This window comes from Gossypium arboreum, chromosome 1 (genome assembly GCF_025698485.1).
Source record: "Gossypium arboreum isolate Shixiya-1 chromosome 1, ASM2569848v2, whole genome shotgun sequence".
In the NCBI taxonomy this organism is placed as follows: domain Eukaryota; kingdom Viridiplantae; phylum Streptophyta; class Magnoliopsida; order Malvales; family Malvaceae; genus Gossypium; species Gossypium arboreum.
The window spans coordinates 31,461,707-31,533,795 of record NC_069070.1 but is presented as its reverse complement, the minus strand read 5'-3'; the positions used below and the strand labels follow the sequence as shown (position 1 = coordinate 31,533,795).

The window sequence follows — 72,089 nt, the reverse complement described above, 5'->3', positions numbered from 1 at the left end:
AACTCAACGAGTTCGGACGCTCGCATCCATAAGTGAACTCGGACTCAACTCAACGAGTTCGGATGCCCAAATATCCCAGTGACATGTCACTTGTATCCTAATCCATTCCTAAGGTTCAACGGACCTTTTCCCAATCATGTGTCTCAACCATCTTCTACGGAATGCCGATACTGATACTCGGTAGTATTTCATATTTTCCAAGTATATCACATAATTTGACATATTATCAAACAATTATCACAAGTATAATATTTCATAATAATTATCATATCATTTAAAAACATTAAAACATTTAAAATAATAACTATGTTACCAACATTTACATATGAACTTACCTCGTATGCGAAAATGGCTATTTTTACCATTTCGTCCACAACTTGGTATTTTCCCATTTTAGCCCGAATTTCAGTTTTCCTTGCTCTATCATTTAAAATATAGTCTAATTAGGACTCACATTATTCAAATTGACCCAAAATCATATTTTGGAAAAATTACAATTTTGCCCCTAAACTTTTGCATATTTACACTTTTGCCCCAAAGCTCGTAAATTAAAATTCAGCCTATTTTCTTATGTTTTATGACATGCTGATCATTTTTCCCTTCTATGGCAACATCAAATTCTCGCTCTAACATGTACTTATGACTATTAGGTATTTTTACCGATTAAGCCCTTTTGCTCGTTTTCACTTAAAACCGAGTAGCACAAGTTGTCTAACATAATTTAAAACCTCATATTCTATCATAAAACACCAAAATACACAAATTTCACCTATGGGTATTTTTCCAAATATAAACCCTAGGTTAAATTATTGCTAGCATAAGCTAAATCGAGCTAGGGACTCCAAAACGTAAAAATCATTAAAAGCGAGGCTAGAACGGACTTACAATCGAGCTTGGAAGCTTGAAAACCCTATCCATGGTTTCTCCTTGCTATATTCGGCCATGGGGTTGAAGATGAGCAAAATTGGCTTTTAATTTTGTATTTTAATTCATTTTACCCTAAATGACCAAAATGCCCTTACTACTAAACTTTCCAAAATTCCATCCATGTCCAATTTTTGTCCATAGAATTAGAAATTGGTAAAATTACTCTTTAAGGACCTCTAATTAATAATCTAATTCAATTTTATGCAAAATACTTCTAGAACACAAGTTTTGCAATTTATTTAATTTAGTCCCAAATTTCAAATTAAGCACTTTATGCATAAAATTTCTTCACGAAATTTTCACACAATCATGCAATCATATCATAGACCTTAAAATAATCATAAAATAATTATTTATATCTCGGATTTTGTGGTCACGAAACCACTATTCCGACTAGGCCCAAAATCAGGATATTACATAGGCGACATCATTGAAACAATTTTGGGGTCCTATTTAATGGTCCTGGTGAAGAATAGAATTAGGGTTAGAAAACATAGCAAAAGAGAAGAAAGAAGAGAGGGAGAAGAAAGAAAGAAAGCAAGAAAAGAGAAGAAAAAATAAGATAAGGTATTTTTATTTTTATTTTAAATAGAATGGATTATGATGGGGATAAATTCTTTTGTTAGCATTGTGTAGTTTGTTTATTGTTATTTTATGTTGTTTTTAATTTATTCTAAAGTTATTTTGTTAGTTACTATTATAAATTATTTGTTTAGTTTGATGTTTATTGCGATTTGTTAGGTTATGAATGTAAATTTTATTAATTTTAATTTATTTTAAAGTTATTTTGTTAGTAAGTTTTGTGATTAGGTTAATTGTTTGTTTAGGGTTTATTGTGATTTGTTAGGTTATGAATGTAATCTTTTAATATTTTTAATTTATTTGAAAGTTATTTTGTTAGTAAGTATTATAAATTAATTATTGGTTAGTGATGACACCAGAGGAAAATAGATAAAAACTAAAAATCGAGAAAAAAATTTATTTTTTGTAATAGATTTTGGTAGAAATGGCAATAAATCTGATATTGCCTAATTAGATAACAGCTTCAGCACAAAGGGAGAAAGTTGACAAGATGATGAGAGAATTGCAAGATTACAAAATGAAACCAGAAAAAAAAAAAACATCGTTCAAAACCTTATTACCGTAAATCAAAAGATGCAAGAAGTGTTATGGAAGGTTATGAACTGATTAGAAAGAATAAAGTGCAATACTTGACCCTTAGAGAGACATTAATAGAATGGGAGCATCAAATTATTTTAGGCCAACTTTGAAAGACATTGGTACCACAAACGTATGAAATATAGTTATATACTTCGTGAAGTTTATAATCTCTTATGGAGCAAGGAAAGTAGTGAGACAAAGTGTAGGTTCGTGAAAGTTGACTAGGAAGCAAAATATTTTTGACATGCCATGGATGGATAAATTAGTAGTTAGAGAATTTATAAATTCAATACTCGTTATAAAGATTGAAGAGAAAAAAGATCCTGAGGAATTGCTAAATTGAATTGTAGAAGATGAATTTGAAGAGAATTCAGAATTTAATATAGAGAATTTCCCAGAGGAAGATACAGAATTAGTTTTTCATATGCGATTATTTCGATGGAGTAATTTTGACAACCATGGAATGTATATTTGAATGTTGCCAACAAATAGCAATGAGATTTAATAGAAATGTCTCATTTGATGATATAAAGGAAATGATTAGTGCAAAAATTGTTAGACATTGTGGGAAAAGGATCTCAAAACTTTTCTACAAGTTTACAGTTTCGACAGATCCCATCAAATTCACCGAAACAGAACTTGTAGAAGATAAAGACGTGGAAACAATGGTCGCTCTTTATTGTGGGAATCAGAGTGACCAAAATGCATTGATTTAGTTATTTGTTGAGTTAGTTGTTGTGGAGCCAACTGAATATCCCACTCTGTTAGATGAAGAACATAAACTTAAAGGCTGTGTATGGTGGTTTCAATATTGTACGTTGATGGTCAATCGACTATACGCAGGATCAACATCAATCTTAATGTTGCACTCGAGACTGATGTGGTTGGTGATGATGGATACAATAGTAGTGATCCTTCTAATCACGAGGTCGATAGTGATTGTGATCTTGATTTGGATGAGGTCTTTGATGATATTGACGATGAAGGCGTGAATAACGAATGATGGAAATGTCAACGCATCTTCAATCGAGAACTAGATTTTGACGTATTATGATACACAATAATCCTATGGCACACATGTCGCTCATAGACCCTGATGCGGCGCATATAGCCAAGTTCCTAGAGTACCCTAATATACTATCTGCTTACCGGTTGGCTGTATATTCCGATCCTGAGGAGTTGTTCATGGGCCAAAGATTCGAAAGTAAGGAAGAGTGCATATTTTTCATTAAGTGGTATAGCATGAATATATTAGAGGACTACAAATTCGCAATGTCTAAATCGACATTATATATTGGGGAGTGTTGGAGATTGGCAGAAGGCTACAATTGGCGGGTACGAGACGTATTTATCTAGAAGTCGTAGATGTGTGAGATTCAAAAATTTGTTAGGCCTCACATATACACTTTAACACGTATGATAGAAGATCATTGAAAACTTGATTCCAAATCCATCTGTACGAAGATCATTGAAAACTTGATTCCAAATCCATCTGTACGTGCATCATGCCAATGGTGAAGGACATGCAAACCATTAAAGTTTTGGTACTGATTATCAAAATGCAGGCACAAGTCCAGTATTAAGTATTATAGTGGAAGGCATGGTAGTTAAACAGATGAAAATAGAGCAATTGTACGAAGATTTCGATGCGTCTTGCAATGAGCTACAAGGATGGATAGTCACTATGCGAGAGCACGTTCTGGGGATTGTCAAACTCTAAATGATATTTGTGGCCTGAAGAGCCCAGAAATTAGTCATCGTCCCCAAGTCTGGATGATAAGAACTATCTCCAGAATGTAGCTCCGGCTTTGCCTTTGGCTCAGGTGCACGAAGCAGATGTGGAAGGGGATAGGGATGGGAGGGTTGCCCAAGTTGTGTCATGTGCGAGAGGACTACCATCAACCGTTCACCAAACAAAAATGGTTTCCCCATCTCAGAGTACCACTATATGTTCTCTAACGAGGGTTGCAGATCCAAAGCACTATCCATCTGAGATATTCGCCCCAACCGGTTGTTCCACGTTACAATATATTCTTCATGCATTTTCGCCTAATCATTTTGCATGTTTCCCCCTCTTGTTAATCCGGTGGATGTTCCCCAACTATACTGGCAGTGTCGGGATATACTATATGCGACTGAACTACCGAGTAATAGATCACTGTGATACCACTTCACTGTCTGGAAATTGATAATGGGTGCGTTAATGCACCATAGGTTTGAGTAGACGTGGGAAGACGAGAGAATAACCGTCATAATTTCTGAGACCATGTATGACCTTCCGATACTCAGATTAGTGCTCCATCTACAAAAACAAATTGTTAGAATAATATCATTTGAAAAAAAAATGTCAACTAATTGTTATAATGAGTAAAAACTCATCACCTATTCACGAATGGAAATACATATAATTGGTGACTAACCAATGCCAAGAATGGCATATGGTAAAGTGTCCAAGACTGTAGCAATATGAGGCATTCGTCTATGTTCACCGTAGAAGGATTTGTCATCCGACAAAGTTCAAATACAACATAGGTAACACTACGGACCGCCAACTGTACGAATGAATGTTATGCAAATCAGATAATAGGGGCAAGTACATCAAGTAGACCTTGTTTCCGTTTGCATCTGGCATGAGTGCACCCCTTATAATGTGCATAATGTAAGCTTGAACGGCGTGCATCACCTTCCATTCACTGGCAGTATTCAGTAAATGCTCGAAATTGTCCTTTAGCCATGAAAACCTTAAACCCGTAAATTTTCCCTTACTGGGCGAGCATCCAAGTAAGTTATAGCAAATGGCGATCAACCTAGAGATCGAACTTACTCCCATGACCACATTCCCATCGATGGGGAACCCGATCTACAGTGCAACATCCTGTAGAGTGATGGTGCACTCCCAACACGGCAAGTGAAATGTGTGGATCTCCAGACGTCATCGCTTGACCAAAGCAGATATTAAGTCGTATTGCAAATCAAAGGTCCGGATTAATGTCGCTAACTCGAATCCGACAACTCTAAGTATGACATGAGGTGTTCATCTAGCAGATAGCCTACACTATTAACACGACCCCTCAATGAGCTGTACGGGCCCTGACATTATTAAATTAGCAAAATAGTTAATATAATCTAATTTAATTTCATAAATGACATGAGTAACAAATAACAATTTTATTACCATCTCATTAATAGTAGTTGATATGTGATCATCATTATTAATTAAAAAAACAATTTGTTGCAAATTTGTAATTAAAAAAAAGAATTCATTTAGTTTGTTGCAAAAACATAGTAAATAATTTGGATTTGAGTAGGAAAAAACAAAGTAAAACATAGTAAATACATGAGTAACAAAAACACAAGAAAAAACACAATAAAAATCTCATAAATTATCATATTTTACCTACATAAAAAATTATGTTAATTTACAATAATAATATAATTAAAATAAACATAAACTATCTAAATATAAAAAACATAAGAAACGACAAAAATAAAATAGAAACATACTTGTTTAGTTTCTTTCAAACAACCTATAAAATTATATAAAAATAAATTTAATCAACATTTCAATAAATCAAAAAAATTATCAAATAAATCAAAAACAAATAAAATTATATTATAACAAATCATAATACACGTTAAACTAAACAAAAAATTATAACCTAATTATAAATTACTAAAAAAACTTTAAAATAATTTAAAACACAAAAAATTTACATTTATAACAAGTCACAATAAAAACTAAACTAAATACAAACAATTTATAACCTAATCATAAATTACTAACAAAATAACTTTAAAATAATTAAAAATTTACATTCATAAAAATAACAATAAACACTAAACTCAACACGAACAAAACCTAATTATAAATTACTTGCAAAATAACTTTCAAATAATTAAAAAATAAAAAACTTACATTCATAAAAATTACAATAAACATTAAACTAAACACAAACAATTAATAACCTAACCATAAATTACTAAAAAATGACTTAAAATAAATAAAAAATTACATTCATAAAAATTACAAAACACTAAACTAAACACAAACAATTTATAACGTAATCGAAATTACTAACAAAATAACTATAAAATAATTTAAAAACAAAAAAATACATTCATAAAAATCACAAAACACTAAACTAAACACAAACAATTTATAATAATTAATAAAAAACAACATAAAAATAACGGATTTTTACATAAATAATATTAAAAAAATTACGTAAATGGTATGTTGCAACAATTATGTACCAAAATGGTACATTCAAATGGGTGGAGGGTGGTGCATAGGCAGCACCACACTAGTATTCTGACACAGACTGTATGAAAACAAAAAATAAAAATAAAAAACTGGTGGAGGCATGTTAATAGGTGGCACACAGTGTAACATATGGGTCGTATACGGTAGAAACTGGACCCAAAAACTGACCCACTGTTGTAACAGCCCGATTCAGGCCTAGTCAGAATAGTGGTCTCGGGACCACAAATCCAAAGTTGGAGGAATTGTTTTATTTTTAAAATAGAGCCATACCATGGTTATTATAGTACATGAAAAATTTGGTGAGCTAATTTTAACGTTTGTAAGCCCAATTGCGAAAAATGACTAAATCGCATAAAGTGCAAAAGTTCTAAATTGATAGCTAAAGGTGTCAAATAGCTAGAGAACCAAAAATTAGGGGTCTTTAAAGGGTAATTAGTCCCTTTTAAAAGTGTTTGCCCAGCCATAGAGTCAAAGAGGGGACAAAATCTTTAAGTTTGGTATGACTTATTTTGACTAAAATAGAAAAAGTAGTCAACTTTCTTTTCTTCTCATCTCTTCCCACCGAAATTATCAGCCATTGTTGGGGTTTGAAAGCTTCAAAAATTTCAGCAACTTTGAGCCCTCTCAAATAAGTGATTTTGATAGTTTCTCTTAATGATTTTTACATTTTTGAGACCCTAGAAACATGAGCTTTCTAATGAGGGGTTTATTTTGCAAATGATCAAGAGTTTAGGATTTTGTCATGAAAGAATTTGTGTCGTTTTCTGAGTTTTTATGGAAGAAAATGAGTCTTGGTTGTCTTATAAACAACTTTTGTGAAATGAGTTAGCATGGAAACACCTAAATGGACTATTTTGCACAAGTTGCAAAATAAGTGATAAGTGTGTGAAATAGAGAGAATTTGGAGTTGCTATAAGAGTAAAAAGAGTTCATCTAGGCTTAATATGTGAAGAAAATCGACAAAAATTGATTTTCGAGCATAGGGGCAAAATGGTCATTTTACCAAAGGTGTAAATTTTTAATTTCCTAATTGTAATTAGTGACTAAATGAGTGTATTTTTCTAATATAGATCAAGAATTTCTAAATCAGAACCAAGACCGGGGGAAAGCCAAGCTAATCGACTAAACCGTATATTCGCTATATTTTGAAATTCGAGGTAAGTTGTATGTAAATGATACAACTACATTGCTGAAATATGTGTTGGAATTGTCATTGAATTGATATAGCATGAATTGATTGATTATGAAATTGAGATAGTAGAACTTCCGTTGAAACTTTAGGAAGTAAACAGGATATTCATGCCGTAATATTTGGGTCACTTATGTGAGCTAGTGTAAGAAATGTCTAGCACATGCATCGGCCACAATATGAGAGCCAGTGTAAGACCATGTCTGGAACATGACATCGGTATTGAAATGAGTGCTAGTGTAAAACATGTCTGGGACATGCATCGGCCTCGAGACGTAAGCCAGTGTAAGATATGTCTGGGACATGCATCGGCTGCGAGATGTGTAAGTGTAAGACCATGTCTGGGACATAGCATTGGCACGGTTATGTGAGAGCTAGTGTAAGATCATGTCGGGGACATGGCATCGGCCTCGAAGATGATAGCTAGTGTAAGACCATGTCTGGGACATGGCATCGGCCTCGAAGATGATAGCTAGTGTAAGACCATGTCTGGGACATGGCATCGGCGCCTTACCCATGTTTGAGTCTTATGGAATATCCGGTAGTGTACCGAATGGTTTAACAGAAAAAGTTATGAATTTAAGTTAATGAGGAAAGTATAACCATATTGTGAGTATTACAGGCACCTAAGTGATACATATGTATAAGATGTGAACCCATTGTATATGCTATGTGATTTGTATGAAGTGAAGAATAAGTCATGCTTATGCCCACTTTGGTATCATGAGTTGTTGATAAATGGTAGACTTAGTGTTGTATATTTATTTATGTGCAACTTACTAAGCTTTATGCTTACTCCATTTCCTTTCCATTTCCTTATAGTGCCGCCTATCTAGCTCAAGGTTCACCAAAAGTCAGATATATCGATCACACTATCAGCCGAAGCAATCGGTATAGTTGGATTTATATTTTTGAATATGGCATGTATAGGGCTTATACTTTATCATTTTGTGTTTTTGCGAATTGGCCAATTGTAATGACTCGAGTTAGGAACCCTTCATTTTGTATCAAGCCTTGAATGATGGCTAAAACTCATTTTGATTTATAAAAGATGTATTGTCATGGTTAAATGAATGTCTATTGTGGCTGATTTGATATTAGAAGTTGTGTTGTTTTGATATTGGTTGGTATTTGTATGAATCTAAGTATGTCAGTGTGGCAAAGAGGCTTGGTAAATAGCCTTATATTGTCCACACGAGTAGACACACGGACGTGTGTCTAGGCCGTGTGTGACACACAGTCAGCCCCATGGGAGTGTGGTCCAGCCGTGTGTCCCCTGCACGTAAAAATTTCAAGTCAGTATGCATGGTAATAAACACACGGGCAGAGACACGGCCATGTGTCTCAGCCGTGTGGAGGACACGGCCTAGTGCACAGGCGTGTGCCATGGTCGTGTGACATTTTAGGGATGCTGACGTCAGAAATAGAATGTCCAAGTTGCACACGGGCTATAACACAGGCGTGTCATGGTCGTGTGAGGAACACGGGCCATTGACACGGGCGTGTGTCTGGCCGTATGAAAACCCCTGTAGGTATGAATTAGAAATTAATTCTACACGAGTGTGGGACATGGGCGTGTCCCAGAGTGCTTAGGTTGTGTGAATCACACGGGCCATCAGCAGTACCATGTCGAAATGGTCACACGGGCGTGTTACCCTTCCTCACGAGCGTGTGTCCTGTTTTAAAGGCAAATTTCTTAAGGTTGGTTTAAAGACCCGGAAAGGTTCCGAATAGTTTTCAATGATCAATTTAGGGTTCATAGGCCCATAATAAGAAGGTTAAAGTAGAAATAAAAAAGTTTTGATTTGGACCGAGTCTCGGTGACTTGAGGTTGGATGTAAGCATGATATCGAGTTAGGTAATGCCTTGTACTCCGCCCCAGTGTGGGTTAGGGGTATGGGGTGTTACAGCTGACATGATTGGACAACACACTGGGTTACGCCTAGGGAATAAGCAGCACCCAGTGGTGGTGGAGGCGGCACAAGCCACACCTCTGGCAAAGGCAGCACCCCGGTGTCAGGCGCAGGCGCGATAGGGCGGCTCATGCAGGCTTTGTTTATTTGTGTGTTTGGGGACCTTAAAATGGTCCCCAATGCTCATTTTTGGCTGAAGAAAGAGAAGAAAGAGAAGGAGAAAAAAAGAAAAGAAGAGAAGAAGAAGAAGAAGGAGAAGGAGAGGGCGGGAAGGGAAGGGAAGAGAAAAGAAAAGAAAAAAAGAGAAGGAGAATAAACAGAGGGAAGGAGAAATAGAAGGAAAAAAATAAATACAAAGGAAAGGAGAGTTTGTTTTGTTGTTTAGGGAAGATTAGGTGTTTAAGAAAATGTATTTTTTGTTATAAATTAATGTATTAATGTTAATGTTAATTTGTTTTTGTTGTTATTATTGTTGATTTAATTGGATTTATTTTTAATTTTATTTTTGTAAGGTATTATTTGGTTAAAAGAGCTATTAAAGTATGTTTGTATTTATTTTATATTTTCATTCATTCATAATTTATTTTAATGTTTATTGAAGTAAAAAGCTTATTTATGTTATGTACAAAGAATGTTTTATTTTATATGTAATTTATTTGTTATATGTGTTTTAGGTTGATTAGATTTATTTTTATGAAATTTATTTGGCATGTTATTTTGATTTTTTTATTTTTATGTAGGTAAAAGATGAGACCATTGATATGGAATTTGGAATTTATGAGATAAATTAGGAATTAGTTTATATGTTCTAATTTTTAAGATTTTATAATTGAGAATAAGAGTTTATGTTTTTAAATTTTATTTTATGTTTTTTATAAAGGTTTAATATTATAAATGAAATTTCTTTTAAAGTTCTATGCAAATATATATATATATATATATATATATATATATTGACAATAATTAAGTTGGCATGTTAAAATATATATTATATTTTAAACCAAAATATTTTACTTATTATCATTTTAAAATAATAATAAAAATATTCGTATTTATTTTGTATCGTTTATGTTATGTTTTTGTTATTTATTTTTATTGGCATGTTATTTTATTATTTTAATATAATTTTATCTTTTTATGTAGGTAAAAGATTAAATCATTGAGATGGAATTTGTGAATGGGACCATTGAGTTGGAGTTTGAGTTGAAATTTATAAGATATATTTATTTTATTAATGTAGTATAGCAAAAAATATGATGTGGATAAAACTGTTTGGTATTTTTTGTAATTAAAAGCAATATATAAAATTTAGGTATTTTGATAAATATTTAAAATCCATTAAACTTTGAAATTAATAATCGAAATTTGTTTTGAAATTGCATGTATCGCAATGAGTTCATTGGTTAAGAACAATGGTTACATATCAAACACATTAAATAATATGGTAATATATTGTTATTTGTTAATCACGGGTTCCCTTAAAAAAAGATATACATAATTTACAAAAATAATTTATGTTATTATAACTATTTTCTGTAATTTAATACTGTCAAGGCGCGTACCGCGAAATAAGGGGTCAGGTGAATGGTTTAGGATATTCCACAGATGAACGACTGATGCCATACTTGGAGTTACCTGGATTTGGGCCAGTAACATTGATCCGGATGTTTGATTTATGGTACGATTTAATATCCACATTGGTCAAGTGTTGGCGCCCAGAGACCCACACTTTTCATTTGCTGTGTGGGGAGTGTACTGTCACTCTGGAGGATGTTGCATTGCAACTTGGGCTCCCAATCGACGGGAGTGTCGTAACGGGCGTAAGTGCGATAGCTGAGCCAACTACCCTTTGTTATAGCTTACCAGGAGTCTCACCCAACGATGAGGAGTCCAAATTTACGGGTTTGAGATTTTCATGGCTGAAAGCCAATTTTGAATATTAATCAATTAATGCCACTAAGCAAGAGGTGATGTGCGCAGCTCGAGCATACATTAAGCATATTATAGGGGGTGTAATGATGCTGGATGCAAACAACAACAAGATTCATTTGATGTATTTACCTTTATTAGCTGATTTGCAGAATGTTCGCTCGTATAGTTGAAGTTTCGCAGTTCTGGCTATGTTGTATCGTGAGCTTTGTCGGACGACAAAGCTTAATGCTGTTGACATAGGCGGATTCCTTGTATTGCTGCAGTTATGGGCTCTTTATCAGATGTCAGTCTTGGCATCGGTTAGCCACCAACCATACGTATTTCCATTAGTGAACAGGTGATAAAATTTAACTTGTTATTAATTAATATTTTTTTTCTAATGATACTATTCTAATGATACTATTCTAACATGTAATTTGTTTTCGTAGATGGAGTTTTTATCCAGGTATCGGGAGGTTGTACACTGTCTCGATATATCATCTGATGATTGAATAACATGCCGAAGAAGGGGTAAGCTATTCCAATATTCGTGACATGTAATTACTTTTTATAACTTACTCGAACCGTATTAAATTTTAACCATGTTATTAATCATGCAATTTATCTGGGTGTCGTATACGAGGCTAAAAATTGTGGTTGTTATACCTTCGTCTACCCACATTCATTCTCACATGTGATGCATTAATGTACCAATTATCAATTTCCAAACAGTCGAGTGGTATAACGGGGATCGAGTACTTTGGCAATTTGGTTGCATCCAGTATATCCCGGATCCGTCAATGTAGTTGGGGAAGATTCACGGGATCAACAAGAGAGGAAAACATGGAAATAATTGGGGGGTTGTGCACCAGAAATATATTGCAGTGTGGGATAATCGGATGGCGCAAAAACCTCAGATGGATATTTCTTTTGATTTCCAACCATCGCTAAAGTACATACAATTGTACTCTAGTACGGGAAAACCATATTTACTTGGTGGACAGTCTACTGTAGTCCCTTCGCACATGCATCGACCTAGGACATACGAGCCAGTGGCTGATATAGAGGCCGAGCTAGAGCTAGAGCCAGAACCCAAGCCCGAGCTCGAGCCCGATAGGTTACATACACATTCGGCTGATAGTTCTTATCATCAAGAGTTGCGGGTCAATGACTATTTCCTGGGCTCGTTAGGACACGAATATCATTTCGAGTTTAATATCCCGCAGAAATATACCCCTAGACAACACCATAAAACCATTAATTTTAGGGTTTTCTTGCAATTTAAATATTACAAAGTTTGTACTTTTTATTCTAAAAAATATAAATCAAGAAAAATACAATCTTTATATTTATTTAATTAGATTAATTGCAACATTACAACTTGGAACAAACTTTGTGGTCATAAATTTGATTAGTTACAACATTACAATATTAAACAACTAAAACTTGTAACAAACTTTATAATATAACTTTTGTTTATAATATAAATTAAATACATTACATCACTAAAATTGGAACAAATTTTGTAATATAAATTTTGTTATATAAATTAAATATATTACAACATTAAAAATTGGAACAAACTTTGCAATATAAATTTTTTATATAAATTAAATACATTATAACATTAAAAATTGGAACAAACTTTGTAATATAAATTAGGTACATTGGATTACATAAACTCAATTCCTATCGATCGTGATGATTGTCCAATATGGTAGTTTCGCTATGGGAATTTACTCCGATTATGACCAACTAATCTGCATAATCCACAACGCTTATTTTCGGATTTCTCCTTATTGTCCATTTCATTACGGATTCAGGATGATTGCGGATAACCTTTTAAATTCCTATGCCACCCTTTCTCTGGGACAAGCTCGAAAGTAGTCGAAGGCACCTCCCACGTTGACAGGTCAAGCAGAACAGGGAACTCATTCTCCCAGACACGCAACGTGCACTTGAGGGTATACACATTATCGACAAATTGTTCAACATTAAGTGAGACTTTAGCACACGCTGCCACAACATGCGCAAATGGATAATGAAGTGTTTGGAACCTCCTGCAATCGCACTGTCTATTTTGGAGATCAACTCTATAGGACCTGGTGGTATACCAAATCGACGACCAATGGTCTCCATAACTCAAAATGTTTCAAGACGTTGTAAATATACTTCTACATTTATTGGCTCTGCCATCCGATAGTTTGCAACCATTACATCTCTGACATCTTCGACAAACACGTGTCGCCTCCATCTGGTTGACTTGTTGATGATCCATTCTTAGCATCAAGGTAGCCAACCTGTAGAATGTAATCGAGAAGACAAATGAAATCGGAAGATGTTGTGTTTTCAACAACACAGCGTTGATCCCCTCCACCAAGTTTGTAATCATTTGACCATAACAAAAACCCTTGTCAAACTTTGAGCCCGTTGCCAAAGCTCCATAAAACCCAACCACTGTCGGAAAGATGTGTTCGTTTGACCCTTCATGTCACTCTTAAGTCAAGTCATTCTTTAGCGGAAAATGTGTGACTCTAGGTCGTGCGTTGTATATGTATTAAGAAAAGATAATTTACAGTATTGCCCTAAAACATTAAAACTTATATTGAAAAGATAAGGTTATCCTTTACCCATTCTCACAACTTGCCTCCGCTAGTCTGCATTCTTATAATCTTGATGGAAGTTAGCCGCGATGTACCAGATGCAGTAAACGAATCTCCATAGCACACCAGAACGCCTAATGGCGGCAATTAATCATTTCCCTCTATCGGAGATGATGCAAATATAATCGTTTCTAATAACATACATTCGTAGATTGGTAAGGAAGAATTCCCACAATTCCATGTTCTCCTTATCTACGATGGCAAATGCTATCGGGAGCACGTTCTTATTACCACCTTGAGCAACCATAAGAAGTAGGATCTATGTATATTTTCCATATAGCCAAGTCCTACTTGCACAAATGACTTACAGTGGGGAAATACGCGTACACATCAATCAAACGTCCAAAACATCCGATGGAAAATTCTTTTTCCCGGTTGTAGTTGGTCATCCAGGTAGTAATAAGGTCGTATCTGTAACTCAATGATAGTCCCTCGTACGTACTCCCGCATAGTGGCTATCCATTACTGTAGCTTATTATACAACGTATCAAAATCCCCGTACAATTGCTCCATTTCCATTTGTTTAGCTATCCATGCCTTTCGGTATGATACTCGATACTGGAATTGTGCTTGCATTTCGACAACCAGTACTGAAACTTTAATGGTTGGCATGTCCTTCACCATTGGCATGATACACGTACAGATAGTTTTGGAATCAATTTTTCGATGATCTTTTGTCATACGTGTTAATGTGCATGTGTGAGGCCCAACAAATTTTCGTAACTCCCACATCTGCGAATTTTGAATAAATGCAGCTCGTACCCACCAATTGCGGCCTTCCGCCGACTTCTAACATTTCCCAATATATAATGTCGGTTTAGACACTGAGACTTTGTAGTCCACTAATATATTCATGCTATACCACTTAATAGAAAATACGCACTCTTCCTTACTTTCGAATCTCTGGCCTACGAACATCTCTTCAGGATCAGAATTTATAGCCAGTCGGTGAGCATATAGTATTTTAGAGTACTCCGGGAACTCGGCTACGTGCACCATATTGGGGTCTATGAGCGACATGTGTGGCCCAAGATTATTGTGTATCACAATACGTCGAATCTAGTTCCCGACTGAAGATGCGTTAATGTTTACATCGTCATTCATGTCTTCATCGTCAATATCATCAGGGACCTCGTCCACATTAGGATCACTATCACTATCGACCTCTTGATCATAAGGATCACTACTATTTACCCATCATCACCAACCACATCAATATCGGGTGCAACATTAAGATCGATATCAATCCCGCGTATAGTCGATTCACTATCAACGTGCAATATTGGAGCCACCATACACGATTCTTGAACTCCATGTTCTTTACCATATGCAGTGAGACCTTCATTTGGCTCCACACCGGCTAACTCAGCAAATAAATGAATCAGTGCATTTTGGTCACTCTGATTCCCACAATAAAGAGTGATCATTGTCTCTACATCTTCATCATCTACAAGTTCCATTTCGATGAATTTGATGGGATCTATTGAAACTGGAAACTTGTAGAAAAGTTTTGAGATCCTTCTCCCACAACGTCTAACAATTTTTGCACTAAACCTTTCCTTCATATCATCAAACAAGACATTTCTATTAAATCTCATTGTTATTTGTTGTCGACATTCAAATATACATCCAACGATTGTTGTCAAGATGATTCCATCGAAATAAACACATACAAAAAACTGATTATCCATCTTCAATACTCAATCATTAAAAATAAACAAAAATTCTCAAAACAATTTCAAACACCATAAAAATACTTACATAAAAATTTAATGAATGAAAAGAGACCATTTCTAACAATATAAAATTTATTGTCATTTCTAACAATATTTATGACAAAAATATTTTCAGATTTATTTATTTTTCCTATTGTTATCACTAACTAACAATTACTTTATAATAGTTTCTAATATAAAACTTTAAAAATTTTAAAAATTTTAAAACATAACATTCTCAATAATCTAACACAAAACTTACTAACAAATCACAATAAACAAAATAACTTTAAAACAAAACATAAAAATAACATTAAACAAACTATATAATACTAACAAAATAATTTTTCTTATCATAATCTATTATATTTGAAAATAACAATAAAAATAATAATACATTTTCTTTCTTCTCTTTCTTTATTTCTTCTCTTCTCCCACTTTTGTTCTACTAATTTTTTTTTTAACTGATACTTTAAAATGAGCCGGATGGGGAGGAGGGACTATACTAGGTGTGGCGCCTATCAGATAGGCACCACACCCCTATACCCCCTTCGTATTTTTGTACCCCGTATATACCAAAATGGAAAAGTGGTGTTGTCTATCCCTTTGGCACCACTACTAAAATATTATTATTTTTAACCATATTGTGTCAGAATTAGGGTGTTGTTGCCTATGCATTACCCTCCGCCCATTTGAATGTACCATTTTGGTACATAATTCTTGCAACATGCCATTTTGGTATTTTTTTTAGTATTATTTATGTAAAAAACCCAAAAATAACTAATCCCTTTAAATTAATAAAAACATTAATTACTAAAATACATGCCTTCTTTCTTTCTTTCTTTCTTTCTTTCTTCTTCTTTTCCTTTCTTTCTTCTCCTTCCTCTCCTTTCTTTCCCTCTTTTTTTTGTCTCTCTATCGAACCCTCTACAAAAGTGACCTTGTCCCCCATCCTCCTTTTTTTTTTCCCCTTGAAAAGCAGTGTACAGGTGATAGAGGTGACGGTTGACTGGCACTAGTGCCGTTTGTCATGGAGGCGTGATTGGTGCCACCAATCCATGTGGCGTCACTAGTTCAGGCGAGCCGGTCATGGGTCAAAATTTAACCCGTATTTTGGCAGTAAACATGTGGTGTCGCCTATGTAAATGACACCACTAAATAAAATAATATTTTTTAAAAGTATATATAAAAAATAAATTTTATTATAAAAATGGTAGTACCGCCTATGAGAAAGGCACCACCCCATTAACATACTTTTTGATATTTAATTTTTTTATATTTTTCAGGTAAAAAGGCCTTAGTATAATAATATTAAAATATAAAATTAAATATATTTATGATTTTTACTAAAACTATTTCAGATTACCACACTATTCAATAATTAAAATACAATTACTTGTTTTACCAAAATTTAAAAAATATTAAAAATTATGTTTGGTAAAAATTTAAAACAACGGATACAATAATTATGTTTTAAAATATTATTATTATTTTAAATTACTATGCTATTTTAAAATTTTCAAATATTATCTTTCTCTTACAAAGGTTAAAGTACAAATTCACCATCATACTATAGATAAATATTGAAATTTGTTACAATGTTGGGTATAGTTCCAATAAAAGCTCATTTTCAAAATTATTTACGAAAATAGGCCACTTCTAAAAATAATTACAGGCATGGACTAGTTACCAAAATTATTAGAGTGTTAATTACTTGGACTAGCTAATGAAATGCCCCCCCCACCCTCTCTACATGCTCACATTTGATATATAGTCTCTCTATCTCTCTCTCTCTATTATATATTAAAAGAAGTCTTTATATTTTAATTTGACATAATTTTGTCTTCTATTTTTACAATGATATTAGTTAGCCCAAATAATTTACATATTTATATGTGATAGTTATCTTATTATTTTTTATCACATCATTTTGTGTGTTGATAAGTGTCTCTGAATAAAAAGATTATTAGTAGTTGAAAGGTTAAAAGTGAATTTTTCAATTATATATGAATGTTTTAGCAAAATAAAAAAGAGATTATGAATTTGAAAAAGTAAAATGGAACCGTACTTTTTTCTATAGATTATAACGATGGTTAAATTTTCATTTTGATTTATATAATGTGCTCCAATTTAAGACTTAATCTTTATACTTTAACTTATTGACATAAGTTGCTACCTCAACTTTTACATCGTCATTGATTAGCTCAAATCCTTTATTTTGATTAAAATGATTGTGTAATTTTTAAAAAATTAAAGCCGTTAAAATTATCTATTAAATTTACATCCATTGCAATGACTTTTTTGTTACATGATTACCATGTGAGTAATTTTTTTAAAAATCAAAATATAACTCTAAAAAATTTAATGGTATTAACAATTGGACTTGAATTTTAACTTTCAAAACACTAACCAGACGGATTCCTTAATGAACAAGAATAAGTTGTATCCACGAAGTACATCACATGTACAAATCACCTCAATATATAAGGTATTGAGACTTGCTAGCATACTGTATGAATTACAGTCAATCTTCTCAATAAAACAACAAGATAATCAGCACAAAAATATATTCAACAAGTCTAGCATAAGTCTTCAAATGTTCAAGATATGCTTTCAAATTTACCTGAACCAATCCAATCTCATCAAAGTATGAAAGTCCATTTCCTTGATTCGATTTAAATCAATCTCCAAGATATGTTGTTATAAACAATTTGGACATTGTGGATGGGATTGCCTACGACCAAAATACCAACAAAGATCAAAGTCCATGAATTTTGTTACCAAAATTTTCCAACATAAAATATGGAAAATTTATTACTTAAGCAATGTGATAGTATTATAGATAGAGGTTTTTCGCAAGTCATTTTGAAAAATGCCAATATCTCAACTATGTGAATGGAAATCACGTAGTCTTAACTTTGTGATTTTGAATGGAGGGTGCAAATTATATATATCTATGGTGATACCAACATAGCAACAAACTTCATGGGTAATAGGATTAAGTCATGATTAAATGGTTAGTAAAACTAATTCAGTTAACTTGTTGCTACAATTACTTATTCATCCTAGTTCCCTATAAATAGTGAAGTCTTCTGTATAAAATGTAGGTTTTTAGTCTTATTAAATAAAGATTAAAAAAAAAATTCTCCTCTTTTATGTTTCATCTTCTTCTATTATCTTTTTATTTCTGTTTATTCATATTCATTGATATTACTACTCAAAGCTTTCATCATGGTATCAGAGATTGAAAGATTTTAACAAAGAATGCTTATTTTTTTCTCTAATCATTTTTCTTGTTCTAGTTTTCTGATTCAAAGTTCTTATGTGGTTATTTATTCTCGTGGCTTCTTAGAGTAATTTCTAATTGTTTTTTTTTTCTTTCAATAATGGCTAGTGAGATTGATTCAAATGGGTTTGATTGATTCAAGTGGGTTTGATAACTCTTTTGATAATTCTACTTATCTTCTTACTAAACTTTTTTCTAATAAGTCAATTACAATACGACTTTATGAATTGAATTATTTACTATAGAAGCAGTAGGTTTTTTTCATGATTAAAGGGCATTCTTTGGAGAAGTATATCCATGGCTCTTTGGTTCTTGATCTAGCACAAGATGATTATGCCTCTCTTAAAAAACAATATCGGGCTTTTGCATCATGGTTGCTTGCGTCTATCAGTCTTAGCATCTTGTCAAGTTTTATTCGTTGTACTTCTGCTTGCGATATTTGGACTACGTTACAATAGTTATTTTCTATTTCTTCCATTACTAGAGTCAAACGACTTCATTCCATGCTTAAAGGGGTAAAGAATCGGGAGCTGTGTATGAGGGAGTATCTTGCTAAAATTCAGTTAATTTGTAATAGTCTTGAGAGCTATGGATACCCTGTGTTAGAGGTCGTGCATATCTCAATTATTCTAACTGGGCTACCTAATGAATATGAGTCTGTAATGTCGGTTATTGCATCAAGCCAGTAACCATACAATCTTCAAGGAGTGTGTAGTGTGTTGCCAAATGCCTAACCTCGAAAAAAAAACCCTTGTTTCCTTTACCAACGGCTCTACTCAGTATGCATCTTGCTGAATCTCAATGGGCTTCCTCTTTACCTCGTCTATTAGTTTAAAATTTGGTGAATTCTTCTTTTTCATATGTTTCTCTAACTGTTAATTTTCAGTGTGATTTGTACTCTCCTAGTTACCAGTAATTTTATTAGGTTTCGTAACCAGCGTTTCGCGATCGTGGAAGATGTTGCGGTTCTAAACCTAACTGTCAGATTTGTGGTAAGATTGATCATCTGGCTCTACGCTACTACCATCAATTTGATCAATCGTATTCTGATGACTCTTGTCCTATGTTTCCAACAATGAGTAGTGCTTTTGTAAACTTCAGTGGTTTTTCAAATGAAGCTGCTACCCTCAGTCCTCCTTCGGGTCAAGCTTACAATATTGTTGCTTCTTTAGCGATAATTGTGGATGAGACTTGGTATCCAGATACTGGTGGCACAAATCATTTAGTAAATAATGAGGCCATGCTTGCTTAATCTACTCCTTACACTGATTCAAGTAACATTCAAATGGCCAATGGTGAGAAGTTATTCATTTCACATATTGGTAAAACATTTCTTTCCACTTCTTATCGTATATTGGTTTTGGAAAAATTGTTGCATGTACCTAATGTGACCAAGAATTTATTCTATGTATCCCAATTTGCCAAACATAATAATGTATTCTTTGAAATTTTCCAGATTATTGTGTTGTGAAAGATCTCGTGACTAAAGATGTTTTGCTACATAGGAAGGTGGACAAAGGTCTTTATAAGCTAAATTTTAATTCTTTTCTATGCACTCACAACACCAACGACAATAATGGTGATGATTGTGCTCTTTTTCAACAAGATAAACGAGCCTTCTATACTATTACTACTTATCTTATAGATCATACTATGTGTACTAGTGTTAATGTTTATCATAATGACATTTCTTCTAATTCTTCTACTATAAATGTTTCTTCTAATTCTTCTACTATAAATGTTTCTTCTAATTCTTCTACTGTAATGTGGCATCGACTTTTGGATCATCCTACCAAAGATGTTTTGTTTCGAGTTCTTCAACTCTGTAATATTTCTAGTTCTGTTAATAAGATGTTTGATTTTTTTGAAGCATGTCAATTAGGAAAAAGTCATAAACTTCCATTTGGTTCCTCTACTATGGTATATACGCAACCTCTACAACTTGTGGTCATGGATATTTGGGGGCCAGCTCCTATTACTTCTCAATCAAAATGTTATTTCTTTTCATAAGATGACAGAATGACAGTTAGGTTTTCCACTTAAAAAAATTTAATCTGATTGGGGAGAAGAGTTTTGGGGCCTTCATTTATTTTTCAAATGTTGGAATTTTACATCGACTCTCATTTCCTTATACTTTTGAGCAAAACGAGCTAGTTGAACGCAAACATCAACATATTGTCGAGCTTAGGCTTACACTTTTTGCTCAATCATCATCACCTCTCAAGTTTTGGGTTGATGCCTTCTACTCAGCAATCTATCTTATCAATCAGCTGCCTATTCGAGTGTTGGAATTTCGGCCTCCTCATGAACGATTATTTGGTCATGTAGTAGATTATTCATTTCTCAAAGTGTTTGGTTGTGCATGTTATTCACTTTTGAGACCTTATAATACCCATAAGTTGGACTTTCGCTCAAAAATGTGTATTTTCCTAGGGTATTGTCCAGATTGACATGGCTACAAATGCTTGGCTTTGGATGGCAAAATATTTTTTTGCACCACATTCGATTTCAAGAGATTTTTTATATGTTGTCTTAGCCTCCTCTAGTGCTACTTTTGTTGGTTTCGTCTATTCTACTGCTAATATTGTTTCCGCCAAACCTTTTTAGTTTAGTCATTTCCCAACTACTCTCTTGTTGATAGGCCTACTGGTTCTTCATTGGCTTTATTGTGTTAGGGGTCTATGGTTCTTTTTTGTTCATTTACAGCTAATCTTGCCAATGAGCGTCACTTTCCTTCTAACATGCGTTAAACATCTACTGATATGCCTTGGTCACCGGCTTGTGCTATCGTTTCAATTTCTGCTCCTGTTCCTAGTATACCAGAATCAACTCCTACTGTACCTAATTCCAGAGTACCCGGTCAATCATAGTAACTTGAACCTTCATGTGATTCCAGTCCACATAATCCTCGTTCGCTTGCTTTATCAACAATTTCTATTTTGAATGTTCATCCAATGATGTCACACACGAAGGCTGGTATATTTAAGCCCAAAGCATATCATGTTCAAATTGATACATGTGAACTTTGAAATATTCATGAGGTGATGAATGACAATGAATAACGTACAGCTGTGCATGAAGAACTTAGTGCACTCATCTCCAATGGAACTTGGAGTTTGGTTTCTCTTTTGGATAATAGAACCATTGTTGGTTGTAAGTGGATTTTTAAGACAAAAAAAAAAATACAGATGGGTCGGTAGCCCATCGCAAAGTTCGGTTGATGGCAAAAAGGTTTTCTCAAGTTGTTGGTTTTGTTTAAAAAGAAACATTTAGTCCAGTCATCAAGCAACCTACAATAAGTGTCTTGTTGTCTTTGTCATTGACCAACAATTGGCAGCTCAAACAAATCAATATTAATAATGCCTTTTTGAAGGGAGATCTTACTGAAGAAGTATATATGGATCAACCTCTGGGTTTTAAACAGTGTGATGAGCGTGGTTTCCACTAGTCTGTCGACTACACAAGTCAATCTATGGGCTCAAGCAAGCTCCACGAGCTTGATTTGAGAAACTGACTTCGTTTCTTGTGGGTCTCTCAGGTTTCAAGCTCCCAAGGCTGATTCCTCATTATTCATTAAGGATTTAGAGCAGGCAAGTCAACTTTATTTAGCAGTTTACGTTAACGATATCATTGTCACAGGTGGAAACTTGCATAACGTTGATGCCATCATCTTAGCTCTGCATGAGCGATTCTCATTGAAGGATTTAGGTAAACTCAATTATTTTTTAGGCATGGAGGTTCATCGTACATCTGATAGGCTAGTTCTTAATAAAAAATGTACTAGATCTTTTGCATAAACTCAAATTGAATGATGCCACACTGTTACCAACTCTGATGATTACTACACCACTTTTAATGGCTTATAATGGAGATCCGTTTCTTGACATCATTATTTATTAGCAAACAGTGGGTACTCTCTAACACATTTGCTGAGCACGCCCTGATATTGTTTATAGTGTTAATAAGGTCAGTCATTACATGCAATGTGTACTTAACAAGCAGTGGAAGACGGTAAAACAGATTGTTTGTTATCTTAAAGGTACTTTCCATCATGGGCTTGTATTTCGACCTTGTCCCTCCTTACACATTACAACTTACTCTGACTCAGATTGGGGAAGCAACATTGATGATCGTCATTCTACAGCTAGGTACCTTGTGTTTCTTGGTAACAACTTAGTTGCATGGAGTTCTAAGAAACAAAGTATTGTGTCACAATCGTCTAAAGAAGTTGAATTCCGAAGTGTTGCCAATATTGTGTATGAAATAGCTTGGCTAAAATCATTGTTGACTGAGATGGGAATTCAGCTGGTTGCTCAACATCTGGTCATTTGGTGTGATAACACTAGTGCCGTTGCACACTTTAGCAACCTGATGCAACATGCTCAGATGAAGTATGTGGAGTTAGACTTGTGTTTTTTTTGCGAAAAGGTGGCTATTGGTGAAGTTGATGTTCGCTATGTGTCGGCTACACATCAGATTTCAAATATTCTGACTAAATGTCGGCCAATTTCTTTACTCACTTGCGGCAACAACTTTGTGTTGCCTCTACTGATGAAATCTCTGCATGTCTATCTGTTTTAGTAGAAGGAGAGAACAAGGATGATAATAGGATTAAGTCTCTACTGATGAAATCTCTGCATGTCTATCTGTTTTAGTAGAAGGAGAGAACAAGGATGATAATAGGATTAAGTCATGATAAGGCGGTTAGTAAAGGTGGTTAGTAAAACTAATTCAGTTAACCTGTTGCTACAGTTACCTATTCATTTAGTTCCCTATAAATAGTAAAGTCTTTTATGTAAAAGATAAGTTTTTAGTCTTAATAAATAAAATTAAAAATACATTTCTTCTCTTTTATTTTTCATTTTCTTCTATTATCTTTCTGTTTCTGTCTATTCATATTCATTGATGTTACTACTCAAAACTTCCATCAATGGGAAGTTATCTAATCCAACGGTTGGAAAACCTTTAATCTAGTAAAAAAAAAACCAAAAAGTCAAAACCTATATTATTTAGGAAGGACCAAAATCCCTCAATATTTATCTATCCATCCCCCTCTTGAGAAGCCTGAATTAATTAACTTAAATTAAATAAAAAATGCTCACTATAAAATTGGTTTAGGATCCACTAAAAAGAAAATGATTTTCTTAAACCCCATGATTGTCTTCACATGGATTCCAACTCAAAGTGCCTCATTCTTTAGTGATTTTCTTAAACCCCTAATTATATCTATTTTACTTTCTTTAATTTTTGTAAGGGTACCCCACATTCACCATTCCTCAACTTTTCCTTCAATTTTTCTTTAAAATAAAAAAAATAATCAAACAATTACTTTTAATAAAAAAGATGGTATATTAGTTTGATAGCCAAATTAATTATTCATTGATACATGAATGTAATTATTATGATTATAATTTCTAGTATGATGGTAATTTTTTTATTAAAAAACTATTATTTTTACATAAACATCATTAAAGATAGTTGTTTAATTAAATAAAAATATATTAATAGTGAATAAAGTTCAAATAAATTCTTGAATTCTTTTTACTTGCTCTAATTGCCTATCCAAGCAATGTCATGACCTTTTATTATTTATAAAATGTATGCTAGGGTGAGCAAGGAACAATCAAAAACTTGGTCTCCAGTATCCACATGGGAACTGTTGGGATCCCAACAATCATGCTTTGTCTTCTCTTTTTTAATTTCTTTAAAATAAATTAAAATACGTAGCCCACTCTCTCACCTATACCACATGCTATTTGGTATAATACAATGGGATAATATAATCTTTGAACCCAAAACTTAGCAATTAGTTCAGTTTGGAACTTGAACTTGGCAATTAGTTCTATTTTAGTCCTTAAATTTGGATTCCATCAAAATTTATTGATGTCATTATTGTTTTTGGAACATGATTGGATTGGTCAGTCAAACCGATTGGATCGAGAACCGACTTGTATACTAGTCCAAATAAATGGATTGAACTAATTGAATAAAAAAACTACTTGAAATCGGAAAAAATAAAAAATTAGGACAAAAGTAAGTATTGTTGAACCAGTTGAATTGAAAATCAAAAATTGGAACGAAAGTGCACAAATCGAACGTAAAAAGAACTGGTTTAATCATTTTTTATTTTTAAATTTTATGAATTTTAATTATTTAGTTAATTATTGCTGGTCTAACAGTTGAACCGTTTGAATCAAAGCCAGTTGTCTAATCGGTTTGATCATTAGTCTGATTATTAAAACATTATATGGGACACCTCAAGATTGTACCATGTCATTATTTGAACATTTATATAATTCTTTTAGTTTTCAAGTGATGATGTGGCACAATATTTGAGTGTCATGTCATCAAACATTTATATATTTAAAGTTTAAGGACCAAAATGAATTTAGATATTAAGTTCAGATATTAAAATAGATAAAAAAAAGTATAAATACCAAAATAGACATAATTATTAAATTCAAGGGCTGATGTGCGAACAGTATGAGGTGTTAACCAACAACTGTACCAATTAAAAGTGATACAGAAGAAAAATCAAAATCGACATTAATATTATATCATATATATATTTCTTAAAATGATAAATAAATAATTTTAAATTTCGATTAATACTCTTTTTAGAGTTTTGCGGGATGGATTTTTATATATAAAAAAGGTCAATGAATAATGTCTAGCATGTGTATTAAGAAAGATGCTATCTTATCTGTCCTAAATTAAAAAAAAATCAATACCAAATCTATTATGGTTTATGAATATTAAACCTAATTCCAACACCTTAAACATAAAACTTCCCTTTTCATGGACAAACAATTAAATTGAGTATTTTGATATTGATGGTTTAGGTGGAGATTCTAAATCTTTTTAATACTCAAGTTTGAGTTTCACTATTTTCAATTATGATGCATAAGTTTCCAGTCCTATTTGTGTATAAGCCATGTATGTGCTTTGTTTGGATTCTTTACATTTCCTTAACCAATAATATATTTACTGTGTTTCATTTGTTAAAAAAATTGTATTTTATGATAAATTTGAGGCATATTCTCAATAAGTAAAAGTAGAGAGATGAATCATAAAATTATAGTTTTATATTCTACTCCATGAGACCTTTACAATGGTATATCATATGCTCAAAATGGTTGAGTGATGAATGAGAAATTGATGCTCAAAGTAAGCTATTTGGAAATATTTGTTGAGAAAAAGTAAAAGCTTAGATCTCACATTGGTTAAATACCAAGTGTGGAATGTGTATATATATGAGAACCCTCTTGAAGGATGATTGAATGATTAAGCTTGGAATCTTGCTTCAAACGCAAGGGAGTGCAAGTCTAAACCCAACAGGGGTTGGGGTGCTCTCGCACGACATGAGTGATTCGAAATGTTTGGATTGGTTGAGTTCAAAATGAGTTTATGAATATTTTAGCCCAACACGAAATTATTTTTTCCTCAGCAACCATAATTTTTTTTATATAAGGACATTTATATTATTTATTTGATTCCAATCAATTTGATTTATTTTTTAATCAAATTGATTTGTTGGCTCTTTAATGGCAGATATTATGGATATTTCCAAAATTTCACTATACTAAATGCCTATAAAAGATTATGAATTTTGTAGAATTTTTCCTACACTCATACTCTCTCTCACACCGAATTTCTTTTGCTCTCAAAACTCTTCTTTTCTTCTCAATATTTTCCAATGTTCCGATGATAGAAAAATGCAATGTTTATTCGTTGATCTTGCAGAGGTGCTACTGCTTTGACCATTGTGTTGTTGTATCTTAGGAGATATTCAACCAATGTTTTTCCGAATATCGTAGGAGTGGCCGAATTTGTCTTAAGGAAACTGTATTAAACAGGCCTCAACGTTTAGTAAATCTCTATTCTTATTTTCTATTTCAATCTTTTTGTTACGATTTTGATTGGTTTATGTATTTGACAATTGAAATATAAGTTATTCTATTTATATTTTATTTTATATATAAATATTTATTTATTTATTTATTTATACTTATATATATTGTTCACTAACGTGTTTTGTCTAGCAATCTTAAGACAGACTTTACCATTATTTGAAATTCTCTAATCCAAGACAAACGAGATACCAAGGCCAAAGGAAAAAAATATTTTAAAATAATTTGTTTCAAAAGTCAATTAAATCTGTCAACGGATTTCATTACATTTTGATTTTGTTGCCAAAACGAGAAATTAAAATTAAATAAAATCTGCTTCAAGCTTTATTCTTGCTTTTTAACTAGATTTTATTCGATTTTAATTTTGTTTCCAAATTAAATAAAATTTGTTTTGAGATTTATTCCCGCTATTTAACAAGATTTTATTCAATATTGATTTGTTTCCAAACGAAGACTTAATCAAATAATTCTATTTCAGGATTTATTCTCACCGTTTAACAGACTTTATTTCGGGATTTATTCCTGCCGTTCAACGAATTTTATTCCTTTTTTTTATTTTATTTCTAAACGAGAAATTAAAGTTAAATAAAATCTGTTTTGAGATTTATTCCAGTCGTTCAATGGATTTTATTATATTTTGATTTTGCTGCCAAAACAAGAAATTAAAATTAAATAAAATCTGTTTCGAGATTTATTCCCGCCGTTTAACAAGATTTTATTTGATATTAATTTGTTTCCAAATGAAGATTTAATCAAATAATTTTGTTTTAGGATTTATTTCACCCGTTTAACAGACTTTATTTCGGGATTTATTCTCGCTATTCAACGGATTTTTTTCCTTTTTTACTTTATTTCCAAACGAGAAATTAAAGTTAAATAAAATTTATTTCGGGATTTATTCCCACCATTCAACGGATTTTATTATATTTTGATTTTTTTGCCAAAACGAGAAATTAAAATTAAATAAAATCTGTTTCGGGATTTATTCCCGCCATTTAACAAGATTTTATTCAATACTGATTTGTTTCTAAACGAAGACTTAATCAAATAATTCTGTTTCGTGATTTATTCATGTAATTTAATAGACTTTATTTTGATTTAATTACATAATTTTGTTTAAGGATTTAATCTTGCCATTTAACAAAATTGATTTTGATTTTGTTTCATAATTTTAATTCTATCGTTTAACAAAATCAAAGGGAAATTTTCTGTTTATTTTGGCCTAATTGTGTTTTTAAATTGTGAATTAAAAAGAAATTTATCAACAGAGAATTGAAAAGACACTATGAGAATGCATGTCTAGGATTGGTTCTTTGAAAGACTTGGTATTTAAGCGTGCTGACTACACATCTCTTTTAGGGTTACCTACCTAGTGCATTGTTTTATTGTATTTTTTATTAGACTGTATAAACTTTTGTTTTCGGGTTTTATTAGATTCCTATCGTCTAACAAAAGTTGATAATTTTCTAATTTTGATTTTGTTTCTTAACAAAAAATGGAAACTCCCATCAATGCTGTGGAAGATATGGACTTATGTGCTGTGGTTTCTGAAGTCAACATGGTTGATTCAAATCCAAGAGAATGGTGGCTTGATACAGGTTCCACACGTCATATCTGCTACGACGAAGACTCCTTTTCTGAGTTGGAATCTTGTAAAAATGGGGAGAAGCTCTATATGGGCAATGCTACAACTTCCAAGATCAAGGGGAAAAGTACTGTGGTATTGAAAATGAATTCTGGCAAAGAACTCAAGCTTCAAAATGTGTTGTATATGCCTGACATACGCAAGAACCTTGTTTCTGGGACACTCCTTAATATATACGGCTTTAAGATGGTGTTTGAATCCCAAAAGCTAGTTTTATCTAAGGGGGAATGTTTGTGGGAAGAGGATATGTATTAAATAACATGTGAAAACTTAATGCAATCTCTTTAAAATCAAAGACAATTAATAAAAATGTCGCTTCTTCTTCTGTTTATATGCTTGAGTCATTTGATTTATGGCATGGTACGTAGATTAATTAATTTGGAGCACATTCCTTCATTCCATATTAAGTATAAACATAAATGTGAAACTTGTGTTGAGACAAAATTAACAAGGTCTTCATTTCAAACTATTGAAAGAAGCACATAACCACTTGATCTAATACATAGCAATGTTTGTGACTTAAAATTTGTTCAAACGAGAGGAGGAAATAAATATTTTATTACCTTCATTGATGATAGCACAAAATATTACTACGTGTATTTTTTAATAGCAAAGATAAAGCTATAGAGAAATTTATTCTCTATAAGCAGGAAGTTGAAAACCAACTTAATAAAAAGATTAAGATGGTGAGAAGTGATCATGGTGGTGAATATGTTGAACTATTCGATGAATACTGTGCACAACATGGTATTATTCATGAAGTGACACTACGATACTTTCCTCAATCAAATGGAGTAGCCAAGTGGAAAAATCAGACTCTAAAGGAACTAATGAACGCAATGCTAGGAAGCTTTGGGTTATCACAAAACATGTGGGAGAGAAGCTATTCTATCAACTAATTGCCTTTTAAATAAGGTCCCCCGCAAGAAAATGGCCAAGACAGCATATGAGTTATAGAAATATGGAAAACCTTCCTACAACTACTTGAAAGTGTGAGGGTGTCTTGCAAAGGTAATGGCTCCGTTACCAAAGCAAATGAAAATATGTCCTAAAACGGTGGATTGTATTTTTATTGGCTATGCAGATCATAGCAATTCATATAGGTTTCTTATGTATGAATCTAAAAATCCTGACATTCATAAGAATATCATATTAGAATCAAATGCTTCATTGTTTGAAAATATCTTCCCTTGTAAAGCTAGAAAAGTTGATTTAAGTTCAACAAAACGAATTTTAAAGACTGTAGAAGAAAATAGTCTGATGAGGCTGAAACTGAGATAGAGCCAATGAAAAGTAAACGAACAAGGGTAGAAAAGTCTTTTGGATCAGATTTTTTAACTTTTGTGCTAGAGGCTGAACCTCAAACGTATAATTATGCTATATAATCATCCAAAAGCACCTCATGGAAAGATGCTATTAAAAGTGAAATTGATTCCATCATGCAAAATTATACATGGGAATTAGTGGATCTTCCTCCCGGAATTAAATCATTAAATTCTAAATGGATTTTCAAATGGAAAATGAAAGAAGATGGAACAATTGATAAGTACAATGCTAAATTGGTTATAAAAGGTTATAGATAAAAGGAAGGCCTTGACTACTTTGATACTTTTTCTCCAGTATCTAGAATAACTTCCATAAAGATGATACTTGTAATTGTCGCCTTGCGAAATCTAGAAGTATATCAAATGGATGTTAAAACAACTTTCCTAAATGGAGATATTGATAAAGAGATCTACATGGTACAACCTAAATGTCATGTAGTTCCAGGACAAGAAATGAAAGTTTGTAAATTGGTGAATTCTTTATATGAGCTTAAGCCAGCACTAAAATAATGGCATGAAAAGTTTGATAATGTCATGATGACAAATGGCTTCAAGATTAATGAGTGTGACAAATGTATGTATGTTAAAACTTCCAATATTGGATATATAATCTTATGCTTATATGTTGATGACATACTCATTCTAGGAAGTAATAATGAAATGGTAAAACGTACCAAAGACATGTTAAATTCAAGATTTAACATGAAAGACATGAGACTAACTTATATGATTTTGGGTATCCAAATTTAAAGATCATTTGAATGTCTCTTATTGGCTTAGTCACACTATGTGGACAAGATTCTTGGGAAATGTAGCAAGGATGATTCCAGTATAGCCAGAACTCCAATATATATGAGCCAACATCTGTCCAAAAATAAAGGTAAAAACGTTAACCAAGTGGAATATGCTAGGGTCATAAGCAGTCTAATGTATGAGCTGTACTAGACCAGATACTACTTTTACCGTGAATACTTTAAGAGATTCACAAGCAATCCAGGGGAAAACCACTGGAAAGTAATTGTGAGGATATTGAGATATTTCAGATATACTTGGGACTATAGATTACATTAATCCAGAGATCTTGCTGTTTTAGAAGGATTCTTTGATACCAATTGAATATCTGATATTCAAGATACCAAAGATACAAGTGGATATGTCTTTACATTGGGAGGATGAGCTCTATCATGGAAATCCTCAAGACAAATGATTATAACTAGATCCATAATGGAGTCTGAGTTTGTAGCTCCAGACAAATCTGAAGAAGGGGTAGAATAACTTTAAAACTTCTTGGAGGATATTCCTGACTAGTAAAAGCCTGTGCCAACAATATGCATATATTGTGATAACCAAACAACAATTAGTAGAGCAAATAATGCAATGTATAATGGTAAGTCGAGACATATGCATCGTCGACACAATACCATCAAACAATTGATCTCAAATAGAGTTATCTTTATTGATTTTTTAAAATCAAAAGCTAACATTGTGGATCTGCTAACTAAAGGTTTAAATTGAGATCAGGTTGATAAAACATTGAAAGGAATTAGACTAAAGACCATGGAAATTAAACGCGCTATATGAAGAAAAACCCAACCTAGTTGACTGGAGAGCCTAAGATCTAGGTTCAAAGGGACAACCTAATTACATAGACCTTGTGATGTCACTATGGGGGTACTTATCCCAAGTTCGTTCCTATGATGTAAATAGTGACTAAAAATGGGATAGGTTAAGCAATGCTTTTAATGACCATTGTGTATTTCAGTGAGCCGAACAACATAAGTAATCTATGTGAGAGTGAAGTGGGGTTACTTCGAGGAGACTATTAGGGCATAGTTCTCTCAAACTCTTGCAGAACCAAGAGATATTCACGGCTATATAAACATACCCATAAGAACTAAAACCTTGCCAGGGAGGTAGTTGTGTGAGGTATATCATCGTTTACACAAAAGCTAGAACAGTTCAAAGACATCATGTCTACTGATTAGCTAGTAAAGTAAATATACTTTCACAAATAAAGGTTCAAGGGTGGATACCTACCTATCTTATGCAACTATTAATCGTATATTCTATCACCATATCGAATCAATGTTTTTCGATAAAACTATCAATTTTCATTCATATGGGGGATTGCTGGAAAAGTGTATTTTATGGGAAATTTGAGGCATATTCTCAATAGGTAATTGTGGAGATTTGAATCACAAAATTATGGTTTCATATTCTACTCCATGAGACCTTTACAAAGGTATATCATATGCTCAAAATGGGTGAGTGATGAAAGAGAAATTGATGCTCAAAGTAAGCTACTTGGAAATATTTGTTGAGGAAAAGTAAAAGCTTAGATCCCACATTAGTTTAATACCAAGTGTGGGATGGAAGTGTGTGATGTGTATATATATAGGAACCCTCTTGAAGGGTAATTGAATGACTAAGCTTGGAACCTTGCTTCGCGTGGAGAGGGTGCAGGTCCAAAACCTTCAGGGTTGGGGAGCACCCATATGACGTGGGCAACGCGAAATGTTTGGACCGATTAGGCTCAAAATGAGCTTGTGAATATTTTAGCCCAACACAAAATTACTTTTTCCTCAGTAGACATAATCTGTTTATATAAGGACACTTTTTTATTTGATTCCAATCAATTTGATTTATTTTTTAATCAAATTGATTTGTTGGCTCCTTTAATAGCAAATTTTGTGGATATTTCCAAAATTCTACCATATCAATTGCCTATAAAAGGCTATGAACTTTGTAGAATTTTTTCTACACTCATACTCTCTCACATCAAATTTCTTTTACTCTCAAAACCTTTCTTTTCTTCTCCATATTTTCAAACGTTCTGGTGATAAAAAAAAGGTAACGCCTGTTCGTTGATAGTTGCAGAGGTGCTACTGTTTTGATCATTGTGTTGTTGAATCCTGGAAAACATTCGACCAATGTTTCTCCAAGTACTGTAGGAGCGGCCGAATCTGTCTTAAGGAAACTATGTTAAACAGGCCTCAATGTTTAGTAAATCTCTATTGTTATTTTCGATTTCAACCTTTTTGTTACGGTTTTTATTGGTTTATGTATTTGACAATTGAAATATTAATTATTTTATTTATATTTTATTTATTTATATTTATATATTTTCTTCACTAATGTGTTTTGTCCAACAATACATACACTACAATAAAAATGACTTTAAATGACGCTCATAAATTATTGTTTAAACAACAAATTTCATTGCAAGTTTATACAATGATTTTGTAACCGTTGTGTATGTGGTCATTGCCTAAACTTAAAGAAAACGCTTATTTCATTTTAAAAAATGTTACATTTTAATGTTGTCATTGGTATTTTAGGTAATGGTTTTTATTGTTAAGTGCAACATTTATTTGAAAAATGTGACACTTTTACAGTTATTGCAATACTATGTAGTCGTTACCTAATATCAAAAGCAACACTATTAATTTTTAAATAACAATTTATTCTAATGATGCTATTGGTGTTATATGCAACGTTTATCCGATGGTTGCCTAAAAGAAAAGCCAACGTTTTTTTTTTCATTTTAAATGGCGATTATTGAATGTTTTCATTGATGTTATGCAACAGTTTTCTACAATTAAATGCAACATCTATTTGGAAGAATAACCATCACATTTTTATATTTATTACAACTATATGGTTGTCAAAGCCACAAAAAATAAAATCTACTTGGAAAAATAATTAGTAGAAGTGACAAGTAGGGTCAAATCCATAGAGATTGGTAGAAATTTTATTCCTTCAACTAAAACAATTAAAAAAAAAGAGGGCTTTGTTTGAAGAAAAACTTAAAAACTAAAGTTAAGATTTGAGAAAAACAAAGAAAGTAATAACTAAAATTTTGGGAAAAATCAATGAGATGAAGTTTCTAGTCAAAGTAAATTCTTTGTTTAATTCAAGGGTTTGACCATTTATGCAGAGATGAATTTCAATATTCTTTAATAAATTGGTTATAATTATCGATTATCACTTAGTAACCTAATTTCTTCTTATCTTCTCGATAATCAAGGCAATCATCATTAATTACTTCTCTTTTTGACAAACAACCCTATAATGATTGCTTAAGAATTTAACTTATTAATGGCCTTAAGAGCCAAAGAGACCCAATTCTAACCAACAAACACATCATTAGAGTTTATTTAAGTTACATTGGGTGCCCACACTATATAAATTATCACGCTGTTGTCACAATTATTAGAAATCAATCAATCAATCAATCAACTAATTATCTAATTGACAAAGTAATTATTCTAAGTTATCAAATACTAGTTACATACTTAACAAACCTAAACAATTGTAATTAAACCGTAAGACATGTAAATACCGAAGAATAAAGTAAAACTAAGAGCAATTAAATTTCACAAACTTGTAGAATCAAACTTCGAATATTAGTTTAACTAGAAAAGAAAAGTTTGACAATCCATAGGAAAATAAAATGCAAATTGAATTAAAATTGAGAGTGGAGATGACTTGTCTCTATTCTAAGATCCTATTTATAGAGTTTATGGAGTTTTAATTGACTTCAAGCAAGGGTTAAAAACTTGATTTAGACTTAAATACTAGAAAAAGATGAAAGTAGCATTGCATCTTGATTTAAAACAAAAAAAGAATCCACAAGACATGGAAAATGACATCAGGGCTTGGTGAATCGGCACTGCAATGTGGAGCTCAGGGCATTGGGGCGACATTTGCTGGGCTGGGGCGCCACTTGTTGCTTTGGGCCAGCGCCATGACTTGATCATCTTTGCTTGGATCTTATTTTAAGGCGCTCCTTCCATCTTTGATGACTTGTGACATTGTCTTTCAAGCTTGTATGCACTTAATTTAGGTCACAGGAACACTCAGAGCAATTACTTGTGATCAACTAACATAAAATCAAACTATAATGATTAAATTTATTAGGAAAATTTATGCTATTAGTTTCTTACTATGTATGAGTTGTGGATTTAGTCTATATTCTCCAGTTTGATCATTTTTAGTCCCTATGTTTTTCAAAATTTAATGTCAAAGTCCTTGACATAAGTGGAAGCTATTAAATCCATTAACTACAATGACATAATATTTTTGTAACTATTATATGAAAAAAACAAGTTGATATGACATTATATGTTTGTTGTGCAGAATTTTAGAAAATAACACTTAACTAATTTAATAGCTAATACTTAAATTTCAAAATTTCAAGACTATAGAAATTAAAAAGATCATAAAATACATAAATTAAACCTATAACTTATCCATAGTAAAGGGTTAACCATATAGTTTTGGTTGTGTCATAGGATAAGATAGTAATATGAAAGGAATGTCATAGATATAAAAATGAAGTATTGATTGTTATGGTGATGAGTGGTTATCATGTTGTTATAAATATCAAAATCACGTTATGCCTAATTAAGAACATAAATTGGACTTAAAATTAATTGATGCAAAGTTTATTTTGATTGAATGGTTTTAAAAGTGAAGTATACATGTGGTTAGAAGAGAATTTTACTTAAATACTCTTTTAATTCAAATTAGATTATATTCACAATAAAACAAAACATCTTAATTATTAAAAAAAAAAAGAGTGCCCTAATATGAAATTATATATGTATATGCACACGTTTAATGTCTCATTGTCGTAATCATCCATTACAATTTCTTAATAAAAACTCTTCCAATCCAGAATAAAGGGAGAAAAAGAAAGAATATATCAACTCTTTACCTCTTGGAAAGATAAAGGGTCACACACTTATCATACGCATTATTTCATTGGCTTCAAAAGAAATAAACTTATAATAATAAGAAGACAGGTGTCAAGCAATAAAGTTCAGCAAAAGAAATCTATGCTTTGCTTTGGTTTTGTTTTGTTTTGTTTTGGTGCATTATTATTATTATTATTATTATTATACGCAGGGTACGTTACAGGCAAACACTACACAAACCCTAATGGTGATTGGTTTGTCCTTATCTTTTGTCCATGTTCTTAATTTAAAAATAATACCCAGCATGCTTATCCACACCACTAAATGTAATTATTTACACAAATGACGCTGACATGGACTCGATCATATATTAATTTGCATCATCTGAGATAATGGTTCGGATTTACATCCAGACAAATTTTGTTACATATTGATACACTATTCTTAATGATTTTAGTGTTAAAACATTGATTTCCACCAATAATTTCATGTGTTTTTTATATATTATATAAATATATGTTTTTCAAATATTTAGCTCTTTCAAAATTGTAAAATGTTAACTTCAAAATTTATAATCCTCCAAAAATAATAGATTTATAGTTTCAACATTTTAGAAATTGTAAAATTCTAAAAAATTTATATTTTAATTCCTATATATTTTCCTAAATCATATATGCATGTTTGAATATAAAGAAAATAAATGAATAAATTCAAAAGATGAATAAAAAATATTTTTTCTCCAAATTGTTTGTTTCTCCTTCCTTGTTTTGTCCAGCGATGATGTTAGTTTCTGGGTTGATTAATGTTCATCTATTTTCTCCTTTCCTTTCTTCCATCAACTTTTTCTTTCTTTGTTCTCTTTATTCACTCCACATACCTTATGTCTTTTTAGTTTGCCTATCTGTTTTGTATGTATCATTGTCATCTTCACAAGTTTGGATCCGTATTGTCTTAAATATTATATTTTTTTATTGTTTAATAAGTCTTCATTTCTAGAAATTTTTGTCTTATCTTGTACAAGTTTTTTAGTCTTGTTTTTACAAGTGATTTTATGGATGATTTTGTCGTTGTCCTTTTCAATTTGATGGATGCTTGGTTTTTTTTTTGCCAATTTTTGCCAGTCGTTTTGGATCATAATGGACTGATTTTCTTATTGTATTAAGCGCTTGCAACCACAGCAGATATGTCATACTTGACTTGTGACGGATTCAGTTGTTTACGTGCCATAATATTTTATTTATGCTGAGGTTAAAGCATTTGTTATGTTGATAGAATTTATCTTTCACTACTTATAACAGGTATATTCTTATTTGTTGTTTTCAAATTCTATAATCTTATTTATAGAATTTAAAATTTGAAAAGATGAATAAATTTTGAGTTAGTTATGGTTAAATGAAATATGTGAATTTCGGGTAATATTAGAATCTAATTTGATTCTTGCAATATTGGTTTGCTGAATTGGCAGCGGCAGCTTGTAGTTGGCCACCAGCAATGAAACATGTAGCACTAGGGTTCATATTTATTAGTAATATCATTTTAAAAACAGCTAGTGTGGGTCAATTAAATATTAATCATAAAGGAAAATAAAGGAGTGCACATAAGAATAAGATTGGTGGCTAAGTGTGGAAGGCATCAAATGATTCTCATCTCAAAATACGTAATAGATTTTATTTGACATATATAGACAATAGGGGTCAAACAAGAATACTTGCTACCTTATTGCGATACTACTTATTATAGTTTATCAATGAGGAATAAATACCGCTAATTATTAATTAAATGAGGGTTAATTATAAATTTAACTTTTAATATTTATATCTTTTTCAATTTAATCTCTTTTTTAGTTAAATTTGATCTTAAATTTTTAAAAATATTGACTACCAATCTTTTAAAAGAGTTAAAATTGTTATGTTTTGAAATAAATATTGATTAAAATGTTAATTTTAAGTATGGAAGCTTGCATGGCAATCTATGTGTACTTCATACTATTTGAATTTTATATAATTTTTCAATTATTTGTTGATGTGACATATAAGACAAATATAGACTGTCATGCTAATTTCGTTAAAAATAATATTTTAGTTGATATTTTCATTAAAAAGAGATTTGACTCTTTTTTTGAAAGTTGAATGCCCAAATTTAGCAAAAGTAAGGGCCAAATTGACAAAAAATTATTAAGTGTTGATAGTTAAATTTATTATTATGCTATTAGATAAAAATAATCATATTTTGGTCTTTTACGTATATGTTAAAATCTTCAAGAAGTCTTTGCATTCTTCACAAATTTTGAATTTAGTCCTTGTACTTTTATTTCTAAAAATTAGTTCATAATAGATTTTAGATTTCTAAATTCAAGTCTACCTATTAACATTATTAAATTTTTTGTTAAATTTATTGATTTGACATTTTGAAATAAAAAAATACCTCATTTGTTAGCCATATAACTAAAAATAAATTTTAATAAACTCAATTTAATAAAATAATTTCAGTAGTGTTAATAGTTAGACCTGATTTTTAAAATTTTAAAAATAAAAGACTAATTTTTAAAAAATACAGACACTAAATTTTAAATTTACAAAAAATATAAGGAATTTCATAGATTTTAACCATACATATATATCTATAATCTACCTTCCAAGAAAGAAAGAGCCAAAAATATTGTGACGTAAGGGTGTCCGTCGTTGAACCAAGTAGGTAAGTACGGGGGTCATGGGGCATGCCCTATAATGCCCCTACTTGCTATTGGTGTGACAAAAGTAACATTAAATTACTCTTCTTTTATTTTGTAATGCAATTTGAAATCGTCCATTGTCCAATACCAAGTCTATGTAAAGTAGCCTTGTCGTACCCGTTCCGGTTTCTCTCTCGCCGACCTCCCGTTGTGCTACTCTCCTTTTCTCTATTTCTATCCAGCATTGTCAAGTCAAGACCCTTACTGGTCAAACTCAGCTCTTCCTGAACGTTTGGATTTTCTCTAACCGTCCACTTCAGCTGGGCTTTCTTCTCCGAATTTTTCTGATTTACGGTATGGCTCACCACCTGTTCGACTCTTTGCTTGAATGGAAATTGCTTTGTTTGACAGATTGATGTGAATCTTTATTGCTGAAAACATAATATCTGCGTCTCTGTTTGATTTGTTTCCTTTTTGCTTACGAAATGATACTTGACTCTTAATTGGGCATTCATGATTATGGAGTCGGTCTAATGAATTAGAATATCTTTTAGGTCTTAAAAGTTATATAAGTAGTTAATTTAAATGCTAATTAAACAACTTAATAGAAATATAGTAATTAATATAAATTATTTGTATAGTTAATGATAAATTTAATTTAAAATTTTAAATAAAGATGTTTTTCATAACAATAACACGTTTCACGAAAAAATAAGTAGAATGTAATAAACATTAATGGGATAGTAAAATCCGAAAACAAATTACATTAAATAATATAACATAAAACTTTAAGTTAATTTATATGTTAAATAAGGATATTTTTACAATTATAGTGAGGTAGAAGGGTTCTTTTGTTAACTGAATCTTCAAAAATATATATATATATATATATATATATATTTTATAAGCCTGAATTGGATCGAAACCTATACCGGTTAAGATTTCTTTTTTTTTGCCATTAATTCTAATAATAAAAAAATTAAACCTTCGAAATTGTTAGTTGGTGGGTGTTTTCTTTTGAATAATATTAAGAATGCCAAAAAAAAAAAAAAAAAAGAGGAGAGGTTTTAGATTGACTCAAGTCAAATATTCAAATTTGATATTTTTACTTTTGAGGGTTGAATGGGGAGAATCTGGACGTTTCAAAGGGGGTGGGGTCACTGTTTCCTTTCCTCGCTACTACTTGTTGCTTGATGACGAAAGGATGCGAGTCACGTGACGGATTGATGATAAACTAATAATAATTGAAGTGCTAAAACGACGGCGTTATAGCAAGAGTACATGTGGAGGTGGAGCCCCGCATAAACACAACCACGTGTGAACTCCATTTCGGCAAAAGGGAGTGACGTGTACAGTGTTGGACCACCGAACCGCTCGCAGTTTGTCTGGGAAAAAGTACAACAACAGGGTTACAAAGCATCAAGATCCAACACTTCGCACGTGTTTCACGTGGACCCCGCACTCCTCTGTGGCAGATGCCCCCCCTAATTATTACTACTTTCTTTTCCACCCTCAATTCAATTTAGATTTTGGTCCTTCAATTTTATTCGTTATGAAATTTTACCCTACGCAAGCAAATTTATGTTGGTATAAAATGTTTTAAAATTTTTACATTAATATTTTAATCAGGTGTTTACTATTTTACTAATTAATAATATTATAAAATATATAATTAAAGTATACAGATTAAAGTTTAAATTTAAGCATAATAGATTTGACCTACAGAAATAAATTAAATTAAATTAAATGTAAGAAAACAAGAGGAAAATAAAAAATAAAAAACCCCCAACCCAAATGTCTTTGGGGTTTATAACTCGAGCCAACCACCCTGTTGCCTGTTTCGAAGCAGCCAACGAAAGAGACGTCAAAAATAACACCGTTAACCCCAACCACACTCATCCCAATGCCCCCCCATCATCCGTACCTAAAACGCCGTTGAGAAACGGCTTTCCATCGTTTGCCGTTAAAAAATGGTCTCGTCACGTTAATCCCCTGACTGTCTCAGTTAAATCCGGAACCAGAGTTTGTTAAATTGGCGTTACACACTCGATTTACAAAAAAAAAAAAAAAAGAGAGAGAAAGTTAAAAAAAAAAAGGAAAAAAAGGGAAAGAAGAATTGGGAGCAAAGCCGAGTATCATAAGAGTCGCGCGTAGGATTTTAGGTTGATTCTCTCTGCTAACGGCGTTTCCTTTTTACAGAGCAGCGAAAAGCTATATTGAAAGCGAGGTGAACGACGGCGGATTTGTACGGTTAAAGCTGTTTTCCGTTACGGTAGTTGAATCTCGCGACGGTTACGATAGGGAGGGAGGAAAAATAGTGTGAGGGAGGTGTAGATTTTTTTATCAGGAATTCGAGCAGTTTCGTAATTATTTGGCTTTTATTGTGGTGCTTAAGAGTGTAAAATAAGGTTTATTAGAGCGTTTTTGGAGGATTTAGCTTCTCTCTTTGGAGGTTTTTTGTTCCAAATTTGTTGCTGTTGCTCGTTGTTGACTTGAAGAGTCGGAGAGAGTTCAATAATGGCGAATCGGGGAGGGGTGTTTTCACAGACAAATAATGTTTCCTCCGAAGGTAAACGAAATAAAAGAATTCAAATAGATTGAACGTTGATTCTATATTTTTCTTTAATTTTTTTTATTTTTCTTTGATTTTTTGGAAAATTTTTGAAACCTTTTTTTTCTTCACTTTCTTTTTTGAGTTATAGGAAATGGAGGGGATGATCTGTACATGGAGTTATGGAAGTTATGTGCGGGACCCCTGGTTGAGGCTCCTCGAGCTAGAGAGAGAGTCTATTATTTTCCTCAAGGACATATGGAACAGGTAAAGCCTCTTTTCGTTTTTCGTTTTTTTTTTTTCATTTTTGTGTCGAAAATATTCCTGTTTGGTTTTATTTGGAATTATGTCCTTTTATAGAAATGGTTAATTTTGGGTTATTGATTGGGATTTTGCTATTTTGGCGAGGGATTGTTTTAGTTGGAAGCGTCGACGAATCAGGAGTTGAATCAGAGGATTCCTTTGTTTAATCTTCCATCGAAGATACTTTGCAGTGTTGTTCACATTCAGTTTCTGGTAATTTTCTCTTTCTGGTTTTTGATTTGACTTTGCATAGGCCACAGCAATCTCTAGATGTGTTTTGAACTTCTGATTGCTTAAAAAACGGAGCGGAAAAAGGAAGTGGGTAATATGTTTAGAGGTTACCATTTTTTCTATTGTTTTGATCTTGAAAAGATTGTAAAACCTTGAACTTTGAATAAATAGTTACTCTTTTCTGAGAAGGATTCACTGGCTCAATAAATTGGGGTTTCAGTCAGATCGTAAGTCATGTGGACCTAGTGGACCATTATAGTATTCTATCAACATGATTGATTTGGGAATAACTTTTTATGCACTTATTGTTACCATGTTTGTAGGCTGAACAAGAAACAGATGAAGTTTATGCACAAATAACTTTGATGCCGGAGCCAAATGTAAGAACCAATTTTATTTGTTTTTGATTTGAAAATCTTCCAGTATTAGAATGCAGGGGAGTTGGGTTTTCTTTTTCTTTTATTGTTTGATAGTAGTGATCTCTAATCATGTTTTTGGCATGGATAGCAACCTGAGCCAACAACTCCTGATGCATGTCTTCCGGAGCCTCCAAAACCTACTGTCCATTCTTTCTGCAAGGTTTTAACAGCCTCTGATACCAGCACTCATGGAGGTTTTTCTGTTCTTCGCAAACATGCCACTGAATGCCTTCCTCCACTGGTACAATTTCTAGATCTCTTTTTTCGCCTTTTTGTCTTCTTTCTAAATCTTCTTTGTATTGATTTCTCTATATGGATGTCTTTTAGGACATGAACCAGGCAACGCCAACCCAGGAATTGGTTGCCAAGGATCTTCATGGCTATGAGTGGCGCTTTAAGCATATTTTTAGAGGTAACAAAGGATCTGATAACTATCTTTCAACTTTAGTCGGTTAATACTAAGCTTTTATGTTTTTGCTGTCAATTCCATGTATGACTCACCTCCGCTACTGATGGGCAAATCACTTGCGTTATGTAAATTGTATATGGTTTGAATGAACAGGCCAGCCAAGGAGGCATTTGCTCACAACGGGATGGAGTACATTTGTTACTTCAAAGAGATTAGTAGCTGGTGATTCCTTTGTGTTCTTGAGGTAGATGCCTTTTCCATTTTCTGATATCCTTGATGCTTGTGTGGTGGTGCATTGAACTTGTTCGGCCTTTGATGGTTATGTTCTTTTTTTTTTTTTTTTTTTTTCATGTAGCTGATGAGCTATTTGTTTGATACTTGGTTTCGTAGAGGGGAAAATGGGGAGCTGCGCGTTGGAGTGAGGCGTGTTGCTCGTCAACAGAGCAGCATGCCTACATCAGTGATTTCAAGTCAGAGCATGCATTTAGGAGTACTAGCAACTGCATCTCATGCCGTTTCAACACAAACCCTCTTTGTTGTCTACTATAAACCAAGGTATGATAATTACAGATTTTCCAAAAATGAGATGAAAATGATATTTATTTACTTATAACCATCTTGTGTGAAATATCAGGACAAGTCAGTTCATTATTGGGTTGAACAAATATTTAGAGGCTCTGAGCAATAAGTTTACAGTTGGCATGAGGTTTAAGATGAGATTTGAAGGAGAGGATTCTCCTGAGAGAAGGTAGTGAAACTTAAGCACATGATTGCTTTGGATTGGTGATTGTTCAATGTCTTCTGTAATACTTACGAACATATTTTGATTGATAAGGTTTTCTGGCACAATCGTTGGGGTTGAAGACTTTTCTCCTTACTGGAAAGATTCAAAATGGCGTTCATTGAAGGTAAGTTGTTATGCTTTCTTAAACTTCATTTTGATTTATTTTGTCATTATAGCTATAATCAGTTATTGCCAATAGGTACAATGGGATGAACCTGCCTCTATACCAAGACCTGACAGGGTTTCACCATGGGAGATAGAACCCTTCGCTGCTCCTATTCCACCAACTCTGGGTCAACCTGTTGCTGCTAAGAACAAAAGGCCTAGACCAACTGCTGAAATTCCTGCTCTAGGTGAAGCATATTTTTCTTTCTTTGAATCTCTCTTTTATTATACTTCTATTTGGTTTATCTGAAATTCCTGCTCTAGGTGAAGCATATTTTTCTTTCTTTGAATCTCTCTTTTATTATACTTCTATTTGGTTTATCTGACAAATCCACTTTGTTTGAATAATATAGATTTATCTTCAACAGCATCAGCTCCTTGGAATTCTGGAGTTATGCATACCCATGATCTAATGCGGCGTAACATTACTGCCGAAGCAAACAGAAATGAAAATCATGTCATATGGCATATGCAGACTGAAATGAGCAGCAGTTGCACCTCTGTCTTGAAGACTCAGAACGAAGGGAGCTGGCTATCTTCTCCTTGCATGAGTGTTTCTAAGCATCGATTTCCTGATGCAAGAGATGATAGCAAATGTGCATCTGGTTGGCCTGTTCTTTCAGGATTGTCAAACCCACAAGTGAACAATGATTCAACCTTTGATCCAAAAGAAAAGGTAAAAAAATCTGAGACAGCTTCTAGCTGCCGATTGTTTGGCATTGAGTTGATAAACCACTCTGCTAGCTCAAGGCGATTGGAGAGGACACCTACCCAACTTTCTACTATGACTGCCAGTACAGCTGAAGGACATCATACCTTGTCACCTAATAATTCTTGCCAGAAGTCTGAAATTTCAAAAGATTCTAATGAGAAGCAGGAACAGTTACAATTACAAGCAAAAGAGATCCAGAGCAGGCAAAGTTGCCCTAGTTCTACAAGAAGTCGTACCAAGGTATTGAAAGTAAAATGTTCATTCAGGTGTTAATTCATTTCATTAAGGAAAAGTTTTACTTGCAGAATTTTCCATGAACTTACTTTTGGGTTTCTATATGTGACAGGTCCAGATGCAGGGGGTAGCTGTCGGTCGCGCTGTGGACCTGGCCATGTTGGAAGGGTACGATCAGCTTATAGATGAACTAGAGGAGATGTTTGATATTAAGGGAGAGCTTCGCCCTAGGAATAAGTGGGAGATTGTCTACACTGATGATGAAGGGGATATGATGCTTGTAGGCGATGACCCATGGCAGTAAGTACCCTGATACTTTTTTATTTTTCCCCCTTAAACTCTTCTAGAACTTGATTGACATTGATGTTCATGCGCAGGGAATTCTGTAGCATGGTAAGAAGAATATTTATCTGTTTAAGTCAGGATGTGAAAAAACTGAGTACAGGAAGCAAACTTCCCATGGCTTGTATTGAAGGTGGTGAAGGAACTGTGATAAGCTCAGAGTCAATTGAAAATTAATAGGAACACTGTTTGTTTTTCCTTATCGCAGTTTACAGCATCTGTTGTTTGTTTGTTGCTGATAGTTGTTCTTAGTTTCACTTTTGGGCTATAGAGGATGTTAAGGGACGCTAATCACTAAGCTTGTTTTCTAGAGTTGCCTACCATAGGAGACAAATAGACGTCATACGACCTTGGGATTGAAGAACCAAGAGTTAATGGAACTAGATGAGGTGTTAGAGGCTAGGACTAGGAGAATGTGAATACTTAACGATCTTTGTGGTGGGTTGGGGGTTTCGGTTCTAATCTTTGGTTTCGTGTGCTTGTAAATATAAAAATGTGCTCTGGCTTTGGCACTGGCACTGGCACTGGCACTGTAATCCTCATCTGTAGTGAGTGAAAGTGTTCCAGCTTAGCTATTCTTCGCTGTTTTGGTAACGCTTTTTCTTTATCAAGCAATTCAAACTTTCCTCTGCATTTATAAATATTTCTGTTTCTGATCTTTATAAGGATGGCCTGGATAGAATAGCTAGCAAAAATATTATTACTTGGTAAATAAATCACTGCCAAGTTCAATTTTTCTGCCCTCATCATCTTTTATTTTTCTTTCTGTGAGTTTAGATTTTTGGATCCTGATTTGTCGAAGCCAAGGCTGGAATCCATTACCTGAACTCAGAGAAAACACTCAAGGTTGTTTTTTTTTTTAACGACGACGGTTTGAATGAAAAAATTTCAAGTTAATTGAGTTGATGAATTATATTTTAGCATTCTAATTTGATTTGAAATTTTTTCGAATTGAGTTGAGTGAGATAGAATTTGAATCGAATCAAATATATTTGTATTGGAGTTAGATTTTAAAAAATAAATTTGGGTCTTTGTAACTATTGTCACTCAACGTAATAAAATTTGTTCACATTAATTAAAATTTTTATTAAATTTTCATTACCTCATAATTTATTTATTAATTTTTATATACACTATGTATTTTGGAATTAAAAATATATTAAATGTAAAATGTGATTTTTAATAAAAGTTATTTCAAAGATAAAATGTGAAATTGATATTAATATAAAATTTTAAAATTTTAACATGAATATTTAATGGCATAATTAATAATTTAATTTTAATATAAATATTCAATATGACTAAATAATTTAATATTATAAATAATATAAAATGTGAAATTTAATTTAATAATATAAATAGTAGATATAAATAAAATTATTATTATTATTTATGTTTAGTGATTTTGGTGAGAAATGGATTTTGGGTAGATTAGGTGGTTGGGATGGAAGGGAGTAAAAGTTTTAGAGGGAAAGTGAGAAGGGGTAAAAGTTTTGAAGAAAAGTAAAAATGTTTGAGAGTTTGGGGTAAAAATGTAAAATATTATAGTTTAATATTCGAATTATTCGAATTTGAAAATTCAACTCGATTCGAACTCAAAATTTGAAAAAAAAATTCGAGTTGATTCGAATAACTCGATTAATTCGATTCGTTTAGCTCGAAATTCAAAATTTTTTTGATTTTTTCGAGTCGAATCGAGTTTTTCTCACCCCTACTTTGACTAATCTTGAGAAAATAGAATGTTGAAGAAAAGAAAGAAAAATAGAGTATATAGATTTTATTTGAAAATCTTTTTGAGAAAATAGAGGAAAAAAAAATTTATTATGTCGAATTCGAATGATTACAAGGAGTAGACTACTATACGAATTCTTCTTGTGCAGTCTGTGTCATACTGCAGGGCCCCCAGTGCAGTATCTTGCTTATCTTCGTTTTCGTAAATTCTTTTATCTTGCCACTTATATTTTATTTTAATAATAAGTTAGGTCACAACTCTAATAAAGAATAAATCTTTACCGGAATAAATATGAAAATGTTTAATTTTGATTTGGGTAGAACTAAATGTTAATGCCTTATGGAGAATCGACCAAAACTATAAAATATACTATAAAACATGCGTTGTGTTAAATTCAGAAAAATTTAATTATATTTGTAGTCTAAAGATGTTAGTTGATATTAAAATAATAATAATTAGGAGGAGATAAGTTTAAGTGTGATAAAATGTGTTTAGATGCATTATGTAGTAAAGTAGTTGTGGTTAAAACAGTAGGAGATAACCGATCAAGGTTGATGATATTGAGAGAATAAAACGGGTATGCAAGATACCAAAAAACAATAGGATGAGAAGACTGAAAACATGATGCTAAACATAAGCAATCATAAATTCAATGTAACGACCTTGCAAGTGGCATTATTAGCATGTTTTCGTTGGTAGCATTTCTTGCCAAACTTTTCATTAGCACGTTCATTCATGTTTGGCAGTGCTGAATTTCAATTTTTTGCCTAGTAGAAAAAAAAAATCATCGTTTGCAATGAAGCAAGGATCATAAATCAAGTTGCTTGAAAGTTTGATTCATAAAGCTAGAAAAATTCTGATTTCAAACATGAATATTAATAAAGAAAAACAATTATCCAACTAAGTTCAGAAATTGCACATATACAGTTGTTTCAAAAACTCAAAACTTTGTATTACTTTGAAAAACCGAAGTAACAAAAATACATTATGAATCATGGACATTAACAGCAGCTAAACGAAACAATGGTCTCAAAGCAATTAAGCCCATCAAGCTCAGGCGCAAATCGAGGAGCCCTCTGTTTCTTCTTCTTCTCAACGTTTCCATCTTGCTTTTTCTTCATGGGTTCAGAACTCAGCTTATTGGTTCCCCATCTGCTATTAACAAAGCTGTCAGCAGCTCCTTTATTCATTGAATTAGAAGCAAAGGAAGGCCTGACTGATTGACCCAAGAATTCAGCACATAAAGCATCAAAGGAACTGAAGATTGAATTCATAATGATGGATTAAGAAAAAAACCTTTTTTTCCGTGTTTGTAGAAGATATTGTTTGGTTGAATGAATGTTGAGAAATGAAAGCTCAAAGGATATATATATATATATATGTAAAGGGAAGATATGGCATTTGGGGTTACCAAGTTGTTTTCATAATTTAATTTATTGTAGGATAAGGACATACAGATTTGCGTGAAACGTGAAAAAGCTTGTTGGATATTCGTTGCTTCATTCAAAAGCGTGTAAGTCGGCTCTAAGTGGGTGATTGGAATCAGAACCGTCCATTTGGGGGGTTGGTTCAAATGTTGGTTTACTTGGAGAGGTGGTGGGTGACTATGTCTATTTTGACTAGATAATTCAACGCCCTCCATTCATTGGTAGTGGTAATTAAATATGTTGAATGAATGGTTTTGAATACATTAGAGCGAAGATAGGTATAAATAGGAGGGAACTTCATGAGCCGTGTGGGTTGGTCAATGTCTTTGCTCTTTGCTTTGTTTTCTCATGGTAAAAGTCTTGTTAAACGTGTTAAATTTTTTACTTAGATGGTTAAAATTACGTATATAATGTAATATTAAAATGTTAAAATAATATTACAATAATAAAATAAATTTAGTTAGGTAGAGTTTAAGCCTTAGAATGTTAAAATTCAAACTTAGTTCATATTTAAGATGAGTCTCATTTGTTTTTTTACTTGATATTTTGAAAAGTCTTGATAGATTGGATTTTACCAAGAGAAGGGGCCAATTGATTATTAATTTTTTTTGCAAAGGGGTGAAGTCGGATAAGAGGGCCTATCAAAATTTTGGGAACTTATGATTTTTCGTTGAAATTTTAGCAAATTTTAATTAGGGCTTCCAAAATTTTTGGAAATTTCGTTTCTCCTTTAAGGTTTTTACAAAATTTTAATTAGAATCCTCAAATTTTTTGAAATTTCTTATTATGCATTTTAATGTTTTTTGAAAATTTTAATTAACCTCACTTAAAATGTTTGAAAAAAGTTCTCATTAATCTCACAAAAATTTTAATTAGATCCCCATTTTTTTAAAAACATTTCTCATTGAACTCTTAAATGTTTTGAAAATTTTACTATGCCACCCAAAGTTAATCTCAAGAACTGCTACGGTATAGGATAGAAAAATCTAATATGATAATTTATAGTAGTTCAACATCAATTGTCTACTTCCACTACATTAACCTCACTAGATAAGGATTTTCTTAATTCACTAATTCCTACCTTTCAATGACACTGTATAATATTTACAATTCATATCTTTTACTTAAGCTAAGATAGAAACATCTCTCACTATATTTTCAATGGCTAAGATAAAATCACTTTAGTTTTTGTGGCTCAACTAGAATCCCTATAAATTATAAATTGGTGAGATGATAAAAAAAAAAAAAAAACCTCTTTATGAGGGTGTTTACAGAGTGTAAACTCTCTCAAAGATAGAATGAAACTATATAAAAATTCAGCAATAAAATTCTCGTTAAAAATATGTACAAAAGAAAAAAATAAAGAAAAATATCTTTAATGAATTTTCTCTTGATATTTTGCTTGGATATTGATCTCTTGCTTTTTGAAGTGGTCTCCAGATTACTTATATTAAATAATGTGTTTCTAGTTATTTATAATAATTTGAAGAAAAATATAGACATTGAAAGGTGAAAAAAGTGTAAACATACAACTCTCCACAATGAGGTATCTATTCTTAAAGGAAGGTATCAATGTTTTTAGTTAAAGTACTACATCTCAAGTAGTGCCTATTAGAGATATCGATATTTAGGCACTAAAATGTTTGAAAAATACTTAAAAATATTTTAAAATCATTTCGGATTGAGTCAAAACATTTGAAATATATCAAACACTTTGTTAAAAAGTTTTTACGTATTTTAAATTTTTGAGAACATATTAAAAAGTTTCTACAAAATAACTAGAATCAACTCATAAACATTTAGTATAAGTCAAACCATATTGAAATCATATTTTTGAAGATATGTAACACTTAGAAATATTTTCTAAGATATTACTTTTATTTACTGAAACAGAAATGACTTAAGGAATAATATGAAAATATTTATGTTAATTGTTGTTATATCAAAAATTTATAAATCAAAGCTAAAAATTTTCTTGAACAAAATATTAAAAAATTTACATTTTGAAAAACTCCTAAATATTTTTACATTTTCAAAACATACTGCTGATTAATAAAATCATTCTTTGAAAATTGAAGTACCAAAATATTCCAAGCTTTTCAAAACAAACTGAATTCAACAAAAAAAAAACACAATTAAACATAAATAAAATTCACAAAATCTAAGACTTTAAAACTTTCTGCAATACTTCAAGATTCACACAATTAAGCGTATATGCATAAAGTTTTATAATGTCATGTGTTTAAACAATATAGCAATAAACATTTATGCAGGATCTTTAAGTCATTTGCATATTAAAAACAAACATTTAAAACATTTGAAGTATAATGGGTGAAAAAAGAGCAAGGTAACGATACATTGAATAACAAAACCATTGTCTAATCATGCCCAAAAGTAATTTATTGTGCATTCTCATTTGTAATGATAACTTTATGCAATATAGTTCTTTCATTGCGTCTATTTGCATGAAGGTTCCTTCAAAATCATGCATCAAGAAAACAGGCAACTTCACCTTTCGTGTTTGCTATGATTTTATTATTATTATCAAAAACATTCAAAATATAGAATCCAATTTATAGTTTATGAGTCAGGTGTTCATCTTTTAAAAAGAATTCAAAATATAGTGAGAAAAATAAATAGCAAAGTAATGATGCATTGAATAGCAAAATCATAGTCTAATAATCACAAAAGTAATTTAATGTGCATTCTCATTTGTAAAGATAACTATGCAAAGTACATACATTTCAATCTATTTGCATAAAGCTTCCATCAAAATCATGTATTAAGAAGATAGGGATAAAGATCAAGGAACTTCATGTGGTGTGGGTTGGGTCGATGTCACGTCGCGTGTTTGCTTTGATTTTGGTTAAATTTTCTATTAGTCCTTATACTTTAGGAAAGTTATGGATTTAATCCATGTACTTTAATTTGGTTATTTTTTGTCGTTGTACTTTTCAAATTTTAGAATTACAGTTCTCACCAAACGGTAATTGTTAAATTTATTATATTAAGTTATATTATTTTCAAAATCTGATATGGCAAATATATTATCATATGTGTAATATTATGTTAACTCGTTATTTCTACATATTACGCATTAAAAATTTAGTTAATGGATTAACGACTATCATTTGCTACAATTCAAAAAGTATAGATACTTAGAATGATTCAATTGAAGAGCATGAACTAAATTTACAACTGTACACATAATACATGACTAGTAATTGAATTTAACCAAATAAATTTGATTGCTACTATTTGGGACATGACTAAAAAGTTTAAAATTCAAAAAATACATGGGAAAAAAATGACCAAATTAAAATATAAAGACTGAATCTATAATTTTCACAAAATATAGGAAACAATAGTCGGATTAAACCTTTTTGTTTGGTATTGCTGTTGGCCAAGTTTTTAGGTTAAAAGCTGCTTTTCACTTAAACATGTTTAATAGTTAAAATGTTGGCAAAATGTTAAAAAATATGGTTTGATAAAGATATAGAGTCAAAACTAGTTACTAATGTTTGTCATTTTTTTTTTGATCTATTTTTTTATCACTTTAGCCCTCAACCTTTTAAATTTAGTTAAATTATTTTCTTTAGGTGAAAAAATTAACTAAACCATGAAAATACAACACTAAATGTCAACTCGAGTGATAATCCACATGTAATTCATAAAAATTAATAAAAATGTAACACCCCCAAAATTGTGACTTGTAAAAATTTATCATGTGATAAGTATTTGCTTCAGTGGTTAGAGCTTTGTTAATGTATTAGGGGTCTTTGGTTTGAACCTTTGCGTGAACAACAAGGGCAATATTTTTGCAAACTCCTGCTTAGGTTGTATTGGTAATGGAATTTGATTGGGATTTGAATTCTAGAAAGTTGGGATTGTAAGTTATTGAATGTGGTAGGTTTTAGGAGTAGTTGATTAGTAGGTAGTTTTTCTTTTGGTTTTAATTTTGTTTTAATTTTTTTTTTGCGTTATCTAAAATTCTTTTTCCCTAAAAGTTTTATTGCGCTGTTGCCCTTGTGCTTTTCACGTTCTTGTTTCTTGATTGATTTTTTAATTCAATTTTCTTCTCTTCTGTTCATAACTTCTTGGTTAATTTTTGCCTATTGTTTCCCCTTCATTGGTATTTTGTTCTAAGTCCTATCGTGCCATCAATCTTTCAATTATCTTGCGTAAGTGTTCTTTATCAAACTTTTGTTAAAGAATGTAAATAGACGAGTTGTATTATTTATGGTGTAGTGTTGATTTATGTGAATTTTCGATAGGTGGGGATCCCAAGGTTGGCATTTTTCCTGCCACTTAGTCTTCACATAGTTGTTGTTCGTTTAAGTGGTAAGGGTTTAATTATGTTTTTGGGATTTTAGTTAGTTTGTTTGAGATTAACTTCTGAATTAAGTTTCACGAATTGTTTCTGAAATTAATTGTCTGAATGGTTGATTTAGGTGTATGAATACTCAATTGATGATTTTGCATCGGAAAATACCCAGGTGTGTGACGAGAAACCCAAAAATCAGTGAACGATGAAAGCCAAAAAATAACATTGTCGATGCCACACGACCGTGTGCTAGGCCATGTACGACACACGACTGTGTGTAGGACTGTATGTGACACACGGTCTGGGCTATTTGGGCCATGTAGACCATATGGGCGTGTGTGGGTCATATGGGCCCAAAATTCTGAAAATTTTCTCTAGGGCAGTACACGTTATCCCGATCGATCGTGGGCTTTCCATAAGGTCAGTATATGATTAAATATACTATAAAACATGAAATATGGTCATCTGTTAGTACTAATTCAGATATATGTTCGTATATCTAAAACGTCATATGATAAATAAGTTGCGTAATAGGTTGTGAGTAAATCGAGAAACACTAAGTATGTTCTGTATCTATTATGTTATGCATATATACTGTATGTATGACTGATTTCTGTTACATTCTGTATTTGCATCAGGGAAGGTTTTGCTATGTGGAGGAAGTGCTTTTGTAAAATGCAATAATTTGCCTATTTATCTGACAGCGCAGCTGCAAATATTCTATAAAGTGTCATACCGACACAAAGTGGTTTGTAGGGTTTGATAGGCATTTCATACCCCATATGGTGTGTTGGGATGGTCGGAGATACTGCGAAGAGGATGGGGGTAAGAAAATATGTCTGTATTTGTACTGTTTTGTTATGACTTTGTTTCTGTTTAATCTGTCTTATATAAATTATTTGTTTAAGCTATTTGTTACACAGCGAGTTTTGAAAACCCACTTTCCGTTTGTCTGAAAATTTTAAGTAATCCTCAGACTTAAGCGGGTTGCTGCGATGGAGCTCAGTTATAAAAGTTTTTCGTTCAATTTTATTATTATTATTATTAATTTAATTTGGGTTAAAGTTCTTTTTTTTTATTTTGGACTATTTGGAAATTTCGGTTATTTGGGTTTTGAACTTTATTTTCGTTTTTCATAAAATACTGCTGAAACATTTTATAGATAAAATTTATTTTTCTGCAAAAGTAACGGATTTCAAAAAATAGACCGTGTTTTTAAAAATCAACATTTTAAAAGTTTTCATTGCAAAATTGTAATTTTTTTTTGAAAATATATAAACAAACAAACGTTTCTAATAAAATAGTTAGAAAAGATATGTCTTCGAATAATTCGAGATTTTAAGAGTTTGCGATGAGTTTCAAGAGACATGAAAACCAAATTTTTAATCATTTAACGTAATAACTCTAGATTTGGCCATAACTATGGTGGGTTTGTGGTGTTAAATTTAGTGGTATCAGAGCCAAGCTACAAAACTCAGGCTGTGAAATTTTGGGTTCAAAATTACTTTTGAGAAAACCGTTTGTCCAAGTATAGTTTATTTCTTCATGAATTTGAAAAATAATTTTGTGAAATATCGAGCCCCCTATGCCGATCCTGTAAGTACTTCTGACTTAGAAACACTTTAGTTTAGAAAGCTCTGAAACGATTAAAACTGTATTAAGATAGTTAAAGATTGAAACATTTCTGAAATTTCTTCTAGTAACTATTTTGAAGGATAAAATATCTGTTAATAAATACTAGAACTGATACAAAAAACTTTATAATGTAAATAATCTATAAATACGATGAGCACTTATGGATCACGTGGATGCGATACTCGTGGTCATGACGGGCACCGTCGAGGGGCTTGAGTTGAGTTATCCTCAATGGGTAGTATGCCCAATTTGGATACGAGTGAAACACTAACTACACCTACTGCTGAGACCGGGTCTCAAAGTCATTCGGCTAGGGATGACGCATTGTCTTAGGCTATGCTAAGGGTTTTGGATAAGGTCGTTGGGCCCCATTCTGGTTCTAAGAGCTGTGTGTTGATAATTGAACGACTCTAGTCTAATAGTGCTGAATTGTTTCGGTGTGTCACGAGAGTCGCCCCAACTATGGTTGAATATTGGTTGAATATTGGTTGAAGGCCACAGAGAGGATTATGAATGACATCGACTGCACTCTTGAGCAAAAATTAAAGGGTGCAGTATCTCTACTTTTCGATGAGGCATATCAGGCATGGTTAACAGTTGAAGATGGTACTGAACTAGATTAGATTACCTGGGATCAATTTAAAAGTATTTTCCAAAGTAAATATGTAAGGGCGAGTTATGTGAATGCTTGTAGACACGAGTTTATAAGCCTTACCCAGGGAGATAGGACTATGGTTGAATATAAGGTTGAATTTCTGAGATTGAGTTGATATGCTCGTGGAATGGTATCAACTGAATATGAAAATTGTATTTTCTTCGAGGAAGGATTAAAAATGGATAATCTGAGTGTTCTGATAGCTCCGTAGAGGGAGCGGGTATTTGCCATCTTGGTAGACAAGAAGAGAATTGCTGAGAAGGTTAAGCGTGTTGAGGGCGAAAATAGAGAGTGTGAGAGGGGTAGAAATAAAAGGGATTCAGAGCCCTCTAGTTCTGCTCAGAGGCCTAAGAAATGGGCCAGACCTAATGGGCCTTCAAGGGTTGAAGTTCCAGTTACACCCATCGTGGCTCAGTCATGTTAGAATTGTGGTAGACGTCATTCAAACAAATGTTGGAGGAGGTTAGAAATGTGTCTATGATGTGGGTCGACGGAGCACCGTATCACAGATTGTTCATAACGTTATGATCAGATGCAAGCTCTAGCTTCTAGGTTTGTTCAGCCTCAGCGAGTAGTTTAGTAGCTGCCTAAAAGTCGCAGTCCGGCCAGAAGTGGTAATGGTTTAGGAAGAGGTGAGAGAGCATCGAGCAGAGGTGCTAATCAGATTGAAGCAAGGTAACTACATTGGTATATGCTGCTAGACATCATAAGGATAGAGACATCGCAGATATTGCTCTCTATTTTGCATTAATATATATAGGATCAACACATTCCTATATAGCTAGTTATGTTTCTGTAAACTTGGGGATTTCTATTGAGAGCACTTTTGGAGATATTATTGTACTGTCTATTGGGTCAATCAATTCGGGTTAGTAGACTGTATAAGAATGTACCATTGGAAATACAAGGGGTTGTGTTTTCAGCTAATATGGTGGAACTACCATTTAGGGAATTCAATTTGATATTGGAAATGGACTGGCTCGTGGAGCATTGGGTCAGTTTGGATTGTACTACTAAAAGGGTAGTTCTGAGAGATGAGAATGATATGAAGGCAATTATGATAAGTGAGCATCGAGATTACTTCTCCAATGTGATCTCCGCACTTGTGGCTGAAAAGTTGGTTCGTGAGGGGTGTAAGGCATTTTTAGCTTACAAGTGTGATTCTGCTTCTATTCTTCTGTTGAAAACATTAAAACGGTTAAGGAATTTTCGAATGTCTTTCTTAAAGAGTTACCAAGTTTACTTTCGAAGAGGGAGGTTGAGTTCGATAACGAGGTCCTACTAGGGATAGCTCCAGTGTCAATTACTCCCTACCGCATGGCACTGAAGGAACTTATAGAACTAAAGGCTCAGCTTTAAGAATTACTTGATCTAGGGTTTATCCGTCTTAGTATGTCTCCATAGGGGGCATTGGTTCTGTTTGTAAAAAAGAATGATGGTACTATGAGGATATGTATCGACTACTGTTAGTTGAATAAATTAATGGTAAATAATAATTACCCACTTCCCAGGATTGATGATTTATTTGACCAGCTCCGTGGGGTTTTTGTGTTTTCCAAAATAGATCTTCGTTTTGGGTACTATTAGCTTAAGGTTAAAGAGGTCGACATTCATAAGATTGCTTTTAGGACTCGTTATTGACACTACGAGTTCCTAGTCATGCCCTTTGGTGATGAATGCTCCAACTGCATTCATGGATCTTATAAACCGAGTTTTCTGATAATTTTTGGATCAATTTGTCATGGTATTTATCGATGACATTTTGGTATACTCTAAGATTGAAGATGATCATGATGAGCATCTTAGAGTAGTTTTTTAGATACTCCATGAAAAATAGCTCTACGATAAGTTGAACAAATGTGAATTCTGGTGAGGGAGGTGACTTTTTTGGAGCATGTAGTTTCTGCGGAAAGGATCTGAGTTGATCCTAAGAAAATTAAAGTTGTGCTTGAGTGGAAACAACCTAGGAATGTTTCTGAGATATGTAGCTTTCTTGGGCTAGTGGGTTATTATCGGAGGTTTGTCAAGGGGTTCTCATTTATCACAGCTCCTTTGACTAATTTGTTGCGTAAGAACGCCCCATTTGTCTAGATTGATGAGCAACAATCAAGCTTCAAGAAGCTCAAATTCGTTTTGAATTAGGCTCCTATTCTGATACAACCTAAATCCGAGAATGAATTCATAGTTTACAGTGATGCATCGCACGTTAATTTGGGTTGTGTTCTGATGCATGTCGGGAAGGTAGTGGTTTAGGCGTCCCGAAAGCTTAAGTCACATGAAGGCAAATACTCTACACACGATCTTGAGTTGGCACGATTGTTTTCGCCTTAAAAATTTGGATGCATTATCTATATGGTGAGAGGTGTATTACTTACACCGATCACAAGAGCCTCAAGTATCTCCTTACTCAAAAAGAGTTAAAGCTTAGGGAACGTAGATGGGTTGAGTTGCTTAAGGATTACAACTGTATTATTGAGTATCATCCCGATAAGGCCAATGTGATGGTCGATGCTCTTAGTCGTAGAGTAATGTTTAATTTAAGGGTGATGTTTGCTCGCCTAAGTCTATTTGATAATGGGAGTCTGTTAGCTGAGGTGCAAGTTAAGCCAACTTGGATTGATCAAATTCGGGTTAAACAGTTGAGGATGATTCTCTAGTTTTGCATATTCGTAAGGTTGAGGAAGAAAGTACTACTGATTTTGGATTGAACAGTGATAAGGTTTTATGTTTTCGAGGTCGAGTTTGTTTACCTAATGATTTTGATTTGAGGCAATCTATTCTGTGAGAAGTACATAGTACCCCTTATGCTATGCTTCTCGACAGGAATAAGATATGTTGGAATCTCCGTAATTGTACTGGTAGCCTGGTTTGAAACAAGAGGTGACAGATTTCGTCTCTTGTTGTCTGACATGCCAGCAAGTTAAGGTTGAGTACCAATTGCCTTCGAGTTTGCTTCAACATATTAAGATTCCCCTATGAAAATAGGAATGGGTAACTATGGACTTCGTTAGTAGGTTGCCCTTGACATGCACTAAGAAGGATTCTATATGGGTCATCGTGGATCGGTTGACCAAGTCTACTCACTTCATTCCAGTTAGGACAGATTACTCCCTTCAGAAGTTAGCCAAGTTATATGTTTTTGAGATCGTGAGACTTCATGAAGTTTATATCTCAATTATTTCTGATAGAGATTCTCGTTTTACCTCTCGATTTTGGAGGAAACCTCACGAGGTTCTGGGTTTAAGATTAGACTTCAGTACTACATCCTATTCTCAGACAGATGGTCAATCTGAGAGGGTGATTTAGATACTAGAGGATATGCTTTGGAGTTGTGTGATCAATTTTTTGAAGTAGTTGGGAGGATTTTTTTCCGTTAGCCGAGTTTGTCTACAACAATAGTTTGTAGTCTACTATTCAAATGACACCTTACGAGGCTCTGTATAGTCGTAAGTGTTGTACTTCGTTCTGTTGGATTGAGTTGGGCAAGCGACGGGTTTTGGGTCCTAAGTTGGTTTCTGAGATTAAAGATAAAGTTACACTGATTTGGGACCATCTTAAGGCGGTTTCAAATAGACAGAAATCATATACAGATCTAAAAAGGAGGGACATCAAGTATTCTGTGGGTGATTATGTGTTTCTTAAGGTATCTCCATGAAAGAAGGTTCTACAATTTGGACATAAGGGCAAGTTGAGTCCTAGGTTCATTGGGCCGTATCGAATTTTGAAACGTATGGGTCTGGTTGCCTATCAGTTAGAGTTACCTTCAGAGTTGAACCGCATTCATGATGTGTTTTATGTCTCCATGTTGAGGCGGTATCGGTCTGCCTCGTCTCATATTGTTTCTATTGAGGAGATTAAGGTTAAATCAAATTTGATGTTTGAGGAGGAGTCAGTTCATATTCTAGATCAAAATGTAAAGGTCTTGAAGAGAAAATCTATTCCATTAATTAAGGTTCTATGGTGGAATCATGACATTGAGGAAGCCACATGAGAACCTAATGATTCGATACGACAACAGTATTCACATCTGTTTTAATTAGATAAATTTCAAGGTTAAAATTTCTTTTAGGGGGGAGAGTTATAACACCCCAAAGTTGTGATTATTGAAATTTTGCCATGTGATAAGTACCTGCTTTAGTGGTTAAGGGCTTTGTTAATGTATTAGAGGTCTTTGGTTTGAACCACTACGTGAACAATAAAGACAATATTTTTTGCAAACTCCTGCTTAGGTTGTATTGGTAGTGGAATTTGATTGGGATTTGAATTCCGGAAAGTTGGGGTTGTAAGTTACCAAATGTGGGGGGTTTTAGGAGTAGTTGGTTAGTAGGTAGTTTTTTCTTTTGGTTTTAACTTTGTTTTAATTTTATTTTTGTTGGTTATCTAAATTTCTTTTTCCCTAAAAGTTTGACTACTGTGGCGCCTTTGTGTTTTTCATGTTCTTGTTTCTTGATTGATTTTTTTATTCAATTTTCTTCTCTTCTGTTCATAACTTCATAGTTAATTTTTGCTATTGTTTTCCCTTCACTAATATTTCATTCTAAGTCCTATCGTGCCATCAATCTTTTAATTATCTAGCGTAAGTGTTCTCCATTAAACTTTCGTTAAAGGATGTAAATGGAAAAGTTGTATTCTTTATGGCGTAGTGTTGATTTATGTGAATTTTCGATAGGTGAGAATCCCAAGGTTGGAGTTTCTCCTACCACTTAGTCTTCGCATAGTTATTGTTCATTCAAATGGTAAGGGTTTGATTGTGTTTTTGAGATTTTAGTTAGTTCATTTGAGATTGATTTTTGAATTACGTTTCGCAAATTGTTTTTGAAATTACTTGTCTTAATGGTTGATTTAGGTGTAGCAATACTCAATTGTTGATTTAGCTTCGAAAAACACCCAGGTGTGTATCGAGAAACTCAAGAACTAGCAAAATACGAAAGCCAAAAAAGAGTACTATAGATGCCACACGGCCGTGTGCGGGACTATGTGTGACACACGGTTTGGGCTATTCGGGTCGTGTGAACCACACGAGCGTATGTGGGCCCAAAATTTTAAAAATTTTCCCTAGGGTCTTACACGTCATCCCGATAGACCGTGGGCTTTTCGTAAGGTTGGTATGTGATTAAATATACAATAATACATGAAATATAGTCATCTGTTAGTATTAATTCTAATATATGTTTGTATATCTGAAACGTCATATGATAAATAAGTTGCATAATAGGTTGTGAGTAAACCGAGAAACGCTATGTATGTTCTGTATCTATTATGTTATGCCTATATACTATAAGTATGACTTATTTCTATTACATTCTGTATTTGCATCTAGAGAGGGTTTTGCCATGTGTAAGAAGTGTTTCTGTAAAAGGCGATAATTTGCCTATTTATCTAGTAGTGCAGCTGCAAATATTCCGTAAAGTGTCATACCGACACTAAGTGGTGTGTAGGGTTTGATGCGCGTTTCATACCCCATATGATGTGTTGGGATAGTCGGAAATGGAGTGTAGCGGATGGAGGTAGGAAAATATGTCTGTATTTGTACTGTTTTGTTATGGCTCTATTTCTATTTAATCTGTTTTTATGTAAGTTATTTGTTTGAGTTTTTTGTTACACACTGAGTTTTGAAAACTCACTTTCCGCTTGTTTGATATTTTCAGGTAATCCTCAGACTTAGGTGGGTTGGTGCGACGAAGCTTGGTTATAAAAGTTTTTTGTTCAGTTTGTTTATTATTATTAATTTAATTTGGGTTTAAATTTTTTTTTTGGTAAATTTTGGACTATTTGGACATTTTTTGGACTATCTAGACATTTTGGTTGTTTGGGTTTTTAGCTTTATTTTCGTTTTTTATAAAATACTGCTGAAACGATTTATCAACAAAATTCGTTTTTTTGAAAAAGTAACGAATTTCAAGCAATAGACTATATTTTCATAAATCAACATTCTAAAAGTTTCCATGGCAAAATTGTAAATTTTTTTTTGAAAATATATAAACAAACAATGTTTCCAATAAAATAGTTAGAAAATATATGCCTTTGAATAATCTGGGATTTTAAGAGCTTGCGATGAGTTTCAAGATACACGAAAACCAAATTTTCAAACATTTAACGTAACAACTTTAGATTTGGCCATTGTAACATCCCAAACCGGCCTAGAAATTATGGCCGAATCTGGCGATGTCACATGAAAGTGTATTTAAAACCGTATTTACCCTAAAACATTCCAGTTATTATCTTTTACTTAGCTCAGAAAACGTGTATTGATTGGCTTGCTTGAAAACATTTCTTTATACGTGGAAGCTTAAAAAAACAAATAAAGTTATCTTGATACATTGCAGTTTCAAAATCTATAAACAGTAGTTCAAAATCCCGAATTTAAATCAAACAGACTGAGTCCAGAAATTACATAAATACTCCCAATCATAGCAGTTAAAATAATAAAAGCATTAAAACCATAAAAACCATAAAAACCAGAGTATATGTAGCAGTGGTCACCGTCGAGCCCTTCGCTGCACCAATCCATCTACTGCTGGGGATTACCTGACAGATAAAATAATAAAGAGGTGAGTTTTCGTAAACTCAGTGTGTACACCATCATAGGTAGTTCATAAAAACAGATAATAGAGTATAGATAATTCAAGCTTGAGCCCTTTTTAGAATCGGTGTGGACCTTAGTCCACTCAGATGTAGAATCAGAACAACCGGGACTTAGCCTATACAAATATCGCATGCATAACAGATCAGATTATCAGAGAAACATGCCCACCAACCCTACACACCATCTCTGTCTAACCCCACACCATGTGGGGATAAGATCGACCCACCCAATGCTACACACCAAGTATGGGGATAAAATCAATCCATCCAACCTTACACTCTACATGGTACCGTGATACGACACATAACAGGAATATGCAATTGAGCTGCCAGATAACAGGCTAAAAGCCTTTCAAATACTTCATTCACTTCATCAATTATCCTACCCCAATGCACTGCATCATACAATCGTGGCATGCTATTATGCAGATAAACATATCATACATATATTTCCAAAACAGAACAGATATACATGCTACATATTACATGTCAAACATACATCAGTATCATATCATCATATGGGGGTCTAATTAACACTTACCGATCCTACAATAGGTCATAGTCGACTTAGGCGACCCGTGCAACCTTACAGAACATTTCAAACAAATTGGGCTTACACGCCCGTGTGGGCCCACACATCCCCAATTGGCCCTGATCGTGTAACTCACACTGCCTGGCCCAGAATTCCACACACCCATGTGGTGCACCATCTGGCTCACACGCCCGTGTTCGTTATGCCTGCGTGGCGCGCACATGGTCTGGCTCGTCGATCACATGGTCGTGTCTCGCCACACGACCTCTACACAGGTAATCTACACACCCGTGTGGAGTCGATAGTTTGCTTTTCAGCTTTCATCAAATCGCGATTTCTGTGCAATTGAAGTACACACCTGGTATCGATTCGAAGCTAACGTAATCCTGAACACTCCAGAACCTATTATTGAACAATATGTCACCCTTTTAATCACTTAATCCGAGTTACTAAGAAACAGGAAAATCCTGAAAGTTAATGACCACGTTACCTTAAATGAAAAATAACGATTTCTCACTGTTTAGAACATCGATTAGTGATCCACAGAACCCTGATTTTCTCCTAAACAGAAAACAGTCTTTTAATAACCCAACATTTATCAAAACGAAACAGAACGCATCTTCATACTTACCAAAAGCGCGTCTCCAAAGACGAAAGCAAAACTATCGAAAAGAGAGAAAATGGATAAGAAATAGTGTAATAAAATTTCGGTAGCACAATGGGGGATTTTTGAGAAAAAAAAACAAAGAGAAAGGTGGAGAGGGGAGTTGTAGAGAATTTCGACAGAAGAGGATTTTTGGAAAGAATCAGAAACTAACCAAATAACCCTGAAATCTACTATTACTCTCCTACTCAGCAGTTTACTAAAACTCAAACTCCTAGCCGAAATTTGCAGCAAAATACTCCTCCTTTTTCCCATGCAGAGAATCGAACACCAAACCCCATCATACCAACACACCACTTAGCCACCAGATCAGTAGCCAATTCTGTCATATTCTTACAAATAAATTGTTATAAGCTCATTAACCAAAAGCCAGGCTTTATTCATATAAAAACCAAAATTTAGCCTAAGCCTAGACTTGAACTTGGGACCTCCCCAACACACCCCAAAGCACTTAATCACATTAGGAGGCATATATTTATGTCAAAAATAGGGCAGAAATACAACAAATATTTCAAAAGCTGAAATTACAAAATTTTGGGTGTTACAACTCTACCCCCTAAAAGAAAATTCGTCCACAAATTTTTACACGATTTGAAAATGTGAGAATACTACTGTCACATCGAATCCTCTGGCTCCTAAGTAGCCTCCTCAATGCTATGATTCTGCCACAACACCTTCACCAAGGGAATAGACTTCCTATGTAAGACCTTCACGTCGCGGTCTAAAATCTGAACAGGCTTCTCCTCGAACGTTAGATTTGGTCTAACCTCAATCTTCTCCACAGGAATAATGTGCGTGGGATTAGAGCGGTAACGTCTCAACATTGAGACATAGAACACATCATGTATGTGATCTAACTCCGGAGGTAGCTCCAACTGATATGCAACTGGCCTAACTCACTTAAGAATCTGGTACGGCCCAATAAACCGAGGACTTAGCTTGCCCTTGCGACCGAACCTCAGTACCTTCTTCTATGGCGAGTCTTTAAGGAAAACCAAGTCCCCCCACAAAATACTCGATGTCCTTCTTCTTCAAATCAGCATCGGACTTCTATCTGTCAGAATCCACTTTCAGTCGATCTCGAATCAAACGGACTCTATCCTTAGTCTCTGATACCAACTCCGGACCCAGAATACGTCGCTCACCTAACTCAGTCCAGCATAAGGGAGTGCGACACTTACGACCATATAGTGCCTCGTACGGTGCCATCTGTATACTAGATTGATAGCTGTTATTGTAAGCGAACTCTGCTAATGGCAAGTACTCCTCCCAACTACCTCGGAAATCTATAATGCAACCCCTCAACATGTCCTCCAATATCTAGATCACCCTCTCCGATTGACCATCTGTCTGAGGATAGAAAGCAGTACTGAAGTCTAATCTCAAACCTAAAGCCTCGTGAAGCTTCTGTCAGAACCGAGACGTAAACCGAGGATTTCTATCAGAAATGATCAAAATAGGAACCCCATGAAGTCTCACTATCTCTGAGATGTAAAGCTTAGCCAACTTCTGTAGGGAGAAATCTGTCCTGACTGGAATGAAATCTGCAGTCTTGGTCAGTCGATCCACAATGACCTAAACGAAATTTTCTTAGTGGGTGTTAGGGGTAACCTATTAACGAAGTCCATCGTTACTCGCTTCCATTTCTACATCGGTATCTTAACTGGCTGCAGCAAGCCTGAAGACAATTGATGCTCAGCCTTAACCTGCTGACAAGTCAAACAACGAGCAACAAAGTCGGTCACCTCACGTTTCAACCCTAGCCACCAATACAACTCTCGCAAGTCTCGGTACATTTTGTTTCCACTGGGGTGCATAGCATAAGGGTTATTATACGCCTCTTTCAAAATCGACTGTCTTAAGTCCTCATCATTCGACACACAGATCCCTCCTCTGAAACACAATACCCGATAATAATTAATCCCAAAATCTGAAGTGATCCCACTCTCCACTTGAAAGAACCTCAACTCAAGAGACTTATCTCCTTTCTATTTATCCCTGATCTTAACAATCCATGTTGGTTTTACTTGTAGCTCAGCCAAGAAACTCCCGTAATCAAATAAATTGAGTCGAGCGAACATCGCTTTCAAGTCGGTCATAGCCCTACTACTTAACGCATCGGCCACCATATTGGCCTTACCAGGATGATACTCGATATAGCAGTCATAATCCTTAAGTAGTTCAACCCATCGATGCTGCCTAAGGTTTAACTCTTTCTGAGTGAGGAGATACTTGAGGCTCTTGTGGTCAGTGTAGATAGTACACTTCTCACCATACAGATAGTGCCTCCAGATCTTAAGAGCAAATGCTACTACTGCCAACTCCAAATCGTGCATTGGAAAATTAACCTTGTGAGTCTTGAGCTACTGAGATGCATAAGCAACAACTTTACCGTCTTGAATCAGAAAATAACCTAAACCCACATATGACACATCACTGAAAACCACGAAATCCTTACTAGATTCAGGCTAAATCAGAACAGGAGTCTGAGTTAACACTATCTTGAGCTTATCAAAGCTCTCCTGCTGTGCATCAGTCCAAACGAAAGTAACTCCCTTACACAAAAGCTTAGTCAATGGAGCTGCGATCAAGGAAAGCCCCTCTACGAACCATCTATAGTATCCTGCCAGCCCCAGAAAACTGCGAACCTCAGACATATTCTTCCGCTATTTCCAATCCAACACAGCATCAACCTTACGAGGGTCCACTCTAATCCCCTCTGCAGAAACTACATGTCCTAGAAATATCACTTCTCAAAGCTAGAATTCACACTTATTGAACTTCGCATATAGCTACTTCTCACGAAGAATCTGCAGTACCACTCACAGATACATATCATGCTCATCCTCAGTCTTAGAATATACCAAGATGTCATCGATGAACACTACCACAAACTGATTTAAGTAGGGCTGGAACACTCGATTCATCAAGTCCATGAATGCCGCTGGTGCATTAGTCAACCCAAAAGGCATAACTAGGAACTCATAATGTCTATAATAAGTCCTAAATGCCGTCTTATGCACATCGGCCTCCTTTACACTCAACTGATGGTAACTTGACCGCTGATCGATCTTAGAGAACAATGAAGCCCCTCTGAACTGATTGAATAAGTCGTCTATCCTCAAAAGTGGATACTTATTCTTGATCGTTAATTTATTCAACTGACAGTAGTTGATACACATCCTCATTGTACTGTCCTTTTTATTTACGAATAGAACAAGTGCTCCCCACAAAGACACACTGGGCTGAATAAATTTACGATCCAACAACTCTTGTATTTGAGCCTTAAGTTCAGTCTGCTCATTCAGTGCCATACAATAAGGGGCGATAGACACCGGAGCTGTACCAGGAATCAACTCGATACCAAATTCTATCTCCCAGCTCGGAAGCAATCCCAGTAGTTCCTCTGAAAATATATCTGGAAAGTCCCTCACAGTTCTGATATCCTTAACCGAAGAGTCCACAGAATCAGAAACACTGATGTAAGCCAGATATGTCTCATATCCTTTCCTCACTAACTTTTCTGCTGCCAACGAACAAATTACATTAGTTAGATAATCTCATCGCTTTCCAATTAAAACTACTTCGTTATCCTCCTTGGTCCTCAGAACCACCCTTTTCGTCGTACAGTCTAGACTCACTCGATGTTTAACTAACCAGTCCATGCCTAGAATTATGTCGAACTCCCCAAACGGAAGCTCCATCAGATCAACCAGAAATAACTTCCCTTGGACTTCTAATGGAATGTCCTTAATCAAATTACTAACTCTAATAGAATGCCCCAACAGACTCATTACAGTTATCTCACTCGAAGTGCTCTTAGACGGTAACCCCAAGGTCTCAGACACGGTACTAGCTACATAAGAGTGTGTAGAACCTATGTCTATCAATGCAAAGTAAGGTACATTAAAAATTAAAAATGTACCCGTGATGACGTCCGGTGCATCTTCATCCTTACAGCGACGAGCAGCATAAACCAAAGTAGGCTGTCTTGCCTCTCGACCTAGCACCTCTGCTCGGTGCTCTCTATCCTTGACCCATGCCATTATCACCTCTGGCCTGTCCTCGACCCCTAGGTGGCTACTGAACCACTTCTGACAACTGTGCAGTCTTATTAATCAGAGCTTACATCTGATTAGCTCTCAACGGACAGTCTTTAACTCGATGCTCAGTAGACCTACATCTAAGACAAGCCCCAGTAGTTCTCCAACACTCGCTCGGATGACACCTATTACAGAGCTGGCAGATCTCCACCCTCATCGGTGCAAGAGTAAGCCTAACTCTCACAGGCCCATCAGACCTGACCTTTTTCTTAGGCCTCATCCCCGTATTTGAAGGCTCAACATCTCTCTTAACCTTCCCTCTGTCTCAGTTTTGACACTCGGCGCGCTTAATCTCCTTAGCAATCTTAGCTTTCTCCACCAGTGCAGAGAAATACCGCTCCCTTTGAGGAGCTATCAGAACTCGAAGACTGTCTCGAAGACCGTCCTCAAACTGGACACAACGCTTATACTCGGTTGCCACTATGCCTCGTGCATAGCGGCTCAATCTCAGAAACTCAACCTCATACTCAGCCACTGAACGATCTCCTTGAGTGAGATTCAAGAACTCACGTCATCTCGCATCAGTATAACCGGATCCCACATATTTACTCTGGAAAGTCGTCTTAAACAGATCCCATGTCAGTCTATCGGGCTGAGTGCCCTCCTTAACCGTCAACCACCACTGATACGCTTCATCGCGAAGCAGAGATACAACCTCCTTAAGTTTTTGCTCAGCAGTGAAATCCAAATCATCCATAATGCGTTCCATGGCCTCCATTCAGTACTCAGCCACGTTAGAAGCAACTCTAGCGATGCCCTTAAATACCTCATCCCCATTGGACTGGAGTCATTCTGTAATCGACCCACGGCCCCCAAAACTAGTGTTGGGCCCAGCAACCCTCTCCAAAATCCGTAACATGGCTTGGGACAGTGCGTCGTCCCCAGCCGCACTATTATGAGACCCAGTCTCAGACTTAGTCTCAGTAATAGGAGATACCAGCGTCTCGCTAGTATCCAGATTCGAAATCGTATCAAATACGAAGGATTTAGTTCAAGCCCCTCTACTGCCTCTACCATGACCTCTAATACCCCATCCACGAGTACCATGTGCGCTCATCGTATTTTCAGATTAATCTGATATTAACAGTTTTATGCAAATCAGTTTACAGTTTCGATAATTATTAATAAATATTTTATGCAAAACAGTATCAGAATATCAGAGTCAGTTATCGCGAGAAGCAGTCTCACTACAGTTTTAGTCCATACTACCTAAAGTGTTTCAGTAAAGTACTACCTACAGTAGTCTCGTAACACATATACAGTATTTTCAAATAGATACAGACAGAATTTCAGTATAAGCATGTTTTCAGTCAATACATATTAGAGTTTCAAAGAACTTACAAGATTAGTACTGAAGGCTCGGTGTACCGTATGCTCGTTATAAAAAATATTTCAAATCGCTTTACAAATCATTTCTTAAAACCAAAATTTGAAACCCAAATCCACAGCCAAGTTTCGCAACCTGACTCTGATACCACTAAATGTAACACCCCAAACTTGGCCTAGACATTATGGCTGAATCTAACGATGTCACATGAGAGTGTATTTAAAATCGCATTTACCTTAAACCAGTCCAGTTATTATCTTTTACTTAGCTCAGAAAACGTGTATTTATTGGTTTGCTTGAAAACATTTCTTTATACGTAGAAGCTTAAAAAAATAAATAAAGTTACCGTGATACGTTGCAGTTTCAAAATCCATAAACAGTAGTTCAAAATCCTGAATTTAAACCAAATAGTCTGAGTCTAGAAATTACATAAATACTCCCAACCATAGCATTTAAAATAATAAAATCATTAAAACCATAAAAACCAGAGTATATGTAGCAGTGGTCACCGTCGAGCCCTCCGCTGCAGCAATCCATCTACTGCTGGGGATTACTTGACAAATAAAACAATAAAAGGGTGAGTTTTCGCAAACTCAGTGTGTACACCCTCACAGCCAGCATGCATACAAATAAATAATAGAGTACAGATAATTCAGGCCTGAGCCCTTTTTCAGAATCAATGTGGACCTTAGCCCACTCAAATACAGAATCAGAACAACCGGGCCTTAGCCCATATAGATATCGTATGCATAATAGATCAGATTATCAGAGAAACATGCCCACCAACCCTACACACCATCTCCGTCCAACCCAACACACCATGTGGGGATAAGATCAACCTACCCAGCCATACACACCAAGTGTGGGGATAAAATTAACCCATCCAACCCTACACACCACATGGTACCGTAAAACGGCACATAACAGGAATATGTAGCTGAACTACCAGATAACAGGCTAAACGCCTTTCAGATACTTCTTTCACTTCATCAATCATCCCACTCCAATGCAATGCATCATACAATCGTAGCAAGCTATTATGCAGATAAACAGATCATACATATATTTCCAGAACATAATGGATATACATGCTAGATATTATATGTCAAACATACATCAGTATCATATCATCATATGGGGGTCTAATTAATACTTACCGACCCTACAACAGTCACAGTCGACTTAGGCGACCCGTGCAACCTTACAGAACATTTCAAACAAATTGGGCTTACACCCCCGTGTGGCCCATACAGCCTAAATTGGCGCTGACCGTGTAACTCACACGGCCTGGCCTAAAATTTCGCACATCCGTATAGTGCACCCTTGTGGTCCACACGCTCGTGTCCGTCACGCCCGTATGGCGCCCGCACGGTCTGGCTCGTCGATCACATGGCCGTGTCTCGCCACACGGCCTCCACACGGGCAGTCCACAGGCCCGTGTGACGTCAACAATTTATTTTTCGGCTTTCATCGAATCGCGATTTTTGTGCAATTAAGGTATACACCTCGTACCGATTCGAAGCTAACGCAATCTCGAGCACTGCAGAACCTATTATTGAACAGTATTTCACCCTTTTAGTCACTTAATCTGAGTTACTAAGAAACAGGCAAATCCCGAAAGTTAATGACAACGATACCTTAAACGAAAAACGGTGATTCCTCGCTGTTTAGAACATCGATTAGTGATCCACAGAACCTTGATTGTCTTATAAATAGAAAACAATCTCTTAATAACCTAACATTTATCAAAACGAAATAGAACACATCTCCACACTTATCAAAAGTGCGTCTCTAAAGACGAAAGCAAAACTATCGAAAAGAGAGAAAATGGATAGAAAATAGTGTAATGAAATTTCAGCAGCATAAGAGGGGGATTTTCGGAGAAAAGAAAACAAAGAGAAAAGTGGAGAGGAAAGTTGCAGAGAATTTCGACAGGAGAGGATTTTTGGAAAGAATAAAAAACTAACCAGATAACCCTGAAATCTACTACTACTCCCTTATTCAGCAGTTTACTAAAACTCAAACTCCTAACCGAAATTTGCAGCAAAATACTCCTCCTTTTTCCCATGTAGAGAATCGAACCCCAGACCCCATCATACCAACACACCACTTAGCCACCAGACCAGCAAGCCCGTTCTGTTATATTTTTACAAATAAATTCTTATAAGCTCATTAACCAAAAGCCAGACTTTATTCATATAAAAACCAAATTTTAGCCCAAGCCTAGACTTGAACTTGGGACCTCCCCAACACACCCCAAAGCACTTATTAACATAACCAGGCATATATTTATGTCAAAGCAGAAATACAACTAATATTCCAAAAGTCGAAATTACGAAATTTGGGGCGTTACAGCCATAACGTCTAGGCCAAGTTTAAGGTGTAATAAAAAATATTAGTGAAGTGAACAAATTTTTAAAAAACTCATAAATTTTCTATAAAAAATTATCTATTGTAACAATGAAGTATACACAGACTACCATGTGGGCTGTCATGACAGTATCATTAAAAATTTAAAAGTTCAATCAAATTTTCTATTCAAAGTAAAGTAATTTGACTAAAATTTGAAGGTTAAAGACCACGGTGATAAAATAAGAGGGTCGAAGTTATAAAATTAGTAAATGTTAAGAGCTAAATTTATTATTATACTATTGATAAATCAAATAAAAAAATTTTAAAACTATGATTTTAATTTTTTTTATAGAAATTAACTTTTGGATGAAATGATAGCTTGTCTTCGTATTTTAAATTTTTATTTTTAAAATATATATATTATTTAGATGCTCATGGATTAAATTAAACCAAATTTTTTTTAAATATTTATGTTAGTTGAAGCCTACTTAATCTAAAATGTTAACTCGTACTTAACAATGGTTAACCAAATCTATTTTAACCATTCCCGCTTTTTATCTTAAAAAATGTTAATTTAAGTTATCTTTAATTTAATATTTAATAATTCTATAAATTTTAAAATTTTAATATAAATAACTTAACATACTTTTAATACATAAAAATATTTTAAAATTTTTTATCAACTAAATATTCTTTCATAGAAAAGTATTATAAGTAGCTAATGACCAAGTCTCGTACAAAGATATAATCAATACAAGACAAACTATACAAAAATATAAGTAATACAAGAAAAACCATACAAGACAAATATCCAATAGGCTTGAAACCCAATTCTGGGAGAAAGAGCGAATTTAACTTGAATTCGACTACCATTGCCAAAAAGAGAAAGCATGGTGGAAACCCTCACCAATATGTTGGTGTTCAACCATTTGGGCAAAGAAGCCACCATAGTGAATAGAACCCTCCATTGCCATGGTCTTGCCTTTGCTAACCTGAAAGAGCAAATGCGAAAGCTCAAGCAAATTAGGTAGTCTCAGGATGCCCCAAAAAATTCTATATGGGTAGAGGCGAATCTAGGGGGGCTGGCAAGGGCCCGAGCCCCCTTAAAATGAAAAAATGTTATTTAGGTTCTTTAATTTTTTTTAAAATTTTAAATTAATAAAGATAAAATTACACTTTAGCCCCCCTAAAATTATAAAAATTTGATTTAATCTTTTAAAAATTATAAAGATATGGACTACAAAAAAATAAAAGTTCATTTGCCTCCTAAAAAATTGTTCTGGCTTCGCCTTTGCATATGGGAACCAAATCCTTCAATCGACACCATTGTCGTAACTCGATAACATGAAGACAACGCATTATTAGTCCACTTAGTTTTCTCTAAAAATTGTAGCAATTCTTATCTACTGCTTTCTCTTAAAGTGGCGGTGATTTTAATTTTAATTTTTTGTAGTCATATTTTGACGTATACATAGGATTGGCTGAGGTAAGGGTATTGCCAGATCTATTGAGAATCATTATCAAGGGCTTCATCATAATAAAACACTGTGGTTATGTTCACAAGATTGGTCTCCTAGATAAGGAGGAGGGATGGCCATTTGAGACTTGGCTTTTAGTACATCACTAATATGATGGATCTATTAGGCTCTCGGTAGCGATTTATTGGTTGACCAGAGTTTATTGTTTGGTTGATCTAATGATGTCAAGGTTAATATGCATTTCTCAACGGTTGATCAAGGTGATGCATCTTTAGTTTATTTATGAACCTTTAAATGTTGTAGTTACTATCTGTTCATCTCTCTTCTATTGTTGTTTTCTTTTTTTTTTTTTGTAGATAGTGGCATTTATGTAACAATTTGTAATGTTTTATTTGTTTACTGTACTAATGTCCATGTCTATGTAAAATTTTGTTGAATTTTGTCTTCGGTTGCAACTAGACGAAGCCACTACAGTTGTAAAAATGGAGATGGACACAATCAATTTGTTTATGCAGTTTGAAAGCTTTCAATGTCTGTGGCCCAAAAAGTAATTCACTATATAATCAAACAAGTATAAACTGTGATTTAAGTTTAACTCACTCTCCAAATTACAACTTCAAACTTATACTTCAACCTAAACCATTTATTCTTTAAAACTTTCGCCTTAGATGTAAATTGATTAACACAATTCAATTTAGGTACAATTGTTACCCTCAAAGATAGTTCCTTATTTAACAAATAAAATGCTCTACTACATTTAACCTAAACGTGTGATCCAGTATATAAATATAAAAAGCTTGATAAAATACAATCAGTACCAATTTTTAATTCCAGTAAAATAACCCC

At 33.7% G+C, this 72,089-nt stretch overlaps 2 protein-coding genes and 1 long non-coding RNA gene across 4 annotated transcripts in view; 2 read left to right on the top strand and 1 right to left on the bottom strand.

Annotated features, from left to right (window-relative positions):
- The window catches only part of LOC128284037 (uncharacterized), a 1,151-nt gene extending 759 nt beyond the window's left edge, over positions 1 to 392 (bottom strand). The window contains exon 1 of the long non-coding RNA XR_008274344.1: positions 336 to 392. This is a non-coding gene — a long non-coding RNA (uncharacterized LOC128284037). The remainder of the gene's footprint in view (positions 1 to 335) is intronic.
- Positions 393 to 40,016: 39,624 nt separating this feature from the next.
- On the top strand, positions 40,017 to 45,070 carry LOC108483202 (auxin response factor 9). Of its 2 annotated transcripts, XM_053028230.1 has the most exons (14): positions 40,017 to 40,848; positions 40,982 to 41,097; positions 41,251 to 41,346; positions 41,688 to 41,744; positions 41,872 to 42,024; positions 42,111 to 42,195; positions 42,346 to 42,436; positions 42,583 to 42,747; positions 42,827 to 42,940; positions 43,028 to 43,100; positions 43,176 to 43,329; positions 43,495 to 44,093; positions 44,200 to 44,387; positions 44,465 to 45,070. In XM_053028230.1, the coding sequence occupies exons 1-14, from the start codon at positions 40,797 to 40,799 to the stop codon at positions 44,604 to 44,606; spliced, it is 2,085 nt and encodes a 694-aa protein (XP_052884190.1). In that variant the 5' UTR covers positions 40,017 to 40,796; the 3' UTR covers positions 44,607 to 45,070. The 2 variants fall into 2 exon arrangements, with proteins under 2 accessions (XP_052884190.1, XP_052884197.1); XM_053028237.1 differs by lacking the exons at positions 40,017 to 40,848; positions 40,982 to 41,097; positions 41,251 to 41,346 and adding an exon at positions 41,388 to 41,591.
- Positions 45,071 to 57,620: 12,550 nt separating this feature from the next.
- Positions 57,621 to 58,193, top strand: LOC108481555 (uncharacterized). Its single transcript, XM_017784672.1, has 2 exons — positions 57,621 to 57,845; positions 57,954 to 58,193. Exons 1-2 carry the CDS (start codon positions 57,621 to 57,623, stop codon positions 58,191 to 58,193), a joined length of 465 nt encoding a protein of 154 aa, XP_017640161.1.
- Positions 58,194 to 72,089: the final 13,896 nt, after the last annotated feature.

Bases quoted from the DNA above. Each gene is read 5' to 3' on its own strand.
- LOC108483202 (XM_053028230.1), top strand. From the start codon at position 40,797: ATGGCGAATCGGGGAGGGGTGTTTTCACAGACAAATAATGTTTCCTCC. The intron at 42,196-42,345 runs GTAACAAAGGAT...TTGAATGAACAG, and splicing joins CTTTAAGCATATTTTTAGAG to GCCAGCCAAGGAGGCATTTG. The intron at 42,437-42,582 runs GTAGATGCCTTT...TTGGTTTCGTAG, and splicing joins GATTCCTTTGTGTTCTTGAG to AGGGGAAAATGGGGAGCTGC.
- LOC108481555 (XM_017784672.1), top strand. From the start codon at position 57,621: ATGACACCTTACGAGGCTCTGTATAGTCGTAAGTGTTGTACTTCGTTC. The intron at 57,846-57,953 runs GTATCTCCATGA...GTTGCCTATCAG, and splicing joins GTGATTATGTGTTTCTTAAG to TTAGAGTTACCTTCAGAGTT.